The sequence below is a fragment of the Carassius gibelio genome, chromosome B6, assembly GCF_023724105.1.
Source record: "Carassius gibelio isolate Cgi1373 ecotype wild population from Czech Republic chromosome B6, carGib1.2-hapl.c, whole genome shotgun sequence".
Taxonomy (NCBI): Eukaryota; Metazoa; Chordata; class Actinopteri; order Cypriniformes; family Cyprinidae; genus Carassius; species Carassius gibelio.
Genome location: NC_068401.1, coordinates 18,424,679 through 18,496,767, shown reverse-complemented (window position 1 = coordinate 18,496,767; position 72,089 = coordinate 18,424,679). Strand labels below are relative to the sequence as shown.

General features: G+C 39.3%; 2 protein-coding genes and 1 long non-coding RNA gene across 11 annotated transcripts; 2 read left to right on the top strand and 1 right to left on the bottom strand.

Moving 5' to 3' along the window:
- Positions 1 to 31,119: 31,119 nt before the first annotated feature.
- LOC127959354 (uncharacterized) lies at positions 31,120 to 34,009 on the top strand. The gene is made up of 2 exons (XR_008154247.1): positions 31,120 to 33,484; positions 33,558 to 34,009. It is a non-coding gene; the product is annotated as an uncharacterized LOC127959354 (long non-coding RNA).
- LOC127959351 (uncharacterized) lies at positions 33,912 to 44,731 on the bottom strand. Of its 7 annotated transcripts, none has more exons than XM_052558464.1 (9): positions 43,253 to 43,676; positions 35,425 to 35,521; positions 35,204 to 35,274; positions 34,954 to 35,133; positions 34,721 to 34,779; positions 34,557 to 34,631; positions 34,421 to 34,483; positions 34,186 to 34,338; positions 33,912 to 33,977 (listed from the first exon to the last, which is right to left on the bottom strand). In XM_052558464.1, exons 2-9 carry the CDS (start codon positions 35,445 to 35,447, stop codon positions 33,963 to 33,965), a joined length of 639 nt encoding a protein of 212 aa, XP_052414424.1. In that variant the 5' UTR covers positions 35,448 to 35,521; positions 43,253 to 43,676; the 3' UTR covers positions 33,912 to 33,962. The 7 variants fall into 7 exon arrangements, with proteins under 7 accessions (XP_052414424.1, XP_052414423.1, XP_052414425.1 ...); XM_052558463.1 differs by lacking the exon at positions 43,253 to 43,676 and adding an exon at positions 35,628 to 36,198; XM_052558465.1 differs by lacking the exons at positions 35,425 to 35,521; positions 43,253 to 43,676 and adding an exon at positions 44,651 to 44,731.
- A 7,941-nt stretch (positions 44,732 to 52,672) lies between these two features.
- On the top strand, positions 52,673 to 66,369 carry pecam1b (platelet and endothelial cell adhesion molecule 1b). 3 transcript variants are annotated; one of them, XM_052558466.1, is made up of 14 exons: positions 52,673 to 52,872; positions 53,023 to 53,040; positions 54,123 to 54,416; positions 54,490 to 54,765; positions 54,865 to 55,134; positions 55,539 to 55,808; positions 55,914 to 56,195; positions 56,643 to 56,921; positions 57,561 to 57,662; positions 61,442 to 61,486; positions 61,623 to 61,715; positions 62,113 to 62,166; positions 62,304 to 62,326; positions 64,350 to 66,369. In XM_052558466.1, exons 1-14 carry the CDS (start codon positions 52,788 to 52,790, stop codon positions 64,404 to 64,406), a joined length of 2,148 nt encoding a protein of 715 aa, XP_052414426.1. In that variant the 5' UTR covers positions 52,673 to 52,787; the 3' UTR covers positions 64,407 to 66,369. The 3 variants fall into 3 exon arrangements, 2 of the variants coding, with proteins under 2 accessions (XP_052414426.1, XP_052414427.1); XM_052558467.1 differs by lacking the exon at positions 62,113 to 62,166; XR_008154246.1 differs by lacking the exons at positions 62,113 to 62,166; positions 64,350 to 66,369 and adding an exon at positions 57,744 to 57,774 and having other exon boundaries at positions 52,675 to 52,872.
- Positions 66,370 to 72,089: the final 5,720 nt, after the last annotated feature.

Genomic DNA, 72,089 nt, shown 5'->3' with positions numbered 1-72,089 from the left:
ATGCATTGGTTCAGTTATCTTGTGTGTCGTTGCCCACAACGCGACAGTGACAGGACTGTGAAATACATACACGAGAAAAATAGGCATGACTTATTTCACATGCAGCTAGACAACCCTGTCCTAGCTGTTATCATAGCCCAGGCTTTTTATTAAAAAAGAAAACAGCAAGGGACCATGGAAAAAGACTGTTGCAGGTGTATTTTTTATGGCATTATTGTAATTTTTTTTGCAGCGGGGCAACTCAAGAATGTTGGGCACACAAGTACTGTGGCTCTTTTGCTCCATGGCCAAGATGGCCAAGCCAACATCAAAGTTAGTTCACTAACTTTTAATTCTAGTTATTATTATTCTTCTGAGCCAAATTTTAAACACTATCTCCACCTAGAGCTTTCAAGCTAGAACCACCAAACTCGGGTCAGACCTTCAGACTGGTTGGACTCGGGTTGCTATATCTTTTCTAACTGATCCGGCTTATGGTTTTCGTAAACCAGACTACCAAAACCACTTTAAATCCCATAGACTTTCATTGAGGGGGTACAAACTTTTGAAAAATAAGACTTATAATATATTTAAGCTGTCAACTACCATAGCAAACCTTAAAAACTCTCTACTGAGAATACAGCTAAAACCAGCCTAAGCTGATCAGTTATTTTGGCTAGTCTCCTAAACTGGTTTTTAAGTGGTTTTGACCACTCTCACGCTGGACTTAGCTGGGTTTTAGCTGTTTTTTACTGAATCCACTGGCTTAGTTGGTTTTGGCCAGATTCGCATAGAAACATGCTAACAACATGCTAGTTACTCACTAATCAGACTAGAAACATGCCTTTAACATGGTTTTAAAGTGGTTTCGGCCACTGTCACGCTGGCCTTAGCTGGTCTTAGCTGGTTTTCTTTACTGAATCAACTGGTTCTAGCTGGTTTAGTATAAACAATGAAAACAACATGCTAGTTACTTGCTAATCAGATTAGAAACATGCTTTTAACATGGTTTTAAAGTGGTTTTGGCCACTGTCACGGTGGTTTTAGCTGGTGTCTAACTGAATCAATTGGTTTTACCTGGATTAGCATAGAAACATGTTAGTCACTTGCTAATCATGCTAATGACATTCTAGTCACTTGCTAGTCATGCTAGCCACATGCTAATAAGTTTGTTAATAATGCTAGCGACATGCTAGTCACATGTTAATCATGCTAGCAACATGCTAGTCGCATGTTAATCATGCTAGCATCATGCTAGTTATATACTAATCATGATAAAAACATGCTAGCGACATAGTAGCAACATGGTAGTCAGGCTAGAAACATGCTTTCAACATGCTAGCAACATGCAAATCATGCTACAAAAATGCTAACAACATGCTAATCATGCTACAAACATGCTAGCAACAGTGCTAATCATGCTACAAACATTATTGCAACATGCTAATAATGCTAAAAAAATGCTAGCAACATGCTAATCATGCTAGAAAAATGCTAGCAACATGCTAATCATGTTAGCACAATGCTAGTGATATGCTAGCCACATGCTAATCATGCTAGAAACATACTAGCAACATGTTAATCATGCTACTAACATGCTAGCAACATGCTAGTCACTTGCTAAAAATGTTAGAAGAATGCTAGCAAAATGCTAATCGTGTTAGCAAAATGTTAACAACATGCTAACAACATGCTAATCATGCTAGAAACATGTTAGCAACTTTGCTAATCATGGTAACGACATGGTAGTCACTTGCTTTTAATGCTAGTAATATGTTAATCACTTTCTTTTTTAAACTTAACTTTTCAAACTTTTAAATATTTTTAAACTTTTAAATCTTTTTAAACTTTTTAAGCTTTTCAAACTTTCTAAATTTTTATAACTTTCTGGCAAAGCTTTTTCAAGCCAACTTAAAGTTTGAAAACAAACTTTACTATCTAGTTATTAATTAAAGTAGTTATATTATAGTATCGTTATATTAATTAGAGAATATTTTTTTGGATTGCTTTGGTTTTTTGGATTTTGACTGGACTGATTTTTTATTTGTATTGCCCTTTTTGATTTGTTTGCTTTTTGTGACCTCTTCCTTTTTCCTTGTAATGGAGCCAGCAAGAAAGAGGAAATACTCCCCTGACTGGGAGTTTTTTTTAAATGGTTGATTACATTAAGCTATGTGTATTATTATTGTTTTACTGTCTTGATCTAATAATAATACTCACTATAAGGCTGTATTATATTTCATGTTTATTCGTTTATGTTTCTAGGTGAAATGATTGCTGTGCCTAAAGGAGCTGACATACAACAATAAAACCTCCATGCTCAGGCATTATCGAGCACTGCACAAGCATGCACAGACTACTAACAATCTTTATCAATCAAATCAAATCAATATTTATCCGAAGTTAAACTCACAAGATCTGAGGATCCAATAGACAAATGTCTGCTCAGGTCATTGATTCAGTATTAATTTATTGGTCTGCTATTTCTTTGCACAGTAGCTAGGTGTCACTAGTGAGCAACTTTGAGTAATTATCCTTTTGGTGAAGCAATGTGCTGCAAGGTCTCAGTGGCTGCATCCGAAATCGCATACTTCTCTACTATTGTTCCGCTTTCTTCCCACGGAAAGGGCAACCCAGTGTACAAAAGGATATTACTCAGTATTCCACATTTGTTTGTTTATTTTTCCACAAGGATAATCAAGTAACCAGGTAATAAACCTGAAACAATAAGAAATACAACGTTTCACTTTTCAAGTGCATACTACAAACAGCCTCTGTTCTTTACCTCAATAGCCCAATAACAATAAGCAACATTAATCAAAATACAAATATATATATATATATATATATATATAATATATATATATATATATATATATATATATATATATATATATATATATATATATAATATTTCATCATTTTCACGTACAAGCTCCACACTTCAAACATTATTCAACATACTCAAATCCTACAAAGAACCTATGCATACAGTCCTATCAAAAAGCAGAAAACTACAGCTTCCAAAATACCCCGCGGCAAACCATGAAGTATGTTAAATACTGATCCGCTATTCATACTTTATCAAACATTTACAAAACTAAAGAAAGTAAACACAAATAAACACATATGATTTAACAATGTTAGAAGTCTAAATGTTGAGTATGTCCCATGGCTTCGCCACCCCGTCCAATTATAACATTTGAACATAGCATTATCTTTAACAGTTAACTAAACTGCTTAGATCTACCAAACCATAATGTTATCTTTAACGTGCAATGAACAAAAAATGAAACAACAGCATTGTAACAGAAATGAGTCGAACCAGACAAATTAAAGAGTCTACCAAAGCTGTGCGTTGAAACACGAGCCGAATTCCTCAGGAAGTCATAAATCAGTTCTAGTGCCCCAAGAACCAAGCAAGATGACCAACCAACTTGCTCACACAACAGCTTTCAACATTAAGAACCACTAGAACAATTATTTACAATTTCAATTCGAAAAAGAGAAATTTGGTGTCAAATTTGTTGTTCGTAATTGAAATGCAACGCTGGACATCACATGGAAACCCATGAGTTAAACATTTCCATTGACTTCCCCCCACCTAGCAGAACCAGACTGAAATTCCTAAGGGGGAAGGGATTTTGTCTCCACAGAAGTATTTGTCAAGAGAATGGCAAAGAAACTGCTTTTTGTACATGTACATGGACCAGAATGAATGCAAAAAGACTTATAAATGAATCGGTCCATCGCTTCACCCCATATTCATTTATGTGTAACCCACACATTTGACTATCATGTTATAATCACTTATTGTGTATGTTTTTTTTTTTAATAACTATGGGATAGCTGAAGGATACATAGTCATGTCTGGTATGTGTGTGATTGAATTTTCTTGCTTGATATTGTCCTGACAATCATTTATTTGTAAAATATATCATAATCTGGTAATAGGAATCATGTCCAAAATTAGACCCTGCAAGGCAGGAAAATTCGGACCACATGCTTGGTAAGATAAACAAATGATTTATGATACCCCCCGAGCCAAGACAATATCTGATTGGTCAAGACAACATTTGAGGTGTGGCCAACAGGCCACTTTAAATACCTAGGACACCATGAAATTTTGCTTTTAGTTCTAGCCTTGCTTGTGCTATTAGTCATGGCTGCTCTTAGCTTTTAGCTTTGCTACCTAGCTTTAGCTTTTAGCTTCTAGCCATGCTGTTTAATCATCACTATTCTTTGGGCGTGGTTCCAGTGTGTTTCGGCCTGCAAGCTTGCTGGTACTTAGCCACGATGAGAAGGAACACAACCTAGTCTCGTCAAATTTCATTTCTTTTCTTTTCCGTTTGAGAGTTTCGTGTTCTGAGTTACATTTTGTAACGTCGAGTCTCCGACGCCTGACCTCGGGTGCCCGTTCAACTTCAACCAGCCCACACGACTCTGCACTTTCAGCCAACGCCCAACAACCACAGGCTTCCCAAGACGTCACTTCAGCGACTGAACTTCCAGCCAATCAACGACCTCGGGATAGCCCTTTCACCGAGGCTCCTTCTTCACAGGAGACGCAAGTAACTTTACCTCCAGACTGTGACCTTTACTGGTGTATCTAATATAATTTTAACCTCATTGAGGAACTCGATGCGAGCGCTAATTACGTGATTGATGGTTGTTCATGTCTATGCAATTTAACATATTGCTGTAAACTTGGGATTCCATATTTACATTCTCTTAAACTCATCTTTCCCTAACTTTCGATCTTCCTGCAACTTGTATGAATGTGTGAGTGCATGCGTTTATGTGTTAGATTAGTCTATATGTCTTAGATTTATCTAATAAAGCCTTATTCATATTGAAAAGAGAAGTATCTTGTGTTTTGTGCTTACAAGTTAGTGTCTTAAACTGCCGATCTTGTTACTGTGCTAATTGATATTGTTTCACTATAGTTTGGATATTAGTATCCAGCGCAGATTTTATGTTAAACGGCTCGTTCACTGAATCGCAGGGCGTCTAAGTGACCAGCCATGAAACAGTGATTCTGTTCAAATTCCCTTTAAAATTTTAAATGATTCCCTTTGAGCTAAATTGACCTGTTTCCGTTACATATTATGGTGGAGAAAAATGCGGGAAGTTCAAACTAAATTGTGAGCATAAACCAAGTTATTTAATATTTTATTTTGCTGCGGATGAAAGCTGAGTCGAGACGTGTGTGTGTGTGTGTGTGTGTGTGTGTGTGTGTTTGTGTGACCCGTGACGTAAGCAGCGCGCTCCCCCTCGAATGAAACAGCTAGAGCAGACTGCAAATCAAGTCAGTCTCTTCAATGTTAACAGCAGTAAGTGAACTTGAAAGTAAACATCTGAGATCGTACAATAAGGTAGAAATTGAGCGTGTTCCTCATTTTTGTAATGCCTTGTTTTATAGCTGATTTGATTTCACTGCGTGTTCCAGTGTCTCAAACGCTATCTCAGTCACTGTTTGCTGAACGGAGCTAAACTGTTAGTGTTTCAAAAGGGATATAAATCGGTGAATAAAGAATAGTTTTGAGCATGTTCCTCAATCTATTTATCAAAGCCCCCGTATTCATATTTCATATAATTCGATTGCCAGTGCGTGTTCCACTGCCGAATCAAATTTGATATTTGACTCCCCTAAGTTAACGTTAAACATTAGAGAACAATGTTTGTAGTCTAGATGGAAATAGGGGTCCACACGCACCCCCTGGCTTTTTTTATGACACCTGATTTTTTTAAATCCTTAAAGTGTCTATTTTCATAATCTGCCAGGTGCCAAGCTGAAATAATGTCCCAAAGGGTTCTTTTTTAACCCTTTGCTGCACCCGACCGGAACCCAAATAATCTAAAAGTGATATAGAAAGTGGCATAACATTAGAAGTAAACAACATACAGAGACAAATGAACAAATTTTCCCATACAATTCTGACCCCAGGAATTTAATGGAATGGTTATTTTTGATATTTGACAACATATTGACCTTATTTTTGGACAAAAATAGCAAAAAATGGCCAAAGATGTGTAGAGGATCAACTATTTTTTGTTTTCTCAAGCACATAGGGTGATTTTTTTTCCACAACATATTATTTCTTTATCATTCAAGTGTATATTTTAAGATTAAATTGTGTACCAAGCTGAAATAATGTCCCAAAGGGTTCTTTTTTAACCCTTTGCTGCACCCGACCGCAACCCGAAAAATCTAAAAATGATATAGAAAGTGGCATAACTTTTGATGTAAACAACTAACAGAGACAAATGGACACATTTTTCAATACAATTCTGACCCCAGAAATTGTCATTTGTCGTTTGTTGTTTTATAACATCTTGACCATCTGTGGTTAAAAAGAGCAAAAAAAAAAAAAGTTCATTTGACAGCGTTTTTATTATACTTAGCAGCCTGAAATAGGATTTATTTTAACCTTTTACTTCACCTATCCTGAACCTAAAGATATTTCAAATAGTTTTACTTTTGAAGTAAACAAAACAAAGCAAAGTAACTTAAATTTTAATAAATAAATAAATAACTACAGAAAAAATCCAAAAAGGTCCAAAAAGTTGACAGAGCATAAACTGCAAGTTTTTTAATTTTGGGGCTTTTATGTTGGCAGTTGGTGGTCGTCGGTTCATACCTGCAGATCGCCATCTCCCACTGCTCTCTCTTTTGGAAAAATTTCAGTAAATATTTGAAACCATAATTAAGATATACCTTTTGTAGTCGTAACTTAAAGTGATTTTTCAACAGTTTTTACTATAATCACAGGCTTTCGGAAATCGAATCTGTATTCTTGACTAGCAGTGTTGGCAGCTTAGTTGGTAGCTACTAGCTAAAGTTTTACTTATTTATTTTTTTTTTTTTTCAGGCTCAATACTTCATACATACTTACCAAGGGGAAAATTAAACATTGTAACACAGCTGAAGTGCCTCCAAAGAGGATTCGTTCCCTAACACGTATTTTACATGTCTCAACTCTTTCGGAGTATGGTCATTTTACAACACTCAACACATGCAGGGGGGAGGGCAAGCAAGAAGCTATCATATCTACACAGTATATGAGATATGAGACTCTGTAAAGACGTCAGTTCACCATACCACATGAGGGATATTTGTGAACAAGTTCCATTGAAATTAGAGGTCTTGTGGTCTTGTCTTTGGATACAATTGGCTATCACCAATACTGCTATAAATGCTTTACAGGGAAAATACACTCACCTAAAGGATTATTAGGAACACCATACTAAGATTGTGTTTGACCCCCTTTCGCATTCAGAAATGCCTTAATTATACGTGGCATTGATTCAACAAGGTGCTGAAAGCATTCTTTAGAAATGTTGGCCCATATGGATAGGATAGCATTTTGCATTTGATGGAGATTTGTGGGATGCACATCCAGGGCACGAAGCTCCCGTTCCACCACATACCAAAGATTGGGTCTAGATCTGGTGACTGTGGGGGCTATTTTAGTACAGTGAACTCATTGTCATGTTCAGGAAACCAATTTGAAATGATTCAAGCTTTGTGACATGGTGCATTGTCCTGCTGGAAGTAGCCATCGGAGGATGGGTACATGGTGGTCATAAAGGGATGGACATGGTCAGAAACAATGCTCAGGTAGGCCGTGGCATTTACACAATGCCCAAGTGACACTAAGGGGCCTAAAGTGTGCCAAGAAAACATCCCACACACCATTACACCACCACCAGCAGCCAGCCCAGTGGTAACAGGGCATGATGGATCCATGTTCTCATTCTGTTTACGCCAAATTCTGACTCTACCATCTGAATGTCTCAACAGAAATCGAGACTCATCAGACCAGGTTACATTTTTCCAGTCTTCAACTGTCCAATTTTGGTGAGCTCATGCAAATTGTAGCCTCTTTTTCCTATTTTTAGTGGAGATGAGTGGTACCCGGTGGGATCTTCTGCTGTTGTAGCCCATCTGTCTCAAGGTTGTGTGTGTCGTGGCTTCACAAATGCTTTGCTGCATACCTCGGTTGTAATGAGTGGTTATTTCAGTCAAAGCTGCTCTTCTATCAGCTTGAATCAGTCGGCCCATTCTCCTCTGACCTCTAGCATCAACAAGGCATTTTCGCCCACAGGACTGCCGCATTCTGGATGTTTTTCCCTTTTCCAAATCCAAGTAACTTAACAGATTGTGAAATTACTCAGACTGGCCAGTCTGGCACCAACAACCATGCCATGCTCAAAATTGCTTAAATCACCTTGCTTTCCCATTCTGACATACAGCTTGGTGTTCAAGAGATTGTCTTGACCAGGACCACACCCCTAAATGCATTGAAGCAACTGCCATGTGATTGGTTGATTAGATAATTGCATTAATGAGAAATTGAACAGGTGTACCTAATAATCCTTTAGGTGAGTGTAGATTGCAAGTGTCAAAGGCTTCTATATCTGGTGAATCATTATCATTGAAAAGGGACTTTCTGGGCCATTTCAAATCACTGTCAGTTCAATCTGAAGGAGCTCCAAGAAGGTGTTCCTTCTTGTTTCCCAATCAGTGCATTTTCTTTGACAAAGCAAACTCCAAGTTCAAGGGCAAGACTGAAGAGCTTACAAAGTTTCAGAGTTGGAAACACAAGGAACCAGGCTGGAAAGTTATTGAACCTAGGGCACAGGAATTCAAGAAAGAGGCTCTTTATCGCAAGGTGCAGGGCAAGGACCTATTTGCAATGGAAGCTAAGTATCATCCATCATGCAGAAACAACTTCTTTTGCTTCTTTGCTGCCTTTTCTACTCCCTCTCTTCCACGCTCATGGTGTTTGGTACTCTGTGTTGAAGTTGTTTCTGCATGATGGATGATACTTAGCTTCAATTACAAATAGGTCCTTGCCCTGCACCTTACGATGAAGAGCCTCTTTGTTTAATTCCTGTACCCTAGGTTCAATAACTTTCCAGCCTGGTTCTTTGTGTTTCCAACTCCGAAACTTTGTAAGCTCTTCAGTCTTGCCCTTGAACTTGGAGTTTGCTTTGTCAAAGAAAATGCTTGGATCTCCTTCAGAGTGAACTGACCATGATTTGACATGGCGCAGAGAGTCCCTTTTCAATGATAATGATTCACCAGATGTAGAAGCCTTTGACACCTTATAAACAATTTATTTTCTTTTTGGACCTTTTTGGATTTTTTCTGTAGTTTTTTTATTTTTATTTATTTTATTATTATTTGTATTTATTTATTTAAGTTAGTTTGCTTTGTTTTGTTTACTTCAAAAGTAAAACTATTTTAAATATCTTTGGGTTCAGGATAGGTGAAGTAAAAGGTTAAAATAAATCCTATTTCAGGCTGCTAAGTATAATAAAAACGCTGTCAAATGAACTTTTTTTTTGCTCTCTTTAACCACAGATGGTCAAGATGTTATAAAACACGACAAATAACAATTTCTGGGGTCAGAATTGTATTGCAAAATGTGTCCATTTGTCTCTGTTAGTTGTTTACATCAAAAGTTATGCCACTTTCTATATCATTTTTAGATTTTTCGGGTTCCGGTCGGGTGCAGCAAAAGGTTAAAAAAGAACCCTTTGGGACATTATTTCAGCTTGGTACACAATTTAATCTTAAAATATACACTTGAATGATAAAGAAATAATATGCTGTGGAAAACAAATCACCCTATGTGCTTGAGAAAATGAAAAAATAGTTGATCCTCTTCACATCTTTGGCCATTTTTTGCTATTTTTGTCCAGAAATAAGGTCAATATGTTGTCAAATGTCAAAAATAACCATTCAATTAAATTCCTGGGGTCAGAAGTGTATGGGGAAATGTGTTCATTTGTCTCTGTATGTTGTTTACTTCTAATGTTATGCCACTTTCTATATCACTTTTAGATTTTTTGGGTTCTGGTCGGGTGCAGCAAAGGGTTAAAAAAAAGAACCCTTTGGGACATTATTTCAGCTTGGCACCTGGCAGATTATGAAAATAGACACTTTAAGGATTTTAAAAAATCAGGTGTCATAAGAAAAGCCGGGGGGTGCGCGTGGACCCCTATTTCTATCTAGACTATTGCCCGTTTGTATCCGTTCACAAAGTGAATGCAATCTTGCGTAACACTGCGTGTGTCCGAGAGTAATTTGAATTGTTTTAAAAGCTTGATCAAGTAAATTTTAACTGTGTACCAACAGCGAAGGAAAACTTTTGTGTGTGTCCAGAAAAACTGGCAAGGAGATTCAGATTGCTGAGATTGATATCACTGTGTCCCCTTAACTACAGCAGGAAGCTGCTATTTGAATTAAGATAAATTTAACTCTATACGAACTGAGAGTTTAAGTGCCACATCGCAAAACCAACTGAAGGCGGTGTTGTTATTTGTACAGTTTTGAAATGAGCCGACATTTCATGTAACATGCTTAACTGTATTTGCAACAATGCAACGATTCATGTGCTAATCCACTAGAGTGTGTTTTGGTTGCCATAGTGACGACCGTGACTCGGAAGCCTTAACGTACTTCCGGAGCAACTCTGAATTGTGCACACGCAGCTCACTAGTGTAAACAAACTCCACAGTGTTGCTAAGCTAACGAAACCATTGAATTTACATTACAATCTATGTGTGGTGAAGTAGACACCTCACTGGGCACGCACACACACATACACACACCTGCATACATACCCCATTCACTTTTCATTCCCCTGTCCTTACCTGCTATTTCTGCTGATGGCAAAGCGGGTGCACACGCCAGGCCGATGGCACACGGACATTTATCCACCTAGCGTTTCCCTTTAAACCCTTTTCTTGCCCATCATTTCTCACACACACACACACACACACACTCACACACACACACACACACTCATACACTGTCCTTGTCTTTGTCTTGTTGTATCTATAGTCGATTAAATGTTTGTTCGAGGAGAGTTGACTATCTTCCAGCGGGTAAATGTTGCGTCGGCCAAACAGAGCGCACGGAGGGCGCCCTTTTATGACGTACTGATTAGTCGCGTCGGCGCAGCACCGCTGAAAGCAGGCGAAACCTTTGTCTTGTGTGTGGGGGGGGGATTATATTTAACAAATGTGTCAAATATTTTTACTTCTATGTAATATTGGTAATGAATAGGTGCCCTTTTGAATAATTGCTGGAAATTACTTAATGTTGTTTTTAAGGTGTCTAGAAATGTGTGGAAGATCAAAAGGGTTGAAACCTGTTTTAATTACTTACCCTTGAATTAATTATGCCGAAAAGGGGCGGAGTCTGGAATATAAAAGGGGAGGCAAGACTCCATTCAGGACTTGTTAACCAAGTCAGCAAGAGAGTTACAGTGGAACCTCGAGCTGAACACCAACTTATTGTATATTGTGGATACAGTTTTCATTTAGTTTTCTTGTTTTGTTGTTTCTTTGATACTTTAGTTTTTTTTTTTAGGGTTTCATGTACTTGTAAATATTTTTGACTCATGGACTCCCACAACTAAAAAGTTTAACCCTTCCCCCCAAAGCGAGTAGTGGTGCTCGCTTCATCACATTTGGTGTCAGAAGTGGGATGGCTACTCGCAAAGGCAAAAGGCAGAAAACCCAGAGCTGGGTTGCGGTCACAGGTGAAGGCAGCAGCAATGGAGGATGTGGCATGGGATTCGGCGGAGACTACAGAGGAAGAGGAAGTTGTGGCAGGGCTTCCTGATACTTCCAAAAAGTCTAGCTCACCACGGACAGAGCCAATCGCTCCAGTCGCTACAGCCGGTGAGGGAATGGTTTCCCTAATGCGCCAGTTCCTAGATGCACAACAGCAGAGAGAGGAGAGATATCTGCAGGAGCTCAGAGAACTGCGTGAGTCTATCCAACAGACAACTCGGCCGGTTGGGAGTTCGTCTGACAATGAGAGCCCACGAATGGAGCTACCAACACCAGCTAGACAGAGGGTGTCCACACAACACAGACCAGCACATGACCGTGACTCCCCAAGTGTTCCTGATATCAGAGAGCCGAGGCAGCGAGCTGAACTTAAAATGCCGGTCTTCCAGCAGGGGGAAGATATTGAGAATTATCTTCGGCGTTTTGAGCGTCTGGCCAGGAGCTGGAGGTGGCCTGAGGAAGAATGGAGCTATCATCTGGTTCCTCTATTGACTGGGCAAGCATTGGAGGCATACCTGGCGATGGATGAGGAGCAAGCAGAGGTGTATGAGGATCTGAAGGAGGCGTTGCTGGAGAAATTCAACATCTCAGCAGAAACTTACCGGCAGAGGTTTCGATCACCTGCTGTTCCAACTGGAGAATCACCAACTGAGACCTACCACCGCTTAAAGAACCTGTATCAGCGATGGGTACGACTGAGGGAGCACTCCAAGGAGGAGATTGGTGAGGCCATCATCCTGGAGCAATTACTACGGGTACTTCCATACGACGCTCGCACCTGGGTAAGAGAGCATGAGCCAACATCTGGACTGGCGGCAGCTAAGCTGGCTCAGCAATACCTGAACGCTCATCGCGGAGGTCCACGTACTCAACCACCTAAAGGTACTGTCTGTACTCACTGGGACTGAGAGGGGTCGTGCTGAACTGTTGGACAAGGTACCAAGCCCGAAGTCAACAGGGGGAAAAGAACTGATTTGTTTTTACTGTCAGCAGCCGGGGCACAAAGCTGCAGTGTGTCCTGCTTGTAAGACAAAATTGACAGGGTTTTGTTATGTCCCCAGGGAAGAGGACAGAGATAGTGACTCTAGAGGGGGAGAGTCAAGTTTTATGTGATGTAACTGTTGATGGATATGTTGTGAAAGCCCTGTTGGACACTGGTAGTTCCCTGTCTCTCCTAAAGCCATGTTATGTTTCAAATGTGGATTATGCAACCACCACAGCTATCCACACAGTGTGTGCATGGGGATATACGGCACTACCCCAGAGCTGAGGTAGTTGTGTGTGTACAAGAACAGTCATTTCTGATGAATGTTGTTATAGTTGATGGACTGCCTGCTGATATGATCTTGGGAGGTGACTTACCAATACTTTATGACCTGCTGCAAGCCTCTGTGAATTCTGAGACTATTGTTAACACTGCCACTGTACATAAGTCATGTACTGCTGTTATACCGGGCTCAAGTAAAAACAGGTTTGCAGCTACTGCCAGACTTCCACAGTAGTCTGCTGCAGGGTGGAACCAAGGGCCCAAGAAAACAACATTGTCAACGTCGGCTTGAAAAGTATCTGGGTTCTCCAGTCCCTAAGGCCTCTGGGGAGGGCCTCAAAGCCGATGACTGGAGGATCCCAGAGAACATTGGGGACCTGCAAAGAAAGGATGAGTCACTTAAGTCACTGTTTGAAAAAGCTGCCAGTGGGAAAAGTTCAAATTTGTGTGATGAAAAGTTTGTTATTGTGAATGAAGTGTTGTACCTGCAAGCCAATGATGTTACTCGTTTAATTGTTCCTAAATGTTGTAGACCCCTTGTCTTGCACCTCGCACACACCATTCCATGGGCTGGTCACTTGGGACAGCAGAAAACATACACTCGCATAAGTTCACGATTTTACTGGCCTTCACTTTACAATGACGTACAGACATACTGTAACACATGTGCAACATGTCAAAAGACCAGTGCTGTGCCACAGCGGGGTTGAGCAACCTTGTACCCTCTCCCTGTTGTCTTTACTCCCTTCAGGCACATTGCCATGGACATTGTGGGGCCACTTGAGAAAAGCAGTGCAGGACACCAATATATCCTGGTGATATGTGACTATGTGACCCGATACCCTGAAGCCTTCCCACTCCGTTCCATTACCACATCGAAGATCATCCAAGCCCTCGTACAGCTGTTCTCCCAGGTAGGAATCCCTGAGGAGATTCTGATCGACCAAGGGACAAACTTCACCTCACGTCTAATGGGGCAGCTTCACCGCCAGCTGAGCATCACAGCCATCAGAACCAGTGCATACCATCCACAGGCAGATGGCTTAGTGGAGCGGTTTAACCAGACACTGAAGAACATGCTGCGGAAGTTTGTGTCAGACACGGGCCGTGACTGGGATAAATGGCTTCCATTTGTACTGTTCGCTTATCGAGAGGTACCCCAAGCTTCAACGGGTTTCTCCCCTTTCGAGCTCTTATACGGCTGGCAAGTTCGAGGGCCCCTGGACCTGATACGGAAGAGCTGGGAGGATCCTGCTTGCAGAGAAGAGGGGAAGGGCATTGATCAGTATGTGCTGGAGATGAGGGATCGGCTTAAGCGTTATCAAGACCAGGCAAGAGAGAACCTGAAGGAAGCACAGAAAACGTGGTACGACCAGAATGCAAGACATAGGCAGTTACAACCAGGACAGAAAGTACTACTACTGTTACCAACATCAACCAACAAGCTGTTGGCCAAATGGCAAGGACCATATTCTGTGGTAAGGAAAATGGGACCGGTGACCTATGAAATACACCATCCAGATAAAGGCAAAGCAAAGCAGACTTGTCACATCAACCTGCTCAAGGAATGGAAGGAACCACCCGTAACGAAAGGGATGACAATGATGGTGAGGGAAGTGACTGAAGTGATGGATGAGGAACCAGAAGCCAGGGCACAGAGATAACCAGCAGAAGTAAATTTGGGGCACCTGTCGGACTCCAACAGAGCTCAGCTGCAAAGCCTCCTGGAACAGTTCCCTGCTTTGTTCCACCACACAATCCACCTCACTGACCCGACACCATCAAGGCAGTGACCATACCGGGTGCCCGAAAGGTTGGTGGAACCCTTAAAAGAAGAAGTAAAGATGATGTTGGAAATGGGAGTGATTGAGCCATCCAGAAGTGAGTGGAGGAGTCCTGTAGTCATTGTCCCGAAAAAGGATGGAAAACTATGTGTCTGCATAGACTTCCGCAAGCTGAACGCACAGTCCCGCTTTGATGCTTACCCCATGCCGCAAATAGATGACTTGCTGGAGAGAATTGGACAGGCCCAGTACATCACCACCTTGGACCTGTGCAAGGGATATTGGCAGGTGCCTCTTGACAACGACTCCTGTACCATTTTACGGTCCTTCCCTTTGGCCTGCACGGGGCACCGGCAACATTCCAACGGCTAATGGACCAGGTGCTTCAGGGATGTGGAAGCCCGATTGAGTGGACCGAGGACTGTGAGTCAGCCTTCAGAACTCTCAAGGAGAGGATGTGCTCCAGTCCGGTCCTACAAAGCCCTGATTTCAACCAGAGATTCCTGGTCCAGGTAGATGCCTCAGCCACCGGAGTTGGGGCTGTCCTGGCCCAGGGGGACGTGGGGGCAGAAAAACCAGTGGTCTACATCAGCAGGAAGCTGTTGCCTAGAGAGTCAAGGTACTCGACTGTGGAGAAAGAGTGTCTCGCTATCAAGTGGTCTCTTGACTGTGGAGAAAGAGTGTCTCGCTATCAAGTGGTCTCTTGAAAGCCTAAGATATTATCTCCTAGGGAGGGAGTTTGATCTGGACACCGACCACCGAGCACTAACGTGGATTCAGACAATGAAAGACCACAACTCCAGAGTAATGAGGTGGTACCTAAGCCTCCAACCCTACAAATTCAAGGAGCGGCACAGAACAGGACGGAAGAACGTGGTTGTCGACTACCTGTCACGGTACCCTGGACAATACGCGGCCGAGAGAAGGGGGAGGTGATGTGGTGAAGTAGACACCTCACTGGGCACGCACGCAAACATACACACACCTGCATACATACCCCATTCACTTTTCATTCCCCTCTCCTTACCTGCTATTTCTGCTGACGGCAAAGCGGGTGCACACGCCAGGCCAATGACACACGGACATTTCTCCACCTAGCGTTTCCCTTTAAACCCGTCTCTTGCCGATCATTTCTCACACACACACTCACGCACTCTCATACACTGTCCCTGTCTTTGTCTTGTTGTATCTATAGTCGATTAAATGTTTGTTCGAGGAGAGTTGTCTTCCAGCGGGTAAATGTTGTGTCGGCCAAACAGAGCGCATGGAGGGCGCCCTTTTATGACGTACTGATTAGTCGCGTCGGCGCAGCACCGCTGAAAGCAGGCGAAACCATTGTCTTGTGTGTGAGGGGGGGGATTATATTTAACAAATGTGTCAAATATTTTTACTTCTATGTAATATGGATAATGAATAGGTGCCCTTTTGAATAATTGCTGGAAATTACTTAATGTTGTTTTTAAGGTGTCTAGAAATGTGTGGAAGATCAAAAGGAAGATCAAAAGGGTGGAAACCTGTTTTAATTATTTACCCTTGAATTAATTATGCCGAAAAGGGGCGAAGTCTGGAATATAAAAGGGGAGGCAAGACTCCATTCAGGACTTGTTAACCAAGTCAGCGAGAGAGTTACAGTGGAACCTCGAGCCGAACACCAACGTATTGTATATTGTGGATAAAGTTTTCATTTTGTTTTCTTGTTTTGTTGTTTATTTGATACTTATTTTTTTTTAGGGTTTCATGCACTTGTAAATATTCTTCACTGTGGACTGTCTTGTTTATTGGCACTGTAAAGAAAATACACCCTGCACGGAAGTGCTGTGCGAGTAAGCCATATTTTTTTTCCTCATGGACTCCCACAACTAAAAAGTTGAACCCTTCCCCCCAAAGTGAGTAGTGGTGCTCGCTTCATCACACTATGCTAAAGCCTCAAAGGTTAGCCATTAGCATTACAATCCAGTGGATGAATAGTGTGCGTTTGGGCGACGCTGACGTGATTTAACCCTTTAAACATCTTAACTAACACTTGTTAGTCTCTTTCTCTTTTATTGCTCTCTTTTCTCACTAAACCACTTATTTTCATTTTACTACAAAGGGAAATACTAACTCACAATTATCAATTGTGACAAATTGAAATTTAATTGAAACATTAAATTTATTTTGAATCATTTAAAATTTCCCTCTCAGATCATTTTATATGATCTTTTATTTCTAGTATTCTCTTTTGGGCCTAATTATTTTAGGAATGAATAAGCCTTGAACTTTGGAAGTTTAAGTAAACTTATTCTTCCTAATTTATTTATTACCCACCTGAATATATGCTATTCAGACCTTTACTTATTTGAATGCATTTTACCCCTCTTCCTGTTTTGGTTATGCACTTAACCACTATTGTTTTACTTATTGATTTCCTCTTTTTAATTTCATTTTTGCATATTTTGCCCATTTATTAATTTTTTATTTAATTTTACCTTTTCTTACCATTTCTTTACTTTGTGTATCCTAGCCTGGGGACGACACACCTGAGCCCTAAAAGGAGACATTGTTATCCCTCACTACGAGTTCAAATAAATAAGTGCAACCAGTGCAACTAACACAACGCTCTCCTTGTAGTTGAGATAACTGCTACTGAGACTTACCATCTCTGTCCTCTCTCTCCTTTACTTTCCTCTTCTCTTTTTACATTTGTAGGACATGTAAGAACCATCAATCAATTCTAAGTGAATTAAATACACAATCGTGTCAAAGATGACGAATCATCCTTATGAATTTTGATTGTAATCAACCTCTCCTTTGTTCTTCATAACCTCCTTACATTTGAAAACGCAATCCAAGTTTTAGCATCTCATCCAACGTTGAGATCAATTTAATAGAGATACGTGTTGAACAACTGTCGCCTTCGCAGCCTCCAACTGAAAGGTGTAAGGTGTCAATCCTGTCAGACTAAGAAAAGAGATATCAGCATTATTATTGTATTCTTTTTTCCAAAACAAGAAATATAATAATATAGTTTACCTTTTTGATAACATTTAATTGGAAAAAAATAATTTTCCTCATTTGAAAAACAGAAATTTTGCTTGTCATTTAATTTGTGTTTCCCCTCTTTCTCTCTTTTCCTCCTCATTAGAGTGACAAAGTCTTCGCATCTCTAGTCTACTTAGACACCCTGAGTCCAACACAGTCATCACCACATTTCACTAGTGGTTCACAATCACTGATACAACACTTAGTTGTCCCACAAAACATAGGCTTTTACTCCACACAGATATGTGTCAGTCTCTCTTCTCCCTAGCGTGCCAACATGCCGCAGACTGCAGACCCCATTGCCCATGGGGAAGATGTGAACATTTGGCTGAGAGGCATGACAGACAGCCTCACTCCAAAGTCATTTGAACTGTTATTATTTTTAATAATAATCCTAATCCTGAGAAGATTCCTGACACAAGATTCAAGCCAGAACAACAACCACGAGGAGCTAGTCAAGATCACAAGCTCACTAAGCTATGCCTTCACAACCCAGCTGAAACTGAGCGACAAGCACATCACCCACCTTCAAGAGGAGCTGACACGTACTCAATGTCGCATAGACAAGCTGGAGGTGAAAGTTCAAGATCAACTCAAAGCACCCAGCGAGAGGGAGCAGGAAACAACGGAACAAGTTATGAAGCTCCAAGCAGCCCTGGCAGCAGCTCAGCTCGACCAGCAACATGCAACGGCTGCTCAGAAAAACCTGTTAAACAGACTCTAGTATGCCGAACAGCTACTAGAGAAAGCCAAGCTAGACATCAGAAACAAGAGTTCTGAAATCAGTGCTTTGGAAGAACACCTTGAAAGGTACAGAACTGAAACGGACAATCTGACCCACGACTAGACGATACCAACTATGAGCTCTACATGGTCAGAAAAGAACTCCAATATGCTTACAAGCACAAACAAGAGCCAAGGAAAGAGAAACCTCTCTTAGCCTCATCACTGCTGAGCAGAGCAGAGTCCCACGTCCAAGAACTGGCATATGACGAAAGGAGCGAAGGGCCACAACCCAAAACCTCACCTGCCTTCGCCACACAACCCTTTCCTGCCAATGAAAGAAAACCTCCCGTCCAAGACCTTGGAGCTGCACACGGGATGACCATCAAAGACCTCAACAAGCTGTCTGTAAACATCAGCAGGTTCAATCTGAACTCCACAGAGGGCCACGACATCCAAGCTTACCTGTGAGATATCGAATTTCACCTGGAAGTGAGACCTCATGTGACTGACAGAGACTCGTTATACCTCCTAAGAGCCACGTCCAGTCCCGAGGTACGAAACTTCCTAGATCGACAGCCCAGCTAAACCAAGTCAAACTACCAGCGACTTCGTGAGGTCCTGATTAAAGAGTTTACAGACCCAGAGTCTGAACATGGACTGTTAACTGCCTTGGAAACCAAACAAGGTCATCAAGAGACTCCACAAGCTTACTACAACCGACTCCGTCAACCCTACTTTGGTGCACACAACCAACCTGACCTTGAAGAGGATGTGAACTTCAAAACCCTTTTATTAAAGAATCTACACCCTGGAGTCAGTCACATCTAGGTGTCATGGCCTGTCCGAACTCCATGACCATCCAACAGTTGTGTGACCTTACACAGAAGGCCTATAACAAACAGAAGTTGGCCTCAAAGAAAGGTAACAAAACATCCACACTCTTGAACTCTGTCAACAAAGACTCAAGCCTTGCACTGGACGACACCCAGTGGCATCACAACACCAGAGTCTCCCATCAAGAGCACAGAGAACGTGACACCCATATTCACGACCGCTTTCAGCCCAACTGCTGGAAAAATCCATGGGACCAGCCACGCTTCTCAAGAAACCAAAAGGATAAGAACATCTGGAAACCTAACCAGATATCCAAAGGTAATCACCTGACTCATCCAAGAGCAACTCGTGTGGGTAAGCCACAAAAAAACCCACCTCAGCACCACTCAAACATGCACAGTGCTGAGTATGCACAAGAACATGACCAGCGACAGAACGGAAGGCCGATGATCACCTGGTGCACCACATCATGACAAGCACCTGTTCAACATCGACCCAGAATGAACAAGTCTTTCACGGCCAACTGTTGATGAAAAATCTGAGGTACTAAAGGACATCACCTCAGTCACTAACAAACTGTCAAATGAACTCCAACTCCAAGTACCAAATTCCCTGTCTGTGCAACAGCAACCACCAGAGCACAGAAGGTCAGAAAGTCTGCTACAGCCAGAAGGCATCACAAGAAGAATGCAACATAGGAGACAAAGTTTTACAACCCAGCTTCACACAGCCATGCCAAACTGCCTCCGACTGTCTGCTAAAGAATCTCCTGCCTTGCTGGACTGACCCTCATTAGACCATGGACATGCCTTCATCCAAGACAAGGATGCAGAGAGCCAGTCTTCAGTGACATGCTAGAAAAAGGGGGAGACAACACAGACTTGAACAGATCTGACCACACATGCACTACACCAGTAACACACACAACATTACCTACACCCAGAGGTAATCACATCTACTGATAACACAGTCAACAAACATATTCTTCCCACAGGTAGAATATCCAACTTTTAGTGTAACAAAGTTACACATACCCACCATGAAGAAACGTGCATACATCCTCACAATAGGTAGAACACCAGACACTAAGTTAAGGTCCACGACACACTAGCTGCACCTGACATCCTAGCTCAATAGTGGTTGAAACCCATGCTAGGAAAACCCACAGCAGCCTTGTTTTGTTTTGTTCTTCTTTTACCTATCCTTCCCCTCTTTCCTGAGTAGTTGAAACGCCTAGACACCTTGCAAGGGTCGAAGGTCTGATATTAGGATTGACTAGCAAAACCTAATATCCGCCAGCCACTCTAAACTGTATGGAAGCTAGAGAGCTCCATTCATGATAGGTCAATTAATTTATTTGAAAATGAGCTTACTAGAAAACTAATGGTAAACGTGTAAAGTAAGACAACCTAGAAGAACCAAACAAAGTTAACCACAAATTTGATTGATGAATCATATTAAAACAACAATTTCCAAGACGATCTAAACTATCCTTAATGGGCTAAACTACATTGACTAATTGAACTTAACCACATGTACCTAAATAACCTGATGCCTGCACCAGTACAGTAACTGTCATGGAGGTGTTGTCTTGCTGTTTGCGGTGTTTGTCTGCTTCTTCTGCCTTTGTTTCTCCAGCGATCGATGATGTCTTCACCTAAACACCTCGCCGATCGAAAGGGGGATATATGTAACAGAAATGAGTTGAACCAGACAAATTAAAGAGTCTACCAAAGCTGTGCATTGAAACACGAGCCAAATTCCTCAGGAAGTCATAAATCAGTTCTAGTGCCACAAGAACCAAGCAAGATGACCAACCAACTTGCTCACACAACAGCTTTCAACATTAAGAACCACTAGAACATTTATTTACAATTTCAATTCGAAGAAGATACATTTGGTGTCAAATTTGTTGTTCGTAATTGAAATGCAACACTGGACATCACATGGAAACCCATGAGTTAAACACTTCCATTGACTTCCCCCCACCTAGCAGAACCAGACTGAAATTCCTAAGAGGGAAGGGATTTTGTCTCCACAGAAGTATTTGTCAAGAAAATGGCAAAGAAACTGCTTTTTGTACATGTATATGGACCAGAATGAACGCAAAAAGAGTTATAAATGAATCGGTCCATCGCTTCACCCCATATTCATTTATGCGTAACCCACACATTTGACTATCATGTTATAATCACTTCATTGTGTATGTTTTTTTAAATAACTATGGGATAGCTGAAGGATACATAGTCATGTCTGGTATGTGTGTGATTGAATTTTCTTGCTTGATATTGTCCTGACAATCATTTATTTGTAAAATATATCATAATCTGGTAACAGGAATCATGTCCAAAATTAGACCCTGCAAGGCAGGAAAATTCGGACCACATGCTTTTTAAGATAAACAAATGATTTATGATACCCCCCGAGCCAAGACATTATCTGATTGGTCAAGACAACATTTGAGGTGTGGCCAACAGGCCACTTTAAATACCTAGGACACCATGAAATTTTGCTTTTAGTTCTAGCCTTGCTTGTGCTATTAGTCATGGCTGATCGTAGCTTTTAGCTTGTAGCTTTGCTACCTAGCTTTAGCTTTTAGCTTCTAGCCATGCTGTTTAATCATCACTGTTCTTTGAGCGCGGTTCCAGTGTGTTTCGGCCTGCAAGCCTGCTGCTACTTAGCCACGATGAGAAGGAACACAACCTAGTCTCGTCAAACTTTATTTCTTTTCTTTTCCGTTTGAGAGTTTCGTGTTCTGAGTTAAGTTTTGTAACGTCGAGTCTCCGATGCCTGACTTCGGGTGCCCGTTCAACTTCAACCAGCCCACACGACTCTGCACTTTCAGCCAACGCCCAACAACCACAGGCTTCCCAAGACGTCACTTCAGCGACTGAACTTCCAGCCAATCAACGACCTCGGGATAGCCCTTTCACCGAGGCTCCTTTTTCACAGGAGACGCAAGTAACTTTACCTCCAGACTGTGACCTTTACTGGTGTATTTAATATAATTTTAACCTCACTGAGGAACTCAATGCGAGCACTAATTACGTGATTGATGGTTGTTCATGTCTATGCAATTTAACGTATTGCTGTAAACTTGGGATTCCATATTTCCATTCTCTTAAACTCATCTTTCCCTAACTTTCAATCTTCCTGCAACTTGTATGAATGTGTGAGTGTATGCGTTTATGTGTTAGATTAGTTTATATGTCTTAGATTTATCTAATAAAGCCTTATTCATATTGAAAAGAGAAGTATCTTGTGTTTTGTGCTTACAAGTTAGTGTCTTAAACTGCTGATCTTGTTACTGTGCTAATTGATAGTGTTTCACTGTAGTTTGGATATTAGTATCCAGCGCAGATTTTATGTTAAACGTCTCGTTCACTGAATCGCAGGGCGTCTAAGTGACCAGCCAAGAAACAGTGATTCTGTTCAAATTCCCTTTAAAATCCTAAATGATTCCCTTTGAGCTAAATTGACCTGTTTCCATTACAACATAGCATGGCAACAGCAAACAACATGAAGCGTACATCTTAACAGACAAGAAACCATTTAAAATTAAGAGAGCTTACCAAGTGGCTGCACACCGGGTTGAAAGTCATTATAAACTAAATGAAGTTCATGCTTCCTTGTCACTAATAGACTTCAGTCACATGTACTCACAGCACACTCCTCTCTTAAAGAAACACTACACCATTTATTTTTTTACAACGTCCAGGTATAAGTGTCTAATTAAAGGTACGACAGATGGAAGAGCAACTTAATCCAATGTCCAAGACAATCACATCCTGTGGGCTGGTATATAATGTACTGCCCGGGTATACAAGATATGGGATGTGTATGCTCTTACTTTTTCCATGTATGTGCCATATGATTGGCATGGTGGCAGTGCTAGGCTTAAACCAACCAGCCAACAGGAGTAAGGGCTATGACAGAGAGGGGTTGGGAAAAGGCGGGTGTCATGGTTGAGAAGTTTCATCCTCCACCGGGAGAAGAACCACCAGTCTTCTCACGTCTCTTCTGATAACGATCATGGAGAGTGAAGAACTCCTTTTTTCCAGCCACCCACCAAGGAAACAGGGAAGCCAGCACATGTTGCAATATCAGCATCCCTGACAATCCCTTTACTGTCAGAATAAACTGTCAGAACCCAGCCCAGACGAAACTGACCTCTCAAAGCATTTAGGTCAGCAATCCAGACAAGGTCACCAATTTTGATATTCCTTACTGTTTGGTGCCACTTATGACGAATTAACAGATTTGGGCCAGCTAATTCCCTCCACTTTGCCCAGAACCGGTCCACAAAGATTTGAATAGCCCTTAAACGACGCCAGGGATGGGTCTCTAGGTCAAGCCCACTAGTATTTCCTCCAAGCGATGCTCGACCCAGTATAAGGGACTTGGGCGTTAAGTACTCAACCGAATCCTCCTGTTCTTGAGCTCTGGCATCGATTGGGCGTTCGTTTGTCAGGTTGGCTGCCTGATAAAACAGAGTTTGAAGCTCCCCCATGTGAGAGACTTTGTAGCTTCTCCGAGGCTCATGAGTGCCCTCTTCAAAAGCTTCACAGCAGCCTCAGCAGCTCCATTCCTGTGGGGTGCATCTGCAGGGTGAAAATTCCACTTCCACTCAGTGTCGTTCTTAGCAGCTAAATCTTCTATAGACACGGCCTGAAGGCAAGCTAGATGTTTATGCAGCTCACACAAAGCCGGCTTAGCACCAACAAAGTTGGTGCCTCTGTCAGACCATAATATCCTTGGATGCCCCCTCAGAGCAACAAAGCTAGAATATGCTTGGAGGAAGCTTTCTGCCGACTGGTCATCAGTGATATCCACATGGACGGCTCTCGAGGCCATACAACAGAAAACAATACCCCAGACCTTCTTGCTTGTTGTTCTTTTAACTGCATCTTTTACCTCGAAGGGGCCAAAAAGGTCAAGGGTTGTATACTTAAATGGGCTTGCTCTTTCAGTACGGTCTTGAGGGAGATCACTCATTACTTGCTGACACATCTTGGCTCTTTTCTTTCTGAAGGTGACACAGTTGTTCAACACTTTCTTAACTGTTCTTCGTCCCTGCATGATCCAGGCTTTCCTTCTTGTCCGTAGAAGAGTAAGGCAACACCTTCATGATTTTCTTCATGTGCCTCCCTAGCCAGTAGGGTTGCGAGCCACGACTGACAAGGGATTAGCGGTACAGCCACTCTGTCCTCATTCCAGCATTGAATTCTCCCTCCACAGAAAAAGAGTCCTGTCTTTTCCTCCCACTTTGGCCGGACTGAGGCCTGGCTGTTTCCCAACCAGATTTCTACTGCCTGTCTCACCCAGGCAATGGTCCCGCATAACTGTGCCAGTAAACTGAACCTTCGGGGGTCCACAAGGCGCACAAGCGCAACACTGGTTGAGCCTGACCATTTCCTGGGCTGGGCTCCTACTGTAACCAGTGCCGAGAATGCCTTCCTCCGAAGTCCCCAGATCTCTTCAGAAACAAGGGGGTTGACCTCTCTGGCAGTTTTCACAGGCCAATCTGATTCAGGCAACTTCAAAAATTCTGGGCCTTCCTGCCAGACTGATCCTTCAGCAAGCTCCTCAGGGGATGGCCCCCTTGTGATGAGGTCAGCGATGTTTTGTCTTCCTTCGACCCACCTCCAGCTATCTACAGATCCAGCCTTTTGGATTTCTCCAATCCAGTTTGCAACAAATGTCTGATAGCCATAGCTATCCTTCTGGATGGCTCCCAGGATTGTCTGACTATCGACAAAATGAATCCACCGATCGATCTTAATGTAGCAATGCTTCTCGAAGTATATCTTCAGGCAGGATGCAAAGACAGCCCCGCACAGCTCTCCTTTAATGACATCACCTTTCTGGTCTAGAGGGGTGAGCTTGGCCTTTGATTCAACCAGCTTCACCACAATTCCTCCTTCTGTCTCCCACCGTAGATAAAGAACATCTCTGTAGGAAGCTTCACTACCATCGGAAAATGTGATCCCCATTGGGCAACCTATGGCTCCAAGGGGTGTGAGACTCCTGTCGAATCTAAGTTGGCCAAGCCTTACATATTGCTCAAAGAGTTTTATTGCAGCCTCTCGAAGACGTGAAGAAAGAGGATCGTCCCAGGTGTCCTTGGAGGGATGGTTTCTTCCTTCTTCCTGAAAGGACTCTCTTATGAGCATCACTCCTTGTTGCTTGGCAGGTGAGGCCAGGCCGATTGGGTCATAGAACCCTGCAATCTGAATCAACAGTATACGTCGGGTAAGAGGGTCAGGGGTGCTACCTCTTAGCTCATCCTCTTGTAGATCCAGACCGGTCCTCATCTTTCCTCGTCTCCTTGAGAAGTTCACCAACGTCAAGACACGGAGTTTATCAGATTCTAGTTCATATCCCAACCCCAATGCCTTTTTCTCCTCATTTCCGCATCTGGTTGGGGAGTATCAGGGTCTTGGGTTCTGTTAACCTGACGTTGCTAGAGTCAGTGGGTTTTCCACTCCTACCACTGTGGGCTGTCAGGACCCAGGGCTTGAGGGAAAAGCCACCTGCTTTTAGGATCTCTTCCACTCCTTTAGTCATCTTAATCAGAGTTTGGAGATCATCATGCAATGTCAAGATATTGTCCACATAGCAGTCCTCTGTCAGGATCCAACGCTCTTCAACCATAGATGTAAACTGAGGCAAATTTGCCATCTCTCTCATGGCAACCTGAGCGATGCATCCAGCAGGCTTGTCACCAATGTTGACTCTGTTGACGGCAAACACACCGATTTCGTCTTCGGGTTTATCCCTCCAGAGGAATCGATGGAGATGGACCTCTTTGTCCTTCAGCCACACTGAATTATACATTTTCTTAACATTGCCAATAGCATCATACAATCTGCTCCTGAATTTCAGCAGGACACTTCGGATCGAGTTGAGGACATCAGGGCCTTTATGAAGGAGGTTGTTCAAGCTCAACCCTTTAAACTCCTGGCTACTATTCCAGACTATCCTCACTGGCATTGAGCTGGAATGAGGATTCGGGGCAACCAGATGGCTGATATACCAGATTGGGCCGTTCCATGCCTTGATCTTTTCCTTCGTGAGCTCGATAGCTGCTCCTCTTGATACCATCTCACGGATCTGCTCCCCATACGCCGCTTTCCACAAATGTTCTTTTGCCAGCCGAACCTCGGTGTTCCTGAAAGTTGCTTCTACTGCTTGGCGGTTATCTGGCAGAATCGCTGGACTTACTTTACATGGGTAGGCCGCATCCCAGTGTGAGGAGTCACTGTGTTTGTCTGCTAACACGTAAGAGAGACAGTCCTTTATCTTTTCTAAGTCTCTTTTTTCTCCAAGGGTCACCTCTTTGCCACCTGGAGGGCACTTGCTGCTTTTACAGCTCCCACATTTCGGATCACATGCTGCTCCAATACTATCCCACTTAAACCACTCAAACACCTCCTTATTCGTGGCAGTGGTGCTGCTAAGGGTCACTTGTTCCATCCTTGTAGGGTCCCCACACAGGTCTTTAATGTCCACAAGGACTTCCTTATACACCCTTGAGGATGTCCTCATAGACCTTCAAAGTGAGTTTCAGACTGGTGCAGCATTAAGTCGACCACCTCAAAGAGATCAGGGTGAGTACCACCAACAGTTTTGCCCAATGGGCCGTCCCAGAGGACTAGATCTCCCTCCAACTTGATGGCTGTGGAACTAAACAACCTTCCCTGTGACTGATCAGAAGATCGATATTCTCAGGCCGGGCAAGCTCCTCTGCAGCAACATCAGGAAAGATCCTTTGCAGTTGTTGCAGAGTAACAGGTTGACTTATCTCCGCAATACTCTCCAGGCCGTAGCAGAGCAGTTGGTGCTCCATTACCATGCCCTTGATGGTCTTCACTCTCAGTCGCAGGGAGTATCTCTTGGTTGTGACCAGTGTTAATTTCGTTGACTAAATATTTTCGTCATTATTTCCGTCACGAATATATTTTTGGCGACGAAAACGAAACGAAAACTAAAATAGAAGGCACTGATGGAGACTAAAACTATGACTAAATTGATTGACATTATCGTCAACGAATAAAGTACGAGACGAAAATAGACTGTGACGAAAATCAAATCAGCAGACGGGAGAGATGCGAGGAATGAGCAAAAGAACCGGCAAAAAAGAACAGACTGCATGAGAGAAGAGAACCAATCAGAGCCTGACTTATTGAGACGTGAAGCGAAGGTTTTCAGTTTTTATGAGCTCCCGGGAAGTCGGCATTCGAAGAGGTGATAGGGACTTTAAGCAACAGCCTCTGGTGGAACGGCAACGCCATTCTGGCGTTGTATTGCGCCTGCACGAATTTAACTGCTACTTTGTGACGTTCTAATTTAACGGTCTACTACGGGAGAACAGCTGATTTGCCAGAGTCGCTACAACGTGAGAGGTTAGGTAAATAAATGTTATGTTTTTAGACTTATTTACATCATACAATATTAAAAACTCCTCTTCTGACAAAAGATTGTCATTTAACGCCAAAAGCAATCCTTCTCTTGCTTTTTTAAATTATATATTTTTTTGGATCTCAATAAATGAATTAATGCTGCATTGCGCTGTTCTGTTTTACCGTTGCTTAGTGACTTTTACGTTCTTGGCTACAGCGGTGTGACGGCAAACTTCCGGTCGCTGTAGCCGTTCCATTCGCAGCTGTTGCTTAAAGTCCCTACTGTCTAAAAGAGCGACAAAATGTCCACAGCTCACTTCACGTTTGACGACGAACAAAACAAAACAAAGTGTAAAGCACGCAGAGCGCTCATTCGTGGCAAGAACACAACCAATTTGAAAAGACATTTACAGACGAGCCACCCGGACATTTTCTCAAATGTAATTTTACAACGATGTTCTTTTGTTTATTGAGCTAAGCAAAATTGGAATAGTGCAGTGCATAGATGTTGTAGCATTAAATATTACGAACTGAAAAGTACTGTAAAATAGCCCCTTCTTCAAATTAGATGCGAGCACAATACTAATACGTAATATCATGATAAATACATTTGATTAATACTAATGTTTAGTATATTTTATAATGTTCTACTTGTTGACAATATCACAAATATTTCTATATTAGTCATGTGAAACATGAATGTTCACATCCTATCATTATACATACAAATCTAGCAATATTGTAGTATTTAAAACATACAATATTGCTAGACAAATGAATACCTTATAAAATCTTGTTACTTTTTTATCCACCTAGCTGCCAACTTATTAAATATTTACTTTAAATGTATGCACTTATTGTTCAGCTCAGCTGTAAGCTTTAAGGTCCTGGACCTAACTTTATGTTTCTTTTATTGATGGTCAATTGGCAGCTAGTTATTGTATACATTATCATGACAGTGTTTGTTGCTGCATAAAAGCTTTTGAATCGAAATAAAGACACAGTTGTGTTGAAATAAAGTTGAATTTGTGTTTTATATATTTTGGTTAAGTTTGTTTCCTATACCAGCTGTAAAAAATTGTCTAGTAAATCTGTTATTGATTTTAGTCTTATTTTAGTCGACTAAAATACCAAGCAATTTTAGTCGACTAAAATACCAAGCAATTTTAGTCGACTAAAATAAGACTAAAATTAAAACAAATCAGATGACTAAAACATGACTAAAACTAAAAAGAATTATAGTCAAAAGACTAAGACTAAAACTAAATTAAAATTTCGTGTCAAAATTAACACTGGTTGTGACTGTCGTTCTTATCCCTCCTATTCCATGGACAATTAACTTGATGCGCTCACCAATCAGTCCAAGGCGCTGGGCAGCATTATTTGTTATATACAGTATTGTTCAAAATAATAGCAGTACAATGTGACTAACCAGAATAATCAAGGTTTTTAATATATTTTTTATTGCTACGTGGCAAACAAGTTACCAGTAGGTTCAGTAGATTGTCAGAAAACAAACAAGACCCAGCATTCATGATATGCACGCTCTTAAGGCTGTGCAATTGGGCAATTAGTTGAAAGGGGTGTGTTCAAAAAAATAGCAGTGTCTACCTTTGACTGTACAAACTCAAAACTATTTTGTACAAACATTTTTTTTTCTGGGATTTAGCAATCCTGTGAATCACTAAACTAATATTTAGTTGTATGAACACAGTTTTTTAAAACTGCTTGACATCTGTGTGGCATGGAGTCAACCAACTTGTGGCATCTCTCATGATTCTTTAACAACATTCCACAATTCATTCACATTTCTTGGTTTTGCTTCAGAAACAGCATTTTTGATATCACCCCACAAGTTCTCAATTGGATTAAGGTCTGGAGATTGGGCTGGCCACTCCATAACATTAATTTTGTTGGTTTGGAACCAAGACTTTGCCCGTTTACTAGTGTGTTTTGGGTCATTGTCTTGTTGAAACAACCATTTCAAGGGCATGTCCTCTTCAGCATAGGGCAACATGACCTCTTCAAGTATTTTAACATATGCAAACTGATCCATGATCCCTGGTATGCGATAAATATGCCCAACACCATAGTAGGAGAAACATGCCCATATCATGATGCTTGCACCTCCATGCTTCACTGTCTTCACTGTGTACTGTGGCTTGAATTCAGAGTTTGGGGGTCGTCTCACAAACTGCCTGTGGCCCTTGGACCCAAAAAGAACAATTTTACTCTCATCAGTCCACAAAATGTTCCTCCATTTCTCTTTAGGCCAGTTGATGTGTTCTTTGGCAAATTGTAACCTCTTCTGCACATGCCTTTTTTTTAACAGAGGGACTTTGCGGGGGATTCTTGAAAATAGATTAGCTTCACACAGACGTCTTCTAACTGTCACAGTACTTACAGGTAACTCCAGACTGTCTTTGATCATCCTGGAGGTGATCATTGGCTGAGCCTTTGCCATTCTGGTTATTCTTCTATCCATTTTGATGGTTGTCTTCCGTTTTCTTCCACGTCTCTCTGGTTTTGCTCTCCATTTTAAGGCATTGGAGATCATTTTAGCTGAACAGCCTATCATTTTTTGCACCTCTTTATAGGTTTTCCCCTCTCTAATCAACTTTTTAATCAAAGTACGCTGTTCTTCTGAACAATGTCTTGAACGACCCATTTTCCTCAGCTTTCAAATGCATGTTCAACAAGTGTTGGCTTCATCCTTAAATAGGGGCCAACTGATTCACACCTGTTTCTTCACAAAATTGATGACCTCAGTGATTGAATGCCACACTGCTATTTTTTTGAACACACCCCTTTCAACTAATTCAACTAATTGCCCAATTGCACAGCCTTAAGAGCGTGCATATCATGAATGCTGGGTCTCATTTGTTTTCTGAGAATCTACTGAACCTACTGGTAACTTGTTTGCCACGTAGCAATAAAAAAATATACGAAAAACCTTGATTATTCTGGTTAGTCACATTGTACTGCTATTATTTTGAACAATACTGTAATTGGTGTCAGATGCAAGGTCAATAAGAGTGCCTATCAGCTGGCCTGAGTTAGTGGTCACTTCCAGTAACATCATTATAACTGGATACTCTTTCAGTTCACCACCAGCAGTGCAGATCATGGTTGAGGCTTTGTTGGAAAATGCCTTCCTAAATTCTGCTCTCAATTCTGGAGTGACTTTCACCAGGAGCTCTTCTTGATTAGTGGTCATCCCGAGGCCCTTTTTCTCCACCTTATTGATACCTTGCACCCCGCTGCCAGCAAATAGTGGTGAGGCTCTTCTTTGCGACAGTCCATTTTACTGCAGAGGAACTTCAGGTTGCAACAGCCATACTTTAGGTGGAAACACAGGCACCGATTGCATGTCCCATGGGTATTCAGATGGATCTTTTTCTGATTTATCTGCTGGGCCTTTCACTGAAGAGCTTCCCTCTCTAGGGCCTACCTCCAGCTGATCCAACTCCTCCAGAATTGCCTCCTGCTTTTTCAGGAAGCACAATAAGCAGTCAAAGTGGTTATGTGGAGCAAACCCATTCGCAGGCTTAATCTTATGTGCAATCCATTTCTCCTTCAGAAAGCTTGGCAGCTTGCTTTCAAAGGACTGCGCTTCCCAACGATTCTTTATAACCTCTTCTTCTCCCAGAATCACAAGGTTACTAAGGGCCCGCTCTACTGCTTGGATCAGCTAAATTGCTTTCCTAGGATTGTCTTTCTTTACGGGGGATAGGCCCTGAACCTCCTCAGATATCTTCAGGACGATTTTCGCCTTGTTCCTGAAATGGTTGTCGAGGCACCTGAACATTTCATCCGTCAATGCACAGCTATTTAAAACTAAATCTTTTTTTCACCATGTCACCAAGACTTACCAGCAAGTGGAACCTTGTAACACCAGCTGTCATCTGTGGGTTTCCCAGCTGTTCCAGCTCTTTCCACTCAGCCTTCCACCGATAGTAGTCAGTCACATCTCCCGAAAACGTGGGTAGACGTCTTATTTTGTGGTCTGAAGCCGTACGTTCCAGGATGCAGGCCAGAGATGCTTTGTGGTGGTGCATATGAAAATGCAGATGCTTCAGTAGTGGATACATGTGTTACACTGGGAATTTGGGACCGTGTACCAGCTCTAATAAGTCCTTCACCAAACTCACTATGCCCTCCATCAATACCTACATCTTCAACCTCTTCTCCCTCATCGACCTCTTCTTTCCGCTTCAACTTTTGCCAACTCCGCACCCAGTCAAGCATTTTGATTCTCTCCACCAAACCCTCTCTCAGGACTTGAAGGCCTTCTTCTGACCACTTCACATCAATGTTTTCCACTTCAGTACATTTCTCCTCTGCTCCGTTGGCATACAATCCAAGGTCGGTATAGGCAAATTTGGACCACAATGTCTCCTTAGCAAGCCGGAGCATTTCTGTATAAGTGGCAAGGCACATCGCCATTTTCTCCTCCACATGAGCCGCTTCTTTACTTACTTTTTCTTCCTCACTTCTTACTTCTCCTAGAGCGTCAACATATTCTAGTCCAGCGTCGTGCACCTTTCCAAAGTCTACACCAAGTGCTCTAATCTCGTCAATAAGAACCATTTTTTCTAGGAGGTCTACAGTGAGGGACAGTTTGTTGTCTCTCTTGCTGAAAGAGCACTGTGCTGTTGAGCGCTTTTCTATTCCTTTCCTGGTCAATGCTGATAGGGCGGTAGCAGACTTGGCTTAACGCACTTGAACCGTTTGGTTTATTACTGTTTCCCACGGAAAGGGCAACCCAGTGTACAAAAGGATATTACTCGGTATTCCACATTTGTTTGTTTATTTTTCCACAAGGATAATCAAGTAACCAGGGGGGTATTCCAAAAAGCAGGTTATGTGACATACCTGGGTATGTTTAAGGGTAAGTTCGTGGATAACCTCAACGTTCGGTTCCAAAAACAGAGGTAACTTTCTGGGTATGTATGTAACCATAGCAACTGACTCTCTGAAGATAACCTGCTCGAGAGCAGGTTATGTTTCAGTGTAACTTCGTTTCAGAAGGTTGGTGAGCATGGCGTGCCCTTTTGACGAGGATCCTGTGGACGTTGAAGCACAAATTATACGAGGTTTTTTTCATCGGGAGAGGGTTATAAGACCGCGTATTGATGTGTTTGCTTACCCTAATGAATATTTAAAAGAGCGTTATCGTTTTTCAAAAGATTCATTAGTTTATTTAACACGTCTTTTAAAACCGCATATCGCAAATGTGACAAACCGCGGCTCTGCGCTTAGCACAGAAAACATTCTGTGCATAGCACTTAGGTTTTTTGCGTCTGGCCATTTTTTGTACAGTGTGGGCGATTCAGAGCATTTGGGAAAGGCAACTGTGTGTAGAGCCGTTCGTACAGTGTGTCTGGCACTTAAACAGTTGTTACCCACGTTTGTACAGTTCCCTGGCCATAAACCTCTGCTTGTTATTAAAGACGAATTCCACAGAGTGGCAGGTTTGTCCTTTGTAGTAAAATATATGACGCATATTTAATATTTAGTCATATTATTAATATCTATACATGTATTCCTTATGCACACACTTCATACTTCCAAAACTTTCTGTTTCAGGGTTTCCAAATGTAATTGGGTGCATTGATGGCACTCACATTCCTATTAAAGCTCCATCAATAAATGAGGGAGACTATGTTAATAGGAAATCTATTCATAGTATCAATGTGCAGGTAACAACTTAATTTTTTCCCCTTCTTAAAATCATCAAAGTCATTACTTTTTCCACTAACTATAGGTAATATGTGAGGCAACCCAAATCATCACCAATGTCGAGGCAAAATGGCCAGGATCTGTGCATGATGCCAGAATTTTCCGCGAGTCATCATTATGCCAGACATTTCAGCAGGGTATGATTTGCTTTATACAATTTTTGTTTTTTCGTTTTTACTATATTTGTGTTGTACACTTCAATCATTACAGGACAGTACAATGGTTACTTGCTGGGGGACAGAGGATACCCTTGTCTGCCCTATTTAATGACACCCTACCCTGAACCTGAGCCTGGACCACAGACACGGTTTAACCTGGCTCACAGCCGAACACGGGCCAAGGTGGAGATGACTATAGGGATCCTCAAATCTCGGTTTCAGTGTCTGCGTGGGCTCCGGGTTAGTCCAGAGAGGGCATGCGACATTATTGTGGCTTGTGTTGTGCTTCACAATATTGCCACTATAAGAGGAGAGAGCCACCCTCCTTGTATTGAGGAAGATGGCCCAGAGGAACACCGACAGATTTTAGAGGCCAACAGAGACGGAAGACTTTTGAGAGACAGGATTTGTCAAAATTACTTTTATTAGTTTTTTTTGCACTGGTCTGCCAGGCAGTTTATTTCTTCATTTCCTGAAAAACAATAAAAGTAAAATTCATTAAAATGTTTTTTTTTTTATATTGCTTTACACATACATACATACATACATACATACAGATAGATAGATAGCTAGATAGATAGCTAGATAGCTAGATAGATAGATAGATAGATAGATAGATAGAGACAGACAGACAGACCACTTTTAACATGCAACAGATTAATATTCAGACAAGTTCTCACCTTAAGGCGATTCTCAAGTAATTCTATTTCAAGTGCTGCTTTTTTAATGAGGAGCCTTTTCTCTTCCATTTGAAGCTGTATAAGGTCCATCTCCATGTCACTTTTTCTTATTTGTTTTTGAAGATGGACCTTATACAGCTCCTTTGCTGGCAACTAAGGTGGAAAAATGTAATAAATGAGATTGTTTGGTCAGACAATAAAATTAAAATATGGACACATGGACACAAATTCTTACCCTGCTTAGATTGTGTGCTGAGGCTGAAGGACCCTCATCTGTGGGCAAATCCCTAGGTATGTACTATGAAAGGACAATGACAGTTTGTTACTCTAATGCAAAAAGGGGCCATACATCATAATGGTATGCATCATACCTCAGTGGATCTACCAGCATTGTCCACTTCTGTCACAGCAGATGTGGTCTCTTCATCGTCATCATCATCTTCATCCTACAAGACAAATATTCAAGTATACATTATTTGGCAAAAAAAAAAAAAAAAAAAAAAAACCTAAAAGTACCTGACAACAAATCACTTACAACTGTGACAGACTGTGTTCTTTCTGGAGAGTCCAATAATACAATCCGTCCATCAGTATCTATAAGAACACACAACCCGTTAAATTCTCAATATTATCAAAGAAAATAATACATCATATGCAGTTAAATAAAATAAGCCTACATAAATTAATCTTGTTCAAAAAGCCTTTAAGTGACAGAGATAGTAATTTATCAGGATAAAAAATGAAAACAAATCATAGAGGTAAACTTACATTTCACCCTTTTTTCACCATCACTTGTGGTGCATAGTATGTGTGATGAACTGCCCCCTGGAATGCCAGCAACCACTGGTCGCCCTTTATTAAGGGACAGAGCCAGCTCCTCAGATGGGGTGAGGGGAGGTGGTGGTGGCCCCCCGCCAGTTAGACGGGCTTCAGTCTTTTTTCTGTTAGCTGCATGACAGAATGAATATACTAAATCCTGTTATAATAATAGTTCAGTAATTGTGTAATCAAATATTACCTTTTTGCAGAATGTTTTTGTGTTTCATTTTGACTTGGCTTAAAGTTCTTGTGGCTCCAGAAGGATTACACCTTATTAAATAAGAAATATACATTATTATTTCAAGCTAAAGAAATAAAATGGCAGGAAAAGTAAATGCTTTCATAGTGATTTAACATATTCAAAAGTATGTATAAGTCATACTTCATTATTTTGCATTTCAATAAAACGGGAGCCAATACCAAATATGCCCGCCCTTAGTCATGACGCGAAGGCTGAGGTTCTTTAACTGATGTTTAATGTGTTCTGGACTTAGACTCCAACACCAACACCGTAGAACTGAGTAAAAAAGGGTGAATATACAACAAACATGTCATACATTCAGTTACATGTAAAACACACATGACTTTAAACTCGTACATAAACAGAAAATACATCCACATACCACTTTTGCCTGCTTATGAGCTAAGAGAGGGGGTTATCTTGAAGCTTCTTTATCGGATGACTTCTAAATAGAAATACTTTAAACTTTGCAATGATTACATCATTCCATATGATCAGCAGAATTGCTCTGTGAAACTCGGAACGCAGTTCTGACTCGTTCTCCGTGACAAAACAGGAAGTGACATACAAAGGCACGATGGGAGCAAAATAAAATATAACCAAAGAAAACTCTTAGAAAGAATAAATATTCCTCAAATATACAACAGTTGAGTATATAAATCACAATAAGCATTATAAAATAGTCGAAATATAAAAATATACAGATTAGACTGATCAAAAAGTTACTGAAATAAATGAGTGTTGAAGTACACAAGCGCCATCTAGTGGAAATAAACATTATAGATTCCGAAAGCTTGTAACAGCAAACACACTCCCACCATCACGCAATGTGTGATTCTTAAAAGAATTTACTTTATAAATACTCAGTAACTCAACATGAACTAATAAACATTCAGTGGATAAGTATTTGTACACGTTTAACATACACAGTCAAACACCTTTCAAACTTAACCCTTTTAATCAGCTTCAAGTAGTAACACTGTTTTGTGTATGGGTCTTTCTAAGTAGACTGACTTATTTGTGCGTGCACCCTTGCTATCTAGTGTTGCATCACTAACAAGAAGTTTAAGTCTTCTCACCATTCCATCAGATCCTGGGAAAACTTCTACCACTTTAGCTAGCTTCCACTGATTTCGTGATGCCAAATCATCTTGAAGCAGAACGATATCATTTATTTTGGTGTTTCTCCTGCTCTTATTCCACTTACTTCTCTGCTGCAGATTCAACAGATATTCCTTCCTCCACCTGGTCCAAAACTCATTTGCCAGAAACTGAACTCTTTTCCATCTTTTCTGAAGATAAAGATCTTCCCTCACAAACTCTCCAGGAGGTGGTGCAATGATGGTGGACTTCATTGTTAGTATATGATTCGGCGTCAATGGTTCTGGTCCCACAGGATCATTGAGGTGCTCTGAGGTCAATGGTCGACTATTTACGATCGCCATTACTTCATACATGAATGTTCTTAAGGAAGAACTGTCCAGTCTTGCTGCAGACTTGTCTAGGATGGACGTTAGTACACTCCTTACAGTCCGGATCTGTCTCTCCCAGACACCACCCATGTGACTGGAAGCAGGCGGGTTCATGATAAAGGTACAGCCTAACTCTTTCACACGTTCTTGATCCATTCCCTTCATCAACTTCAGGAACTCTCCCTTTGCACCCACGAAGTTGGTACCTTGATCACTATAAAGCTGACTTACATTGCCACGTATAGCAATAAGACAACGCAGTGCATTAAGAAAGGCATCAGTACTAAGATCATCCAGCACCTCAAGATGAACAGCTCGCGAACACATGCAGGTGAAAAGTAGTCCGTATCTCTTCAACTCTTTCCTTCCCTCTTTAACATAGAACGGACCGAAGCAGTCCATGCCACTATAGGTGAACGGAGGGGTAGCTTCCATCCTTTCTGGTGGCAGGTCAGCCATCCTTTGCTCCTGATTGCATTTCCTCAGCTTCCTACACTTAATACATTTGTAGATGAGAGATGAAACTTCGCTACTGCATCCCAGAATCCAAATACCATTGGAGCGGATTTCATTGATGGTCATGCCACGACCTTGATGTTGCACCTTTTCATGGAAGTGTTTTATGAGTAAACGAGATATATGATGTCCTTTAGGAAGAATGGCTGGATGCTTGACATGAGAGTGAAGCTCTGCCTGTGTCAATCGTCCTCCCACTCGTAAGACATCATGGTCATCGATAAACGGACTTAACTTGTACAGCTTGTTGAAAAGACTTGAATTAACTTCCTTGCCTTGTCTTAGATGCTTGATCTCGTCACTGAACACTTCTTCTTGAACGATGTGAATTATGAATTGTTCAGCATCCTTCCTTTCTTCAAGTGTTGTGGAATTGTTGGATCTTTCTACCAAACCTTTCGCACTCCTTGCACAACGTTTGAGCCTTGCTATGGCTTTCACTGCCCTCTTCCAATCTGAAAACCTTTGCAAGCGATCTGACAGACACCACTCTTCCCTTGCCTTGGTCATTAGAACCTGTGCCCTTTTGAGTTCCGGGTCTCCATCATTAACTTCTCCCACCTTAATGTCATCCTTAGGGAGTTCTCTTTGCCATAGGAAACTTGGACCAGTAAACCAGTTCGATCCCATGAGTTCCTTTACGGTGAGCCCACGAGAGGCATGGTCAGCTGGATTTTGTTCTGAAGCCACATATCTCCATTGACTAGTCTCAGTGCTTGTTCTGATCTGCTGAACTCGGTTGGCTACAAATACATGGAAACGTCGTGCATCGTTGTTAATATAGCCAAGGACAACTTTGGAGTCGGTCCAGTAGTATTCACGAATGCCATCCAATTCTAGTTCTCTTTTGAGCAGATTACCAGTTCTTGTGGCAACCACTGCAGCTGAGAGCTCCAGTCTGGGAATTGTTGTTACCTTTGTTGGAGCAACCCTAGCGTTACTCATAACAAGAGTGCAGTAGACTTCTCCAGACTTGGTTACAGCTCTGAGGTATGAACATACTCCATAGCCTGACACACTGGCGTCTGAGAAATGGTGTAGCTCATATTGTTGAACATCCTTGAATGTTGATGGCACATAACAACGTGGTATCTTCACCAAAGACAGGTTATGGAGGTCTCGCAACCAAGCTTCCCAATGCGGCTTGAGGTCATCAGGAAGTGGTTCGTCCCAGCCTAACTTGTCTTGACACATCTTTTGTAGAGTCCTTTTCCCAACTAAAATGAAGGGAGCGACGAATCCAAGAGGATCAAAAATGGAAGCAACTGTAGACAGCACACCTCTTCTAGTAAAAGGATTTTCCTTTACTAACACTCTGAAATGGAACTTGTCTGAAGCCACGCACCATTGGATGCCGAGCGCCCTCTCTACTTTAGGTTCTCCTAGGGTCAAGTCAAAGTCAGTTGCCCCTTCAGTACATTCCTCCTTTGGAATTGTGGCAATCACCGTCTTGCTGTTGGTGATGAATTTATGCAAGCGAAGCTTTCCGATATTGCAGAGACCCCTGGCTTCCTTTACAAGCTGGATTGCCTCTGCTTCAGTGTCCACACTCGCTAAGCCATCGTCAACATAAAAATTACGTTGTATGAACTTCACTGTGGCTTGATTAAACTTGCCTTGACCTTGTACGGCAAGGTGTTTGAGGCCGAAGTTTGCACATCCAGGCGAGGAGGCCGCTCCGAACAAATGGACCTTCATTCGAAAAACTGAAGGTGAGGCTTCCATGTTTCCATCTTCCCACCATAGGAACCTGAGGTAGTCCCGATCCTTTGGAGCAACGTGGAACTGGTGGAACATACGCTCCACATCACACATGATGGCTACTTGCCCTTTCCGGAAACGACACAAGACTCCAACAAGGGTATTTGTGAGGTCAGGCCCAGTCAGTAGATGCTCATTCAGAGAAGTATTCTGAAATCTTGCAGAGCAATCAAAGACGATACGAATCTTGCCTGGCTTCTGTGGGTTATATACTCCATGGTGAGGTATATACCATGCTGGTTGACTACTTAACTCCATCTCTGGGACCCTTTCAGCATCGCCTCTTGCTATTATGTCCTTCATGAAAGCCATGTAGTCCTTTTGGTACTGTTCATCTCTCTTTAAACGCTTCTCTAGGGATTTGAGTCGATGCTCTGCACACGCTTTGTTGTTTGGCAAATCTGGCCTCTCACCCTTAAAAGGCAATGGCATCTCATAGTGTCCATCTTGCACTTGCTTAATGCCTTCATTCAATTTTGCCAAAAACCTTAAGTCTTCTTGCGACGTTGAGACTTCCTCATTATCCCGTTCTACAAAGTCTGACTCAAAAACCTTCAATATCTCTGCCGGAGTGATCATCTCTTTAACCTTGTTCCTCTGTACAAAGCAGACTTCAGACTTGAGTTTGTGAGATGGATCACGAGCTGGTAGAACTTCATGATAATCCTGTGACTCACACCGATTTCATCTTCATAATAACTGTCGTCATGGTTGTATCCAACGATACTCCAACCCAACACGGATCTTTGTGCAAATGGCTGATCTTCATTGCCACTGAGAACATCCCTGGGAAGTAAGGCTTGAGGGCAGTTGTAGCCTATTAACAAACCTACTTCACAGTCAAGTGCAGGAGCCATTTCATCTGCCAGATGTTCTAGATGAGGCCAATTCTTTGCGGTTTCACATGTGGGTATATGAGATCTATTTGCAGGTATGTAGTCTCTAGTATAAGTTGTTGGAAGTTTGATTTTAACTTCAGACTGAATGCCTCTTACTTGTAGACCATTCAATTTGTGACTGGACACAACCTTCGTTTTGGATGTTATGGTGGAAATCTTGAGTTTGACAGGCTCTTTCTTGATATCAAGTGTCTCAGCTGTGTCCTTTAAAATGAAAGTAGTGTCGCTCTGAGTATCAAGCAAGGCATACACTAAAATCTCCTTCCTTGGTTCATCTGTTGTTGAGACATATACTGGAATGATTGATGACGTATGAGTGCCGTTCCTTTCTTGAACTACTCTGTTTGAAGTCACAGGCTTAGACTCTTGTACCTTCTGTGATTCGGCTGTTCTATCTGCAGATCCGTGATTGACCTTGAACTGATCTTGACTGGTTCTAGAGCTTTGTCCTGGGTATTTATTTACACGGTCCTGGTGTAGGCTTGTTGGGTGACACTTCTCACATTTTTCACACACACTCCTAGAGGTGCAGCTTCTGGACTTATGACCAGTCTTAAGACAGCCAAAGCACAACTTCTCAGACTGTACAAACTTCAATCTTTCCTCAATTGGTCTTTCCATAAATTTGCGACACTTATGGAGAGTGTGGCCTAATCTCTTACAAAAGACACACATAAGGCTAGTCCTTTCACTGGAACTAGTGGTGAATGTCTTTGCACTTGAGTTGCGATTCCTCTGAAACTTATAATGATCTTGATCTGATTGCTTGAACCTTTCTTGCTCTGCTGGCTTTATCGCTTGCAGTGAGGTGATAGGATTGCATGCGATTCTAGCTTCCTTGTTAAGAAATTCAACAAAGTATTTGAAATCTGGGAATCCTTTGTATTCGTCTTGAAACTTGGTGACTGCTCTATTCCAACGTGAACTCAACCAGTCTGGCAATTTGGCTAATATTCTTTGATTTTCAACACAGTCATTCAGAGCTTGTAAACCTTGTACATAAGGCATTGCTGATTCAACACTGCTTAGGAAATCTACAAATTCCTGGAGGTCTTTGCTGTCTTTGGTAGCAATCTTGTGCCAAGACTGTATTTTGTCACGGTAAGATTTGCCAACTACGAACGGATTGCCGAACCGGTCATCAAGGATGTTCCAGGCTGCCGTGTAAGCCATTTCTGTTCCAGCCACAAAATGTCCTTCAATCGCTCTCTTGGCCGGACCACCTACATACTTGCGTAGAAAGAATAGCTTTTCTTGTGATGGCAAGTTCTTGCGATCAATTAACGTCTGGAAGGACAGCTTCCAGTCATTATACTTCAGGGGATCTCCAGAAAAAACAACAGGTTCTGTAATTGGAATCCTATTGGCTGTAATCGCTTCAGCCAGTGCCTTCACAAGATCATTAGAAGCTTCGTTGGGAGCAGGCCATGTAGGTGACTGAGAGATATGAGCTTGGGGTAACCTTTGAGAAGAACAAGAGGGTTGGTTGAAAGGAGCAGTGTCTTGAGCGAGCGTAAATGGCTGAGAGAGAGAAAAAGGAACGCTTGGTTGAAAAACATAATGTTCTTGCCTTTGTTGAAGAAGAGGAGCAGAACGCTGTTCTCCCTCATCACCTTTGATGCTTTCAGCATAAACTTGCAGCCTTGCTTGTGCTGCGTTATGTCTTTTTAGTTCCTCCAACCGTTCCACTTCTTTTTTCTTTTCTTCCAGCTTTATTTTTCTAACAGTGCTTTCTGAAATAAATTGAGCCCTTTTCCTTGCATTCTCCGCTTCGGTTTCCCTTTCTTGAGCTTCTCTTTCTGCTGCTAACCTTTCATCCTCTGCCTCCAGTTTCCTAATTTCCTCTTCATGCTGATGTTGTGTCTTCATTATTTTAATCACTTCTTGTGTAGCCGCTACTTCAGCCGCTGCTTCTTGTCTTTTCTGCAGAGAATCACTGTAAGATTGACTGGACATCTTGGAAACAGACTTTGACTTACTGGAGGTTGCTGAGATGATGCTGGACACAGTGGCTTCAAACACTGAATCTGAATCAGGCCAGGGAATGTCCTTAGGATCACCGTTGAGGAATCTTTGAGACTTCTCATTTGCAGTGCTAGTAATGGCAAGGCAAGTGTCATTTTTCCTCCGAATTTCAGGTTCAGGGCTTGTGATGCTTCTTATATCACCATAAATATGGTCGACCTCAGACTGAGTGGCATTAATGGTGCTCACAACTTCACAAATCAATTCTGCATCATCATTGTTCTTAATGGCTCTTTTCAAACCATTGATGTGATACTTCCACCTTCTATACTTCTGCTCAAAGCTTCTTTTCAGATCATTTAGTCTAGCGTCTTGCAGCGTTTTACCCTTCTCGGTAAGCGTGCGTGCTCGCTGGCTTCTTCTAATATCTGAGAGCTGTGTATTATCTATGTCCACCTGAGGTTGTTGTACTTGTGCAGCCACTTCAACTTGTTCAGTTATATCAGCCTGCTCTGATGGAATGACCTGCTCTGCATTGTCTACGTCTTGTGCAGTAGGGGTTGTATAGCTAACTTCTTTAGTAGCCAGCAATGTATTTTCACTTGTGTTTGACATGCTAAACCTGTGTTGCACTATAATGTGAATATTCAAAGAGCAATCTAAAGTTTAGTGTAAAGCGGTTATCTCAGCTACACTTATGTGATCCAATCATGTAAATGATAACAAGCTACAGAACTGTCAAGAAGTAGTCTATGAATTCAACTTGTAAAGAAAAAATGTGAATATCAACACGCTTAAATGATGAAGTATACACAAATACTTGAATACAACAGAAAATTCAAACTTTAGTCTTATTTAATAGTAGCAAAATTGTTTATCTGTTTAGTCCCTTTTAGTTTCTTAATAAGTCAAACGATAATAGAAAAATGTCCAACTTTATCTTAGAATGGGAATGATGGAAATACCAGAGCAATTGAAACTTCAGTGACAGTTCACAAGACCTTGCGCTGCTTCCAAGTCACTAACTTCAAAAGTGCTTGCTTGTTCAGCCTTTGCTTGCTTCAGTCAAGTCAATTGCAATCTTTTCATGTTGTACTTCCCTCATTCAACATGTGGCGCCTCTTGATGGCCGATTTCCTCGTGCAGCTTTACGATCTGATGCAGTTGGCCTTCACCGACGCAGTAAGTGTTCTACTATGCCCGCCCTTAGTCATGACGCGAAGGCTGAGGTTCTTTAACTGATGTTTAATGTGTTCTGGACTTAGACTCCAACACCAACACCGTAGAACTGAGTAAAAAAGGGTGAATATACAACAAACATGTCATACATTCAGTTACATGTAAAACACACATGACTTTAAACTCGTACATAAACAGAAAATACATCCACATACCACTTTTGCCTGCTTATGAGCTAAGAGAGGGGGTTATCTTGAAGCTTCTTTATCGGATGACTTCTAAATAGAAATACTTTAAACTTTGCAATGATTACATCATTCCATATGATCAGCAGAATTGCTCTGTGAAACTCGGAACGCAGTTCTGACTCGTTCTCCGTGACAAAACAGGAAGTGACATACAAAGGCACGATGGGAGCAAAATAAAATATAACCAAAGAAAACTCTTAGAAAGAATAAATATTCCTCAAATATACAACAGTTGAGTATATAAATCACAATAAGCATTATAAAATAGTCGAAATATAAAAATATACAGATTAGACTGATCAAAAAGTTACTGAAATAAATGAGTGTTGAAGTACACAAGCGCCATCTAGTGGAAATAAACATTATAGATTCCGAAAGCTTGTAACAGCAAACACACCAAATTTGTAACTTAATACACTCACGCATTTACTCTGTCCGTTATTTTTTGCCAAGCCAACTCTCTTGCTTTAGCCGATGCAGCTGTATTGCTTCTTTTTAATATTATTGGCTTAAACTCCTCATAAGCATGCATTAAAACTTCCAACTCCGCCTCTGTGAAATACGCGGCTCTCTTTTTTTCGCTTTGAGTTTCCATGGTGACTCGTGAAATCGGCGATCCATTGAAAATGTCTTTATACATGCACCGTGCACGCGCATTAACTCTGGGTAACCAGTCAGAGGTTGATTAAGCTAACTCTTCTCAGGTGTTTTGGAACCGACATACTCATGGTATGCCTGTTTGGGGTAAATCAACCCAGAGGTTATAGTTTATCAAATGGTAAGTTAACCAAGCTTTCTGGAATACCCCCCAGGTAATAAACCTGAAACAATAAGAAATACAACGTTTCACTTTTTAAGTGCATACTACAAACAGCCTCTGTTCTTTACCTCAATAGCCCAATAACAATAAGCAACATTAATCAAAATACAAATATATATATATATATATATATATATATATATATATATATATATATAATATCATAATCATAATTTTCATGTACAAGCTACACACTTCAAACATTATTCAACATATTCAAATCCTACAAAGAACCTATGCATACAGTCTTATCAAAAAGCAGAAAACTACAGCTTCCAAAATACCCCGCGGCAAACCAGGAAGTATGTTAAATACCGATCCGCAATTCATACTTTATCAAGTATCAAGTATGGCTTCGCCACCCCGTCCAATTATAACATTTGAACATAGCATTATCTTTAACAGTTAACTAAACTGCTTAGATCTACCAAACCATAATGTTATCTTTAATGTGCAATGAACATGACATGATACAACAACATAGCATGGCAACAGCAAACAACATCATAACAGACAAGAAACCATTTAAAATTAAGAGAGCTTACCAAGTGGCTGCACACCGGGTTGAAAGTCATTACAAACTAAATGAAGTTCATGCTTCCTTTACACTAATAGACACCGGTCACATGTACTCAAAGCACACTCCTCTCTTAAAGAAACACTACACTATTGGGCTGCTTAACCTCAAACATTTTTCATAAATGCTACTTACAACATTTGTAGCTCTAGTTTAAGGTTACAATTTGATTAAGAATAAAAATAAGAAATAAAAAACTTCAGAAATGACAGAACTCCACAGAAAACACGACAACTATATAGTATGCGACAAAGTAGTATGTTTGAATCATTTGCGTTCTTAAAAGAGTAGGCGAAAATTGCAATAATTTTCGCGAGATTCAGTTGTACATATACTTAATCTGCGTTCTTATATGCCTACTCACCTACTATATAGTAGGGGAAAAGAGTATGTGAAGAAAGAAGTATGTCCAAAAACAGTAGGCAAGAAAACCCCGGATGTTCTACTGCTTCAGTCAAGATTCTGAAGGGTTCATTCATAGATACTTTTCAATCCCAGGAACAATAAAACAAAACACGGTTCCCATGTGATAAAATCGTAGTTGTTGAGCTACCGTAGAGTAAACTGTTGATTTGAAGACGCTAGCCAGTAACATTACAGTATATTTGTAAAAACAAAACAAAAACAACAACAACAACAAAACATGTTTTATTATGTAAAGCGAACAGCTATCTCCAGTAAGCACATGTACATCTCCAAAGTGGATTTGCATGAACCATATACATCTTAAAGACGATTAAATGTCTATATAATATGAGACAGAGAAATGTTTAAGAGAATTGCAAAAGAGCAAATCACATGAACAGACATGTGAGTGAGAGACGTGTGTGTTATGTAGATTTCACTGTCTACTTTGTTTTAGATGAATGTAAGTAATGTAAATAAATCTACATTAAGTTATCTATTTCATTTGACCATTAGTATTGTTGGTAAATTGTGGAGCTCTTGTGTTGGATAAAAAGTGAGTGAACACATCAGCATCTATCTCAACATGTAAATGCAGTATATCACAGATAAATGACAGAGGAGACTGACTCTGGATGTCTGGATGTTACAGGGACAGATGAGACACACGTGTGTTTATTGAAGAGAGACTGATGAAGAATGCTGCCATCAAAGTCTATCAGTGAGGATATTACAGTCATCAATAACACATCTTTTAGATCTTAAGTTGTAGTTTATTTTAATTATTTTAAACAGAGTTATTACAGCACTTTTCTGATTCTTGATGGCTGTACATTTGATGCAGATATTTTGTGGTTGAGCAGGTGACAGCAGCATCTGTGGAAAAAACCTGAAACCAAAATATAAAGTAAGATCATTCTGTTACTTCTAATACAGAAATAAAATGACACTGTGTTGTTAAAATGACTGCTTTTGTTTTGTGTTTGTGCATCTTTATAGGATCTGAAATGTCTGCAGACAGCTGTGTGCTCTGAGGATGGAGAAGATGGAGTGCCATGGGTGAAATGCTCCATCACTGCATCTCCTCGTTTTCTCATCAGGACCGGATGTTGCTGTGGTCTCTTCATTTTCAGTGACCCCAGAGCCAGTGAGAACACCTAGAGAAAAACTTAAAGACACTGAGGATGTGATTTTGGTCAAGTTTGTTCTGCTGATTTCTGTTCATACAAAATCATCAAATAATGTCATGAAGAATCTGAAAGTCAGGCTCCATCGACTGATACTGTATGAACACAAACCAGCAGGAGAAACTTGACCAAAATCACCTTTTATGTTCAGGCAAAGGATTGAAAAGACTGGAGGCAAGTCATTAATGACTGAATTTTTATGTTTAGATGACCTGACCCTTTAAAACCCCAAATAGAAAATGTATGCATGCATTAATATTATAGTAGCACCTTGAAGAAAAAAGCTTTAAGAAATAAGCAGCTTTATTGAGCATTGACTCCGAAGATTGATCCAGAAACCTTCTGCTGAACAATCCAGTTCACTACACCACAGAAATAATGAAGCTATATCAAATAAACATGCAATTGTAAAAATATGAAATTAAATTCAGCAATAAATATAATGCTGACAACATGATACCAAGCGTTTGACTCTATGTAAATGTTTTCCAGGTAGTCATGCTCATGGTGAGCAGCACTCAGATGTTTGGAGCAGACACGGGGAAGCACAAACACAAGGGAAACCGCTCGGAAATGCTAGACAGGCTAAACAAGACTTCGCAATGTGGTGTAGTGAGTGTGCTCTAAATGAGATTCAGGTGTTGCAAGGAGATTAGCTGATGAATGAGGTGCAGGTGTGGCAAGGTGATAGTGATGCAGTAACTCATGGGAGATGTAGTTTGGGTGTGGTGCATAACGAGAGGTGCTAGTGTCCAAGTGATGACATGGTGACATCTGGTGGTTGATGGGTGAAATGGTCCTGAGTGGAGTGCCCTCTACTGAAGTTCATGGGCACTCCAGCTAATGATTGTGACAAGAATAACATGAATTATGATGACATAACGGAATTCAACAATGAACTGCCTTTAATTATCATTTTGCATTATTGACACACTGTTTTCCTAAATAATGTTGTTCAGTTGCTTTGCCTCAATCCTTTTTTTTATAGTGCTATATAAATAAAGGTGACTTGACTTGACTTGACATGAACCAACTGAATTAACCAAATAACTAGAATGAATTGGACCTCCAGAGACTATTTTTCTCCCAGTTGACATGTTGAAATTTTGATTCAACTTTCCAAAACCTATGGCTAAAGGAATGGTGGAATCCCAGCCAAATACTACCTTTACATTACTAAGTAATGTCTTACTTTATTATATCTATACAATGGAATAAATGCAAACAATTATTGCTTTTACATACATCCACATTTACAGATGTCAGTATAAAGTATATCACATTTTATTACATTTACATTATAAATAAAAAACTATATTTGACTTTATTTTATTTCATCAGCCTCATCTTGCCATGGGCAGTAATGACTACTACATGTCCATCTGCTCAGCAGAGAAAAGATTCAGATAACATCATGACCACTCACAATGACCCCTGCTGCCCCCCTTGGATGTAAATGACTTCCTGTAAATATGCAACAACAATGAATGTCTAAAGAAGGCTGCTGAACCCACACATGATGACTACATTTCAACCATTATTATTATAATTTTCAACATAATTCTCATTATGGATTTATTGACTGTAGACTTTGCAGAGGAGTGTGTACTATTTAAATTGCATATAAAGATCTAAAACAAATCGTTATGGTTTGTCCAATGCTAGCCAACTTTTCATTGGTATTGATAACCTCCTGCAGAGTCAGAGAGGTCGCCCGGAAGACAAAAGACTAGAAAATGATGAACTTCCCTATATGCTCTGTGTTCAAGGCTGACTATGGAAAGCCTGTTGTTCAGTGGGTTCTCTCTTTATTCTATATTTATTTAAGTGTACAGGCATGCAATTCTTGTGTGAAGAAAAGCCAACAGATGTGGTGCTCTTTCTCACCAATCACAACCTCTCACACACACTATGCCAAAACCTCTCTGCATCAAAACACAACAATTAATTGTAGTTTTACATCTTAAAGTCACATAGAACTCTGATATCAAAGCACTGAACATTGATAACAGGGCCCGCTGTTCATTTACATCCACAGTAAGAATTGTGGAACCTGGGAGGAACACAAGGTCCTTAAAGATAAGCTCACGTATTCAAGATAAAGATTTGTATAGATTTGACAACAGTAATGTAAAGATAAGAGAGAGTGAGTTTGCCATCTATTTTTGCCTGGTCAGTACAATAACAAAAGTTTTTTTCTTTACTTCTTGTTTTGCATTCAAGAGTATTATAGTTTTTCTCTCTTAACACACATAGCACACTAAAATTGTGCCAGAGATTTTGTTAGTTAAAAGAAATATACAGTCTCCGCTGTTATTTTTCCTCAATGAAAAATGAATGCAGTTGACAGAACAGAAAAAGGACTATGTCATATTTTTAGCCTCTCATGACGTTGAACCTTATCTGTTTCCTCTTTCACTTTCCCTGTTACTCCAATAATGTACAGTCTCCAGGTTACACATAGAGTGACACAGCATTATGTCGAATCAAATACAAGTATCATGTCTCTGCCGTCGCAGCACTTATATAGTCTCACTATGTCCTGTACTGTTGTAAGCTTCGATAAATGAATTATAATTTTGTTTTGAGTGTGTATTGCTTGCGGTTCACGGAGGTTTCATCTGTGTTCCACATTTGTGCACAATTTTTATTTGTTTACACATGAATGAAAATGAAAATGTTTACTAGAAGCCTGAAAGGGGTAGTTCACCCTAATATTTACATTTTATCATTAATGTACCTGCATGTCATTGCAAACCTGCATTAGCTACGTGTTTTTTTTTTTTTTTTTTTTCGTTTTGTGGGTTGCGTGGGGACAGTTATATGGAGCCAGAAGAATCTCAATAAAGATAAATGCACACACTACATTCACATATGCACACACAGGATCCATACATGCACACACATAATTCATAAATACACACACAGGATACACAAATGCACACAAAATTCACAAATGCACACACAAAATTTAAAAAGCACAGAAGATTCACAAATGCATACAAAATTCAGAAATGCACACAAAATTCAGAAATACACACACAATTCAGAAATGCAAACAACATTTACAAATGCACTCAAGATTCACAAATGCACAGGACAAGATTCAGAAATGTATTTCTGATGCACACACACATATATCTTGATTTACAAACTGCTTGCGGTCTGTGAACTTCACTGCATTTGTGTGTGAATTTTGAGACTCCCTTGACTTGGCTCGACACACAAATGCCTTTTTTTAAACAGGGAATGATCTGCAACCAATCAGATATCTCCCTTGTTTTAGCCAATCACAAGAATGCACCCCACGTGGGGAATTGTTTACTTATAAGCCAATCAGCGAACAACTCACTTTCCTCACGCAGCGAACGACTCACTTTCCTCAGCGAACGACTCACTTACCTCACACAGCCGGCGACTCACTTTGCGCAGCCAGCGACCCACTTTGCGCAGCGAACGACTCACTTTCCTCACGAGTCACGCAGCGAACGACTCACTTTCCTCACCCAGCGAGCGACTCACTTTCCTCACGAGTCATGGAGCGAACGACTCACTTTCCTCACCCAGCGAGCGACTCACTTTCCTCACGAGTCACGCAGCGAACGACTCACTTTCCTCACCCAGCGAGCGACTCACTTTCCTCACGAGTCATGCAGCGAACGACTCACTTTCCTCACCCAGCGAGCGACTCACTTTCCTCAGCGAACGATTCACTTTCCTCAGGAGTCACGCAGCGAACGACTCACTTTCCTCACCCAGCGAGCGACTCACTTTCCTCAGCGAATGATTCCTCAAGCAACGAAGTTGAGCGAACGATTCACTTTCCTCACGCAGCGATCAACTCACTTTCCTAAGCGAACGACAGCCGCAGACCCACTTTTCGCAGCCAGAGAGCCACTTTCCTCTCGCAGCGGACCACTGACTCTCTCTTCATGTAGGGACTGAATATTATAATTAAAGTGACTTCTATATTGCATCCAAAAGAATATTTAGATATATTTAAATATTCAAAAAGGTTTAAACATTTTTTTTTTTTTACTTTCATTAAAATATTTCAATAAAATGAAATAATTGCCTATTGCAAATTTATGAATCCATGGTTAACTTTTTTTTCTGCAGTCACTGGGCTATATGTATTGAGACATTTTTTAATTTATATTTTGTAAAAAAAAATAAAAAATAAACCTGAATTGTAATCTAAACATCTGTATTTTCATACAATTTAATACAATTGCTGTGTGAACACGTTCATGTGATTGGCTTATAAGTAAACAATCCCCCCACATGGGGTGCATTCTTGTGATTGGCTAAAAGAAGGCAGATATCTGATTGGTTGCTGATCATTCCCTGTTTAAAAAAAAAAGCATTTGTGTGTCGAGCCAAGTCAGGGGAGTCTCAAAATTCACACACAAATGCAGTGAAGTTCAAAGACCGCAAGCAGTTTGTAAATCAAGATATATGTGTGTGTGCATCAGAAATACATTTCTGAATCTTGTCCTGTGCATTTGTGAATCTTGTTCTGTGCATTTGTGAATCTTGAGTGCATTTGTAAAGGTTGTTTGCATTTCTGAATTGTGTGTGTATTTCTGATTTTTGTGTGCATTTCTGAATTTTGTATGCATTTGTGAATCTTCTGTGCTTTTTAAATTTTGTGTGTTCATCTGTGAATTTTGTGTGCATTTGTGTATCCTGTGTGTGTATTTATGAATCATGTGTGTGCATCTATGAATCCTGTGTGTGCATATGTGACTGTAGTGTGTGCATTTATCTTTATTGAGACTCTTCTGGCTCCATACAGTTACCTCTGGGACAATCATGTCACAATTAAATTTCACTTTTAGTATGGTTTGAAGCTCACCTCCGGGATTAGTTGAATCGATCCTAGTTCTGAGTCTACTGTTCTGTATTATGAGATGATGAAGGTAAAACATCATTGTGTGTAGTTTTCTATCAGCTTTAGTGCCCTGATTTTCTGATGTGTCATTGAGAATGTCATGGAAATGATGAATGGCAGATATGTTTAATTCTTACCTTTCAAAAATCTAATTCTTGAATTGTGCTTGTATTTATGTTGCTACCTTTGTAACTGGTTTATTTAATACCAGTTTTTTTTTTTTTTTTTTTAACCAGATAAGTTTTATTTCATTTTATTTGTTTTTTTGGCTTGCATTACCTGGTATGTCTGCCATTCTCTTCCTGTTGTTGCATTACTCACTGAATGGAAAAAGCACCTTTATTTGTCTGTCACCTTTTCTTAGGACCCCCAGTCTCTTTTTAGATTTTCTGCCCCCTTTGGGGATTTCATCTAAAAGAGAACTGGGTTTAGCACTTACCAGTAGATTTGTTCATGAATTATGCCAGTATCCCTATCAGATACATTTTTTTTAAGCTGCCTTTCAGGGAGTGGGGGATGGACTCTGCCTTCATCAGATTGGAACTTACTGCTCTACTAATTCTGTTTTGGGCTTTAAAATTTTAATGAAAAAGATAAATGAGTTAAATTAATTGAAACAATCAGGTGTTTTCTCTGGCTGTTGACTGCTTTTTCACCATGGTTTTAAAAACAAATAGCAAACATTCGAATAAACCAGATATGTAAATGTATAATTTGCAGTATTTGTCACTTTGTTTGTTTGTCTGTTTGTTTCTGTCATCATTTTTTCCAAGTCCTGCTTAGGTTTTCATAGGACAACATGTAATGTTTTTGTATGCTAAGTGCTAATATATACATATATATATATATATATATATATATGTGGGGAAGTTGTGGCCTAGTGGTTAGAGAGTATGACTAGCTTGTGGGTCACAGCATAAATGGCTGCCCACTGCTCCGGGTGTGTGTTCACGGTGTTTGTGTTCACTGCTGTGTATGCACTTTGGATGGGTTAAATGCAGAGCACGAATTCTGAGTATGGCTTGGCTGTATGTCACGTCACTTTCATATATTCTCGAAAAACATTTGTTTTCAGGAACAATTCATGTCCATGTGTGAACATGGTTTCTGCTTGTTTTCAAAGACATGGAATCAATCAGGGGGTGCATTTCCCAAAACCATAGTTGCTAACTAAGTTAGCAACTTTGTTGGTTGCAATGCAATTTCCCATCAGTCTCTTAACAGTCTCTTAACAGGTTAGCAACTATGGTTTTGGGAAACGCACCCCAGTTCAGTTTAGTTTTTTAGTTTTTGTTTAAGCATTTCTCTGTTGTTCTCTGCTGAAATAGAAGGCTTTTTCCTGAAGAGTAATAACACTGGTTCACCTCCACATCCTGTCCACTGAACCATCCTCCTGCTTCATCAGAAAGACGCAAATCCAGCCAGATTGAACATTCCAGCTCTGGGCCTCATTTCCCCAGGAAGCAACACTCACTTCCTGTGAAATTAAGAGAACAAAGTCTGTGTGAAGTGATAACTAGCCAGAGGTAAACCCCTTCATACACAACTCCTCCCCCGATCTTCACTTCACTTTGTCCTACAGGAAAACATACGTACACACTGGTTAGAAGTGTTAAGCCATGTGGGTGAAGATTCTGCCCTCTCTAAAGATGGGCACCTTGTGGTTCACCTCCTTGTGGTATCTCCTCTTCTTCCTCTTAACCTGTAAGGGCACTTTTATTTCTAGCCGATTAATACTTGTTCAAGAGGATGTTAAGGTTGGTTTGGATATAAACTTGATTTTGATCTTGAATTCTGTATTTTTATTTTTTTTTTCTAACGTCTAACGTCTTTGACAACATATATCATCATCAGCAGAGGAAGCCTGCGCAGGTCTGTAAATCACTCAGTTCTCACCCTCGTGTTAAGTTATTCAGTTTCAAAATGTCATAATCATTGTCATTTATCAGTGGAACCTGTACAATTTTACTGTATGAAGTGGCTGATTTTGGTTTGTTAAATTCAATTGTAATAACCATAAATTTGGAACTGTTTCACTTCACGTTTATTAATAATGGAAATCCTTATTATTTGGACTAAAACATTTTGTGTCTTTGTACTGTTTGTTTTTGAAAACATGTTAATGTTGTCATTCGCTTTTAACATGATGCTCTTAGAATTTGATAGCCAAACATTATGAACTTGAATCAAGCTCTGATAATCTGCATATCATTATAGTTGGTAAATCTATGGGTACTGTAATAATTATTAGCTCATATTGTTAACTTTATTATTAACCAATTATTAACTTTGACAGCTTATGTGGAACTACTGTTTGTTAATTCAGTCTTGGGTGTGATCTGTTAAGTACAAATAAAGATTTTCATGACTAATATTAATTATTTGGAACTTTATATACATAACTACTACTTGCTTGCTTATATGGAAAATTAACTTAAAACATATATGAATTTGTCACACCATTAGTCCATTACAATGAGCTAAAAAAAGAAAAGTTAAGTCTGTAAATGTAATCTATATGTTGACTCTACATGTCCATTTGTGAACTACCCAAATATTTTATGTAGTTTCACTTTTAATGTGACATTGAAACTGCAACTGCATTTAAACTTTTTATTGCAAAACTTTTACGTTATTGCAGAATTATGTAATGATGTTTTGGTTTGGGGGGCAGATAATAAGGCTAATAAGACTTGTTGTAACAATATCAAATGCAATGCTAAATGAACCACTAAGAGGCTAAGATCACTATGCGCATAAGATAATTCAGGGCTTCAGTAGTTAATTTAAGTAAATCTGAGTATATTTTACACCACCAAAGTTCAGTTGAATCAGTCTTCTGCTAACCAGTAACCAGTAACAGTTTGATTGGAATTAATTTCTGTGATGCAGAATATCATTCCGTAATACACCTACCACCCTCTAAGTGGTCAAATTGCTTTATTTCTCCACAGAGTCTGTCATAAAAAGTGTGCAACTCATTATCCATCCAAGAAACGAAGTTGAAAGAGGTACAAATGTGTCATTGATATGTCATGCAGAAGTCAGCCACAGCCCGGGGTCTCTCCCCATCTATGAATACAACATCTACAAAGATTTTAAGCTATTAAATACTGACCAGGCGAATTCTAAGGACTACCAATACTCTATACCAGATGCCAGAATGGCTGACTCTGGGAAATATAAATGTGAGGTTGTCATTAAGGAGCAAAAGAAGGAGAGCCTTGTCGAAGACCTGACCGTGAAAGGTAGAGGAACACATCAGTTAAATGTGTAGAAGAATTGTTCTCAGAATTCTAATATCTGCTGATGTTTCTGCAGGTCTTCAGACACCAGTCCTAACAGTGGATAAACTGAAACTGATAGAGGGAAATCATGTTAATTTTAACTGTACAGCAGAGGGAGAAAGAGGTCTTCTTAGATTTTTCATTCGTGATGGATCTCAGGAACTCTACACAGAGCTCACATATAGTCGCAGAGTTGATTGGCAGCTAAATCTTCCTAAAGGAACTGTGAATATATTTTGCTACTATTCTATTACATTACGTAGCACAGAACTCTCTAATGTCAGTAATGTAATCCGTCTTGACATTCAAGGTACGTCAATATATATATTTTTTTTCATACTGTACTGTATTATAAATGTATTTGTACATCCAAGAAGTGTAAACATGCCCACATTCCTTTCCAATTCAGAGCTGGAGATCAATCCTAATATCGAAGTCATCCCATCAAAAAATGTCACTGAAGGAGATCTCATAACCTTCAGCTGCAGTGTTGATACAACTTACCAAAGAAATTCTGATCCAATAATCACTCTTAGCCATGGACATATCGTGCTCAGTTCAAACATGACAAAGACAGATTACAAAGTGTATGCTAAGGCTAATGAATCTGGGGAATATGAGTGCACCTCACGTCTTGGTAGTGTTTCTAAAGTCTCCGCTATGAACATCTCTGTAAAAGGTGAGAGACAATGAATGCTTAGCAATATTTTCTAATGTATTCTTTGTGAAATTGTACCTTAAAATAAGATTAACTTTTTGATTATATTTTTAGTATCCCCCTTTTTTTTTTAAGAATGAAATGACCATGGGCCATCAGTATGCAGAAAGGACACAAAATAAAACACAATACAACAGCAATATAAATTGTTTAATGTGAATTTTATGTTATATTAAAAGTGTTCTGATGCTGAATCTTTTTTTTTGTGAAAATCCTTAGATGCAGTCACACCTTAGATGTATTTTAGACCTTTTTTTTCTTTCAAACTGAAAGGCAGTGAGCATTAAGCACAGTCTGGTCTTGTCTCCCCAAACACTTTTAAATATATTATGCTTTTGATAACAGATTGTATATTTTTGCCTTAGAGCTTTTCTCCATGCCTGTCCTGAGCATCCCCCCAGCTAAGGTTTTTGAGGGAGAACATTTCAGCATCAGCTGTCAAATAAACAGCTTAGCCTCAGAAAGGATTCGAATGGATGATATAAGGTACTCTATATTACAAGACAAAACACCTGTAATAAATGGTAGCCTATACAATGGCACTGCAGGCAAAGCATCCAATGGGAAATATATATGTGTTGCTGAAGCCAAGGGGATTATCAAAAAGAGCAGGATGGTGCTGTTTGAAGCAGAAGGTAGGCATTGCTTTCTCATCCTCCTTTTCTAGGAAAACCAAAAATATGATCAATGTAAAAGACATAACACTTCTTTAAGTTAATTAACCATTGTTTCTTTTTAAGTTCTCGTTTCAAAGCCTGAGATCTCAGTTTATGGTCCTGTTATCGTGAATAAGCCATTTTGGATACATTGCCATTCTTACAATGGAAGTCTGCCAATTATCTACTCACTAAAGAGAAACAACATCACCCTGAACAAGACTGAAGTATCTGACCTTCATGAGAATGCTCGTTTTTTAGCCATGATATCAACTCCTTTAGACATCAGCAGTTACATGTGTGAAGCAGAGAATAACGGCCAAGTCTCAAGAAAGATGAGTGAAAGGCTACGTGTGACTGTAATAGGTGAGGTCATCATAAAAATATCATAATATAGGTCTAAAAAGTCAGTTATTTACAAATGACCAGGGACCGATAGAATCTGTGAATTTATTGAACTTTTTGTTGAGTTCTACATGTGCATATACAAATGCAACTGATTGTCTTATTTATATGCAATATAGTGTTACTTTTCAATGTTATATATTTCAATTGTTTGAAAAAGATTTTAGAAGAAAAGTTTGGCTCTAGTGGATTATACAATAATGTCATTAAATGTATGTGATTTCAATGCTGTGGTTCTCAACCTTTTTGACTCATTTTAGCCCCCCTATTATATTTATACTATTTTTATGTGTTTATAACAGTTTAATAGTTAGTCCTGGCCTCCTGGTTGAGAACTGCTGATTTGTAATGTTGTTTAATTTAACAAATCTGTTTACTTATTTGAGTATACTGTTCTCTTGTTTTTAGTTCCAGTAGGGAAGCCTTTACTGACAATCATTCCAGTTCCAGAAAACATTGAAGAGGGCAGTGATGTTACCCTCATATGTAACATTGCAAAAGGCTCACCACCTATCAATTTTAGTTTTTATGGAGGCAGTGGCACAGAAATCTACAGCACCACAGTTCAAAGTAATTCATCCTCATATGTTCTGAGTGCCGTAAAGAGACAGCAAAGTGGAAATTATTACTGTGAGGCAAATAACCAGGCACAATCTTTGATAAAGAGTGACACAGTCTCTGTCGAAGGTGAGCTTTATCTTTCTTTAACATCAAATCTATAGTCAATTTTATGAAGAAAAAAAAAACCTTTACATAAATTCATTTTCAAGTGTCTTGTTCTAAAATTGTATAATTATTGCATGTGGTGTTTTTATGAGATTGCATTCACTCTTAAAGACGTTCAAAAACCTTCATTTCAAACTTTTACAGTGAAATGGTAAATCTAACCCATCTTGAATCTTATAAGCGGTTCACTTTTGATCTTGAGCCTGTACATACAGAATAACATGCTCTATGTGCCTTTTTTCTTACCTGTAAAGTGACACTTCCACTCTGGTGTTTAACCACCTTTACTTAAAGTATGTGTAATGGTTATTTTTTTAAAGCCATGCAGTATGTTTATGTGTTGAACACATTGAAATTTATCAAATTAAACTATTGTTTACCAGCCATAGTCACCTTTCAGTTTCATTATATTGGAAAAAAAAGCAGCAAGGATATTGTGCAGTTCAAAACCCCTCCTATGTTTCATGTAAGAAAAAAAAATCATACATAATATATCCAAATATCCAACATTTTATGCAACATCTAAAATCTGTAAGGTAAAAAAGAAAGTCCATGTTGTTTCTCATCTACTCATTCTTTCTGTATGTGTCCACTCTATAGTGAGCCTGGCAACGTGGAAAAAAGCTTTGATTGCTGTATTCTGCATGCTGGTAGTGGCCCTACTGGTCCTTTTCATCGTGAGGCACTACAAGGCCAAGCGAGGTAGAAAGTCCTACAGCCCCACTGCGTCACCTGTCTGACCTGTGTACCAAATTCCATTTTAAACTTTTCTTTCTGTCACAGGTAAAAGAGAGATGGCTGCCGGACTGTCAATGTGAGTCGACTGGCTTATGGTTAAGCTGGTCTAGAGTTGAAGGAATTAGAGAGAGGTGGTTTTGTGTTATTAAATAGGCGCTTCACTCATCTGACCATGCCTTTACAAGTCCCAAACAGACAAATCTATTTTAAAAGGAATAATAGCCATAGACATAACCAGGAAATTTCAAGAGGGTCTGGATGCAGATTTGCACTTGCACTCTCAGACTTGGATTCTCAGACTTGCACTCTCAGACACTTGCACTTCCGCTAGCGACGTCACTTGCAGTCTTAATTGTTTTATTTTGTTCTATTTATTGATAACTTTTTGTTTGAATCTCTCAACATTTTACAACAGTAGCCAGGTGGCGAAGACAAGAAAAAATTAACTAAATTACAATGTCACTTGCAATCGCCACTTTCACTCTCCGCTACCTGTGACGTCACTTGCAATCAACACAAATTGTGCGTGTTGCCAATGGAGACAAGAAGCTGTTGGGGTCACTTCATCTACAGCGATATCATTGACTTGATTGCAAATAAATTCACAGACACTATTTAACTGAACAGAGATGACATCACTGAATTTAATGATGAACTGCCTTTAGCTATCATTTTGCATTATTGACACACTGTTTTTCTAATGGATGTTGTTCAGTTGCTTTGACGCAATGTATTTTGTTTAAAGCGCTATATAAATAAAGGTGACTTGACTTGACTTGACATTGTAGTTTACTTATTTTTTTCTTGTCTTCGCCACCTGGCTACTGTTGTAAAATGTTGAGAGATTCAAACAAAAAGTTTTCAACAAATAGAACAAAAGAAAAAAAAAATAAAGACTGCAAGTGACGTCGCTAGCGGAAGTGCAAGTGTCTGAGATTGCAAGTCTGAGAATGCAAGTCTGAGAGTACAAGTGCAAGTCTGCAGCCAGGCCCTTCTCGGAAATGTAGGTAGTGGAGAATATTTAATAAGTACATTTGATTTTTTTTTTTTGATTTTTTTTAATCTCTCACCATTCCTCAGAAAGCCTGCAAGCCCTAAATCAGGTGACTCTTTAACACTGAGTCTCACCCATGACACCCATTATAGCGACCATACAGGCAGTCTCTTGATTTTTTAAATTTTTGTTCATCCACAGTCATCATCCCATCCATTAATTCTTTCACTCTAGCTCACCAGTCCTGCTGTGATCATTTATATCACCTCTTCAGACCCAAAATCTTGTCAGACTGACCAACCCTGACTATAGATAGATAGATCGATAGAGAGAGAGAGAGAGAGAGAGAGAGAGAGAGGGTTATTCTAGGGTTAGTCTCTAATTAGTGTCTTAAATCAGTGGTGGAGCAACTTGCTACTGTGTGGAACAGATTAAGATGACTTCATGTTGAAATGTCCACATACTTAGTAAAAAAAGTGTCCCCCTCACATTTGCTGTTTTGCAAAACACATACACATATCCTGTTTATGAGCCATGACGAACAAACCGGGAGTTTTAAGACTTTGCCATCTATGTTTACATCACTTAATCTATGATCATGATATTTAGTTACCAGGTGCAACTAAATATTAATGTGCTAAGACTCTGTGTGACACTGGCAAATTCACTGTCTAATTCTAAAACCATAAGACAAAGAAATTTCCAAGATTATGAAACTGGAGGCAAAATGAATTAAAGCTTTTCTAAAAAAAAAAATAAAAAAAATTAAAAAATAAAAATAAATTATCACCTCAGATCTTTTTAGTTTTTTTCAGATAAAATGGAACAAAAGGAAAATGGGAATTAAACTGTGGATTGGTAACATGATTCGATTTTTGAAAAATTTGTTGGTTTAGGTGAAATGTCTAAATGTTCGATTTGTCAAAAACAATGTTTCAGTTTTTGATGCTGGCAAGTATTGCAATCAGCTGCCCCATCTTCTCTTCATTCTCTTTAGAAAAGCAGGAAAAAATAGGTACCTCCCATATCACAGCAGTTTGGTTCATTATTCATCTTAACAGCATCTGAGTCATCTATTCACCATGTGCTTTTTCTCTAATTTCATTTATTTGTTTGTAAACAGCAGGGGAGTCGGACTGTGGGTAAAACCAGTACTGATTACCAGGGCCCCAAAGGAAGAGAGGGCCCTTGAAAAGTCTAAAATATATATTTTCAGGGGGGGGGGGGGGTCATTAGGACTTTATATGCATTGGTGCATAGGGCCCGGGATCTTGTGCAGCACCCCTGGTACACAGTATTTGTTTTTGCTTCCATCATTATATGTTTGTTTATTAATTGATGTTCTTTGTTTCATTTTACCCTAAAAGCATCGATTAATGCTTTATTTACTGTTAAATATTCTATAAAAATGTGTGCATGTATTTGTTACATAAAACAAGAATTGGCAGGCACTTAAAATCTAATAAAATGCTTTATTTGGAATTACCTCATTTGGAATTTATTCCCTAAAATATTAAAGTGATTAAAATCTCTTCATATTCTGTCCCTTTTATCATTTAACTAGGTGTCTTGTAAACCAGGTATTATTTATTTATTTATTTAACCTTCATTTAAAATTAAGATTCAACTCCTTTGGTTTAAATATTTTGAAAAATTTGAAGCATCAATGTTGACTTTTATATTTATTTTATAAAGTTTCCTGCTTTTGTATCTGTCTGTTAATACAGTGTCCCCAGATTCCAGACCAAAAAGCTTATTTCAGATGCAAGGTCGCTATGATTTTGCCACATAAGACATGTTCCTGGATCAACATTTTCTGATGATCCTGGATCAACATTATTGTTCAAAAATATAGACTTAACCCAATCCCTACCCCTAAACCTAACCCAACCCATAATTTATTGCTAAAATCAGTGGGAAATGATAGCTGATTATCAAAGGTGTAGAAGCACCTAACTCTGGTTTTAAGCCTAAAACAGATATTTTCTGAGAAGTTATATCTCAGTTCTTATTGGTTGATTTCAATATTGTTCCAGGATCAACAAGGATGTTGAGCCAGGAACATGTTGTACTTGCTGAAAATGTCTCTAAAAGCAGGTCACAGATTCAGGAGATACAGTGATTGTAACTAAATTGGAAATAAGGCATATATACAAAAGCTGTTCGCTTAGTTTAGGGAATTGACTGATTAATCACTGATTACTGATTAATCCTAACACCTTCGACATGCTGAAATTTGAATGTATTGATTTGGTATATATACAGCAAGTAAAATAAGTATGGAACACATCACCATTATTGCCAGTAAATATATTTCTAAAGGTGCTGTTGGCATGAAATTTTCACCAGATGTTGGTAACAACCCAAGTAATCCATACATACAAATAAAACAAAATAAATTAAGTTATGTTTAATAAAATGGAATGATACAAGAGAAAATAATTGAACTACTCAACTTCAATACTCCTCCAGTATGGAAAATTTAGTCACATGTATTGCTCAGTTGTGATCTTGGGCCATTCTTCCACAGTCTTCAAATCGTAAAGGTTATGTGCGCCTCTTCTATAAACTCTGATCTTTAGTTCTTATTTTCTATTGGATTCAAGTCAAGTGGTTGGCAGGCACGCACGCACCACACGCACACACACACACACACACACAGATACACTTCAGATAATTTGAATTTCAATTGAAATTAGTAGCATGTAAATGGCCATGGCTGATACACTATTTTTGCTGTGTGTTTCAGTGGTGGTGAATAACAAAGAGAGTGTTTGGAGTGAAAGACTTCCAGGTGATACAACACATCATGCTGATTTCCATGCATTCACCAAACTACTAGTATTTACCTGCAACATACAGGCCTACATAAAATGAATCTAACCTTCTTCATTTTGTATATTTGTATTGTTGTTTGTGTTTCTCTCCAGATGTTGCTGACCAGGACAGCCTAGTGTCCACAAACGAAGGTGACATAGAGTACACAGAGGTGGTTCATCTGCAACCTGTAGATCCTACACAAAGTAAGTTCAACATTTTAAAACTATATCCATCTCTTTTCTTTATCCTTTCACGCCTTTTGCCTTTTGAATTGGAACATTACGATTCCATGGCATGTACTCATTAGAGAAAAACCACTTCCTGGGTGGGGTCTAACCATCCAAATTATCAAGATCCCTGGGTTTTAATTACAGTAGTTACAGTAGTTACTTTCTAGATACATCTCATAAACAGGAAAGGACTAAGGACTAAACAGTGTGCATTTCACAACAGCTATTATTTCTATTACCTCCTTCTTCTTTCCTTTTTTAAGATATATCCTAAACACACACACACACACACACACATATATATATATATATATATATATATATATATATATATATATACACACACCAAACATTTATTTTATTTTTTTAGTTCCTCGGAAAAAAGGCACAGATACTGTGTACAGTGAGCTTCAAACCACTCAAGGTACAAACAGCATTGGAAAAACAGAGCAAATACATTTACACACAAAATGTTCCTATGAGATTATGTGATTTCAAAAACACAGAGCAGTTGGTTGTGTTGTAAATTATGTATTTTTCTAATGCATGCTTTTTGTACAGGGGCTACTGAACATGTTAACCATGTAAGTGACCTTAATTCTTTCACTTCTTATGACCTTATAAGCATTCTTTCCATCCTGCTGATTGAACTTTGAAATAATTAAGAAATCAAAGATGTCCCAATGTGTTTCAAAAGTTAAGTATTATGTAAAACTATGTTTTTAATGTTTGACTTGGCTTACATAAAAATTATTAAATACTCCAGGTCCGTAATATATAATATAATTTAGAATAAAATTTGCTTGTATTACATGGTTGGTTTTGTTGTCTACTGCTGTGGAATTCAAATATGTTTTAATTACCTTAATTTTAAAAAAATACAAATATCTGAACAGTGAAGACCATCAGTTTTTATTTACTTTTTAGGCAAATTACTTAAAATCTAAATCAAAGCATGCATCTTGTTCAATAACAAAGGGCAGTCTGAGACTTAACAAGTTAACAAGTTAGTTGCATGAATAATATTTTATGTGTGTGATGCAGCACATCACTTCACTTGACCAGAGAACTCTAATCTTAGTTTTTTTTAGTTTCTCTATGGCATGTGAGAGGATGTAACATTCTCATATGGAGGACTGAATGTGTGCGTTTTGTAAACTCTGTCTACAGTAATTGAAGCAGGAAGCACCATTCAGACTTTCCAAATGGGAACAAATAGCTGGGCTGTGGTTTCCTCTTGAAGAGAGGGCCAGAACTTACAGAGAGCAGTCATACACACAGTGACTTCATAAACTCTGTGAAAACACAGAGGGAAGGAAAACAGAAGTACAGCAAAATTATGGATAGAATAAATCAGATGTCTCAGTGTAAAACATTGAAACTAACATCAACACAATTTTCCCTTCTGCGTTTATTGTTAAAGGGGTCATATGATGCAATTTCATGTTTTCCTTTCTTTTTGGAGTGTTACAAGCTGTTTGTGAATAGATAAAATTCATAAAGTTGCAAAGACTACAGTCTCAAACACGAATAAATATTCTTTATAAAAATGTAGACTTTTCCACGCTCTCCTAAAACGTCTCATTCTTACATGCCCCCACACGTCTGCATCACGATGTGGGAAGATTTGCATTTTATGGATGACTGTTTCCTGATCTTGGGAGAGTATGTTAGACTACAATGCTAGCTGTTCTGACTCACAGTCTGTATGTATGTTTACATATTCCAAGGATTTCCCACTAATGATTCAAATGCGGGTTTTAAGCAGTGTAGAGTAGTGCTTGTTGTTTGTAGTTTCTCTGATCACATATGCAGACATGGTTTTATGTTTACGCAGGACGATCCAATGCAAAGCGTGAAAAGTCAGTATAAGTCATTAAAATCAGTAATGATGTCCCGCCTCGATGCAACAAATGGCTCGTTAGCAATGGTTTTAATTGTTTTTGTCTGGTCATGCTGGTGATCTGACAGGGACACATATAACAGTATGGCAAGGGTTGTAACATTTCCATCACATGCTTGAGGTATTCAGCCAAATCACAACGCACTGGATAGCTGGCCAATCAGAGCACACCTCGCTTTTCAGACTAATGAGCTTTGTAAAAAATAATGTGTTTCAGAAAAGCGGAGCATAGATGAGAAAACATTAGTACAGTATGTGGAAAATAATGTGTTTTTTTTAAAGCTTAAACTGCATAAACACATTTCATTACACCAAATACACAAAATAATGTTCATCCATCGTATGACCCCTTTAAACTTCTTCACCTCCTCTTCCTCATTATGTGTACATCTCTGATAGAGTATGTGGATTTCCAACAGAGTTAAGCATGTTAAGAATGACAAGAGAGAAATGTAACCAACTGCTTCCTGGATGCAAGAATAGCTTCCCACTGCTCACCGTGTGTGTGTTTTTTCACTATTCACTGTGTGTGCACTTGGATGGGTCGGGTGAAATGTGAGGCACAAATTCCAAGTATGGGACACCTTTCCTTTCCTTTTTGAGGATGATACTAACATAAACATATTTTCATTTAATATGAATATATATGAATTTCTGAAAATATGTGCTTCCCATCAGTTAATTTTGTGCTTGTATTTTTGTAGGAAGACCTGTTAGAATATGCTGAACTCAGCCATGATCTTCCTGAACCAGTGGACTGATAGAAGTCAGTCAACATCCCTCACCTCCCTCTGGACTACTGTGGCCTATGTGCTATCATTGTGCTATGTGCTATATGTGCTATTATTTGTCCTATTTGTCACAGTGCTATACTATTATGTGTATAGTCTGTACTTTCTCTCTTTGTTTAAATATATTGTGTCTGTGTCTGTGAAGTTTAAATTAATAATCAGTTGTATTTTTGTACCCTGTGTACACTGCATGGAATGATGTAATGCAAACTGCAACAACAGTTAGTTGGACATCAGCTCACATTAGAGATAAAGTCATGCATTTATCTTCGGCCAAAATGCTTTCATTTACTGACAAAAATAATCTAACTTTTAGCATTAGCTAAAGGAAACCAAAACAAAGAATTTCCCTTTGGGATCCACTGGGAGAAGATGATAATGGCTAGTGAATACCAGTCCCACCCACATCAATTAGCTCATCCAGCCTGACATCACTAAGTGTACATACAGAAAGCTTCACAAATTTCGGCATCCTTGGTATAATAGGGAAACATGGAAATGTGTCTTTGGTAATACATTTCAATAATTCAATAAAAAAATTCATTTGCTAAGTATTCTCCTATAATGTGTAACAAGGTGGATGAACATCTGTCAAGAAATGTGAGACCATTCCTCCATACAGACATTTCTCCAGATCCTCCAGTTTCAGAGGTCCTTGTGGAGCTTATTACACGGGTTGTATTTGAAGTTTGTGTCAAGGGACTGCTATGTACTATGGGCTGTGAATTATTTTTGTGTTGATATTGAGATGTACTTTGGATCATTGTCCTGTTGAAGGAGCCAACTAGAGTCCAGTTAACTTTTGCTGTGTCATTGAGGTGTTAATTTAAAATCTGTTATGATTATATTAGGTTAAGCTAACATGTATCCTAATATGTTGTCCATGGCCTTTGGCCTTTCTGTCTGCACCAAAAAAATAATCATTTTGGTGTCATCTGTTAGCATTTGTTTTCCTTAGCTGACGATTCTTTGTTAACCAAACAGAGCTAGTGTTAGTTCTTGTTACGAATACTTCTCAAACAACAAGATCTCCCCATACAGTTTATTGATATTCACTGTAAATTTGTGAATGCTTTCCTAGAAGAGAAAAAACTTTTGAAAAACAGTCAGCTTTAATTCATAATATTCTGTTATTTTCATTGTAGTAAAGTTTGCTATATATCAAAGTGGGGTCATATAGCAATTAGTGGTAATAAAACCAATTTGATCATCAAACAATTATTGCCATTTTCATTAAATCGTATTGATTCGTGATCTAAAAAAATAAATAAATAAAAAATCCCCACAAATCATTGTTTTTCCAGGTCTTTCCCATATTGAGGAAAAACTATAGAAATTAGCCTGTGCGTCACCTCATATTTATATCTCAGTGAAACAGGAAGTCACGACTAATTTTCTAACAAATCTTCGGTGGCGTTTTATTTTTTATTTTTTTTTTATTTTTTTTTCAGCCATATCATTTGAAGGGAATTAAATCAGTTAAAGTGTATGGACCACTTCATTTGTCTTGGCAGTATAATCTTAAATTATGCAATTGTATTACAAATAACTGTATTATAAAGAAAGCAGAGACACCAATATAGCACAGATACTGTAGAATGCGTCATCCTGGGAAGATTTGTTCTGGGTCTTGTGAATTTTAGTGATGCATTGACCCTGTGAGCATTATTAACAGTAATTGTTCATATTTTCCAAAAGTTCAACTTGCCCTTGGTGTAACACAGTTTAATTAAGGCAAACTATGTGAAAGGTTATATTAGCTACTACTAGGCTATATTTTACATTTATACAGTAGGCATGTAGCATTAAATAACTAAGAATTAAATTGTGTTTTTGATGTCACACATGTAGCCTAACCTAATTAAAATCCTTCTTACAGCAGTTGTACACAGGCTATATGTGAAAACAATATTAAACCATGTTTCATAAATGAGCCACAACAGAAATTGGGAATTAATTGATACCTTTTTATGAATATTTCACTTATGTTACTTATTGAAATTACGTTTTAATCCTAGTGTTGACACTGTCATCGTCATTGTCCAGTAGATGGATTATTTGTGCTGTTTGTGTGTGGCATCTGCACATAGTTCAGTTGTGCCACCTAGGGGAGAAAATCTATTATTCACACAATTGGCTGGTTATTGACCCACAAATTGACTATTGTTCAGTATAAAGTGTAGTCTAAAAATTACAATTCTATGTAAATTATTTATCTATGTATAATTTTGTTGCTTTTATAGCCTACATGTTTTGATTATAATTGAGTGTAAAGCCATATTCACAGACTATCCATAAACACAGCCATTGGTTTTCCGCATTAGACCACTGTTAAAAAAGTTATTAAGGTCATACATGTGCTGTAATTTGTCACTATCTGTTATTTTATCAATATGCTATTTTAATGTGATACATCCATTCTTTAAATGTTCCTAAATAATAAATTATACTTCTTTCAACATTTCTTAAGGGAAAAAAATCGTCCTAAACAGTACCAGAATAGGGTTCTTCAGCTTGTAACAACATCAGAACCCATTTCAGTGCTAAATAGAACCCTATAGAGTTCCATACAGAAGCATGCTTTGAAATGCTATATAGGACCTTATTGGTGTTGTAAATAACAATTTTAATGCAGCACCGAGGGTTGTCTCTCACTGACTTTTTCCTGGACTGTGCCCAGCTGGTGGAATGAATGACCTCCCAATCTCAATTCATACAGAGTCTTTACTAATTTTCGAGAGACATCTAAAGACTTAGCTTTTTCCTCCGCACTTAACCAGCTAATACTAGCACTTTTCCTTTTCTTCTCTTTTCATTTATATATATATATATATATAAAAACTGGCTATGCATTCTATACTAGACTAACTGAGACTTGTCATGGCACTTGTAAACTGTTGTTATTCTCTTGTTGACCTGACTGCTTCTATTGTCCTCATTTGTAAGTCTCTTTGGATAAAAGCATCTGCTAAATGATTAAATGTAAATATGAATCTATATGCAGAATCTCTATGTTCTCAAGAGGAGTGTTAAAATGTTGACATTAAGTTGACATGGCAACAGCAGTATTTCTATCCTTGAAAAAAAGAAAAATTATTTGCCATCTCCCAGTACCCATGTGTGCCACCATTGAGCTGATTAGATAACAATTACAGCTTAACAGTACTACCTCTATGCCTCCGCTATGAGTGTTTATATTTAGCAAGCGAGAGTGTAGTGAGAGATGATCAGTTCCTTCATCTCTGCATTAAGTGTCACCTGACTTGTCCATTTGCTGATTTAGTGATGCTAACTGAATCATGAACTACAATATTAATGGAAGCAATTTGAATCGAACAGTTTTCAGTTTTTTTTTGTTTTTTTTTGCCTCTTAATTTTACAAAACACTACATCTGTTACAAGTATACAATGCTACATTAAATATTTTCCTTATAGCCCTGTAAATTAAACAAAGCAGCATTTGTTTTCTTTAGCTGATGATTCTTTGTTAACCGAACAGAGCTAGTGTTAGTTCCTGTTACAGACATTTCTCAACCAACAAGATCTCCCCATACAGTTTACTGATATTCACTCTGTAATTTTGAGAATGTTTCTCTATAGGAGAAAACATTTTGAGGAAAGGTCAGCTTTCATGAATAATATTGTGTTATTGTCTTCGTAGTAAAGTTAGCTTTACAAAATGGGGTTATAGCAATTCTTGGTAATAAAAAAAAAACATCAGGTGCTGGTCTTTCATCATCTTTAATTTAAAAGAAAACAGTTTTGAGGAAACTACATTGCAAAGAGTCTGTGAAAACTGTGTTTTCTTTTTGTGGTTTTAAAATACTTTTGCTAATTATGCTTATTTTATCAAGAAATGATAGTAACATGCATACAGAGGTTAATGCATTTGGACTTTTATCACAAGACATCTTCTGCAAACTATTTAAAACTTCTAATTTTATGATGCAAACCAACTGGACATCACATACTGTATTATTACTAGTGTTTAACCATAGAAAGTCTGTGGTAAAAGTGGTAGTGGGCCATTATTGGTTCATTCGTCCTGTTTGGCACAATCAGCTGCTTACAAATCTTTAGAATATCCATGTTGGCAGTATTGACTGTATATACAAAGTATCTTCTTATCTCACCTTTCAAATAATGGCAAGTCTCTAAAGGGGGGTTTTGCTTAATTAGGTGCAATGACTTTTTCAATCTTAGGTGTAGGGTTATACAATATGCCTATGCATCTTAATTCTTGAATTGGAAAAGACTCTGGTGAAATGATCATGGTATAGTATTATAGTATTTTGAGTTAGTATGTTTCCTTAATAGGCCTACAGCTTCAAACATACAAAGAAACACAAAGAAATTAGGAATCCTATTATTATTCAGGAATTGGCTCATGAATATTAAATAATTTGTGGTGGTGTTCTTTTCTTGGTGTTCAGCCATGCAGTTAAATAAATTTGAATATGTTAATTTCAATCTCCTAACGATGTCTCCCTTTCGCCAAATCACTCAGTGCTAGTGGCTGAAAGTCACGGTGCGTAAATAATATTCATGAGCCAAGCATTCGCCGTAGTATGGATTTTTATCTTTTCTTGTCAGTAAAAAAATGTAATAGCTTTTTACTAGGGATGTGCCGAACGAGGCTTTTCAAACTGTGAGGCTTTTACAACAAACTGCGTTGAAGCTTCGAAACTTTTCCACAGTGCTCTACCCCACCATTCGGTGATCAATAAAAAAATTTTTTTACACCACTTTATCATTTATGTTTTGTTCATCTGGATGTCATTGTAAGGTTTAATTGTCTATTTAATAAGTATATGTGTTATAGCATTTTGTGTGCAGCGAGTTTCCCAAATTTATTGTACTTTGTGTTGTGTTCTTGTATTATTGATTCACCAGAAGATGGCACTATGGGTTACTACTTGGTACCTATAAAAGGTGTAGAAGAACTGTTCAATGTGACCAACCATGTGGCATGCAGGCTGTGTTCGTGCTTGGCCTTTGATGCTAATAAACCTTTGAATATGTAACTTCTGGAATCTGACTCTTCATGCTTACCTGGACTTGAAACACTACAAAATTGGCGATGAGGATTTTACCTTTATGATTGAAAGATGGCTGCAGTTTCTAATGAATTTGAATTTCCTACACCATTTCTGCCATTACCTGGTGAGCCTTCGATATCCTTTGATGTTTGGCTAAATATTTCAAGGAATTATTTATTGGTTTTGAATGCATCTGGAGATGAATGGACTGTTGCACGAAAGAAAGCTATATTTCTTCATTGTTTGGGCACAGAAGGTCAGATATTAGTTTATACTTTGCCAAATCAAAGAGAGACGATGGAGGAAGCTATTGAGGTTTTACAAGCATACTTTGTTCATTGACCGAATGTAATTGCAGAACGGCATGCTTTTAGAAAACGAGCTCAAGTACCTGCACTCAAAAAAATTATTTGTTGAATGAACGTGATTTAATCGTAGCACCCATTATGCATCTAATCAAATCAAGTAAACTTGGACTGCTTTGATTGTGTTATATGAACACCATATACATTTGTAGATTAAATATGTTTGGGATATGTCAATGTAACTTCTTTGCAACTAATTGAATCAAAATGTGTGTATTGTGTTAGTCTAATCAAATTTACTCTTATTCATTCCATGTCAGTAAAGCACATCAATTCAACAAAATTCTGTCTTGTTACATCAACTAGTTAATGTCTTGTTTTGGTAGTTTAATGAAAATCTATCTTGTGGTTTAATTTAGATTTGTTTTAGAAGACCGCGCTAAGCAGCAAGACAATACCAAAAATTCAGAAATCTAGAAAAAAAAGAGAAAGAAACGCACACAAAAAATGCTAACAATATATATTATTAGGCTTTAACATGCACCAATAAAGTTTAAACCGCTTAAGTCACTTTAAGGCCCAATCCAATTCTACCCCTTAGCCCTTCCCCTTTCCCCTTCCCATCCTTTTCGCGCGTTCATGTGAAGGGGTAGGGGTGTCTCGATTCTCCTTTGGTTGGAGGGGAAGGGGAAGGGCCATTTAGTATTTAAACTGTATTTAACAAAAATCATGGGGCAGCATTGACAAGTTTATTTTCTCCTGGATGTGTGAGCTGCGCGATTTCCGATATGTGTGTGTGTCAGTAAGCAGCTCATTAATACAGAACGATAATTAAAGGCTCTAATGCACACCAGTATATGTGTGTATTGTAAGAGCTAGATGAAGAAGGATGACATGTGATGTCATGGTAGTAGTGTCCCAATCCTTAGGGGAATATTTTCTCCCCTCCTCTGTCCATTTAGATTTCGAAGGATCTTCTGCATGACTTCAAGTGCATTTGAGCTCTGGTGAGTAGCTCAGGTTCAAACAATATATCACTGAGGACTTCCACACGTTTAATTAAGACACCAGTGTCCTGTGGGTCAACGTCAGGCAGTTCTCCCTCCTTCAGTATGACATACACTCCCCCTTCAGTTTGCTCCATGGTACTTTGTGACTCTGTCTGAATCCTGTGGATCAAAATACATGAATGATTACAAACAAAAATTTGCTCAAATATTTATTACAAGAATTGCACACTTACACACTCACTGGCCAATATATAATGTACGTCTCAATTCAATACGAGAGCTCTGCTTTGAATTCTACATTTACAAAGTTACAATTTCTCAGTTGTTAAACAGAAAGGTGATAATTATACTATGCGTTAATTACTGAGGTCACAGTGGGTGCTGGAGTTTTATTGCAGTGCATTATATTATATAATTTTATTTGGCCACCATATTTAAAATTTAAAGTAGGCCCCCAAAGAGCTTTACCAATAGGAAAAAAAAAATTGGCTTAGTTCATCAATTCAATTCAAAAAGTAGTTTGTCATAATGTACCATCAGTTTCCTATTAATGAACACCTTTTCCAGCTCAGTTATTTTACAAAGTTGTGTTCTATCTTGTCACATGTTGTTGTTGTGGCAAATAGGAAGAAACACGGCCCAAGTACAGAATATATGGCTTTTTAAAATTGCATTTTCTCATCAACTCACCAAATATGCCTTCACTAGTTTTTCAGGGTCTTATTTCAAGTAGGTGCACAGAGACTTGATCACACAGGCCCTTCTTGTATATATAGTGTCATACTGTGGGGTGGGGACAAAATTAACTCAAACTTCAGTGGTGGCACAGCTTAGGAGTACCGTTAATGGAAAAAATGCCAAACTACATTGGTCTTTCCACCTGCGAGGAGTATGACTATGAAAGCCATTTATCAATACAAACCTTGGAGATGGCAACCATGATCGGTGTGATTCTTTTTGGTTCCCTGATTGCCTGCCTTTTCTACTGAAGATTGCCTGCCTTTTCTACTGAAGATCTTCGGGGAAGTCGTGGCCTAATGGTTAGAGGGTTGGACTCCCAATCAAAAGGTTGTGAGTTCTAGTCTCGGGCCGGACGGAATTGTGGGTGGGGGGAGTGCATGAACAGCTCTCTCTCCACCTTCAATACCACGACTTAGGTGCCCTTGAGCAAGGCACTGAACCCCCAACTGCTCCCCGGGCGCCGCAGCATAAATGGCTGCCCACTGCTCCGGGTGTGTGCTCACAGTGTGTGTGTGTTCACTGCTCTGTGTGTGTGTGCATTTCGGATGGGTTAAATGC

Excerpts from the sequence above, each read along its gene's own strand:
- pecam1b (XM_052558466.1), top strand. The coding sequence starts at position 52,788 with ATGTGGGTGAAGATTCTGCCCTCTCTAAAGATGGGCACCTTGTGGTTC. Across the intron at positions 54,417-54,489 it reads CGAAGACCTGACCGTGAAAG|GTCTTCAGACACCAGTCCTA; the intron begins GTAGAGGAACAC and ends ATGTTTCTGCAG. Across the intron at positions 61,716-62,112 it reads ACCTGTAGATCCTACACAAA|TTCCTCGGAAAAAAGGCACA; the intron begins GTAAGTTCAACA and ends TTATTTTTTTAG.
- LOC127959351 (XM_052558459.1), bottom strand. The coding sequence starts at position 42,473 with ATGTCAAACACAAGTGAAAATACATTGCTGGCTACTAAAGAAGTTAGC.